Source organism: Solanum dulcamara, chromosome 12 (assembly GCF_947179165.1).
Source record: "Solanum dulcamara chromosome 12, daSolDulc1.2, whole genome shotgun sequence".
NCBI classification, from domain to species: domain Eukaryota; kingdom Viridiplantae; phylum Streptophyta; class Magnoliopsida; order Solanales; family Solanaceae; genus Solanum; species Solanum dulcamara.
In genome coordinates, this window is record NC_077248.1 from 15,495,092 (window position 1) to 15,567,180 (window position 72,089).

Sequence of the window (72,089 nt, forward strand, 5' to 3'; positions counted from 1 at the left end):
AGATATTTTTAATGCAAATTTTGATTATTTTTTTCGTGTGTTACATTATCTATAGATAATTAAGTTGACCACATAAAATATGTCTTTTTCTTTAATTATATGCCATCCCCTCAATAAGCTACAGAACCAAAAGGCAAGCATGACACCATTATGAACATTTTCTATTCAAGTTTGATGCGCATGACCAAAAAAAGGACAAAATTCACATTGTGGTTTAGTTAACTATCTAAAGATGAATGAAAATAACTTTAAAATCTATAAAATTTAAATTAAAAGTATTTAATTGGAATAGTTTATTAGGAATTAAAGTGTTTAAGTGGAACAAAACTTATTAAGTGAAATAAGACTTTATTCGAATGTGTAAATGAATTATTCTGATAAATTTATTAAGCTTTTTTAATATACGGAACTTTGTTCAATTATTATGACTTAAGAGGGATATATTCACTTCCTTTTAGATATGTCTTGTTCCAACATAATTATGTCAACATATAATATAACATCCAAAATGTTGTGGTTGTAGCGTTGTGGGGGATATATAGACTTTCTCTTTTGGCATTTGTTTAGGTGATAATGGTGGGGTCCCTTTGCTTGAATTATTGGTAGAGAGTCATAATCGCATTTTATATATCATGTGGCTATCGTCACCCTTATTTTATTTGGTTGACTATGCTTCAAGATTACAACTTTAAATGGTATAAAGTTGAGTGGAGGAGAAGCGGTCGGAGCCGAAAGAGTAATTTTTTTTATAAAAAGATTAATATGATGATTAATTTTAGGATGAAACTAAAAGGGTAAAAACGTATCTTGGGGTGCGACTTTAAAACAGCTAAAACCTTAAAGGAAGTCGCATGGTAGGATGCGACTTATAAGTCGCACTGCAGCATGCGACTTCCTTTAAATCGTAAGCCCAAGCGCCTCTTCCCTCCCCCACACCATCCCCAGCCCCCCACCCCGTTGCCCACCCCAGCCCACTACCAACCCAAAAATCTTTTTTTGATGCGACTCGTAAGTCACATTCTGCCACTTCCTTTAATGTTTTGACTGACGAACTCGCACTTGGAGTGCGTTTTTACCCTTTTGGTTTCATCCCAAAATTAATCGTCATTTTAAAATTTTTGCAAAAAAAATTATCCTTTCGCTTCCGACTCTGAGGTAGAATAAGTACACTACTCAAGAACATATACATATTGATGAATTTGATCATTTTTTGTTAAATAAAAAAAAGGAAATTCTCAAAAGTATATAGTCTAATATAAAACATCACATGACGTAGTATAATATATCAATCTTATATAATAATGTATAAACGTTTTATACACAAATATAAATTAAATCAAATAATAAATTCAAAATACGAATGGAAAAAATATTTCTCCTAGTAGACAACGGAGCGTAATTTTCCCACTGAATGAATATATCAGTTGGAATGGTTTGACATAACATTAAATATTATTGTCTACAACAAATGTTGTAAAATCCCTTTAGCATATTCTGTCGTGCAATGTGCAGATTGATGTAATGCATATCTAATACAGGGTTTATAAATAACCATATTTGAAATAAATGTTTGTTAAAAATAGAAACGCGTTTGGCCACAAAATTATTTTCACTCAAAATTACTCATAAGTTATAATTTTTTTTTTTAAAAAAAACTTCAATTTACATTCATGAACAAACACAACTTAATTTTTCCTATTTCATTTTTCACTCTGAAAATAAGACTCATAATCTTCATGGCTGTTGCCTCTAAAAGTCATCTAACTAACAACCTCCTCTATATTTTATACTCAATACATTAATCTTTTCTTTCTTTTGACTTTTTCGACAACCAACATCTAGTTGCCATATATATACACTATATCCTTGTATATTTTATACTCAATACATTAATCTTTTCTTTCTTTTGACTTTTTCGACAACTAACATCTAGTTGCCATTTATATACACTATATCCTTGTATATGCAATGCATTCATTATAGACAAAGGAAAAAGAGATGGAAAAAACAAACCTAGTTCTATTGCTTTGCTTTATTCTTATGTCAATGGTTCAAGGTGTTGTATTAGGACCCAAAGCTGTTGAAACATGGTTCCATAAGCTTCCTCATGCAAAGCAAAAGGTAACCAAATTTCATTTTTATTTTCACGACATAACTAGTGGGAAAAATCCCACTGCAGTTCCAATAATCCAATCCAAATCCCCAACTTTCTTTGGGTATGTTGCAATGATTGACGATCCACTAACAGTTGGGCCAGAGCCCAATTCGACAATAGTGGGTCGAGCCCAAGGGATTTATGGTGGAGCTGATCAAAATGAGGCTGCCCTTCTCATGACCCTCAACTTTGTGTTCACAGCTGGCAAGTATAATGGTAGCACGTTGAGTGTACTTGGACGGAACCCGGCATTTCATAAGTACCGTGAGATGCCTATCGTCGGAGGTTCTGGAATTTTCCGATTGGCTAAGGGAATCGCCACTGCGAAAACCTATTGGATGAATGCTACCGATGCTATTGTTGAGTACAATGTTATAGTCCTGCATTATGACATTTGATGTGCTTTTGCATTTTTAGTATCATTTGTAATTTCCTATTCATTATATTTGAATATATACTTCTATTGGTTAGAATAAAGATGTGTATTGATCAATGGAATAAAACCTTTAATTAGACATAAAATCTTTATATTTTTTGATATGGAATTGACATATTTGAAAACTACTACGAGTCACGATATTAACAATTTAAAATCAAAATAATCTAGAGGTGAAAGTTGGGGCCTGGCGTAGTTAAGAAACAAAAAAGGGTGTAGGAGGCAACTACATGATCTGCAAGAAAATTAGGGTTATAAAGAAAAGGGAACTCTAATTTTAGATATCCTTTTCAAAACCATAAATAAAAAGTGAGACAATATTAATTCTGGTAGAGATAAAAGTTATTGAATGAAAGGAATTTTATACACCAAATATTCAAAATTAAAAAGTGGATGAACAGATTATACGACGCACGATTTGAAAAGATCGTGTTAGCGATTACTCAAATTAATTATTTTATATTTGTATTTTTTTAGTCATATTCATCGAAAAATACAATTCATACACTATATAGCAAACTCAAATTTATAAGTACGGATTGTAAATAGAAAAAACTATAGCTAAGAAAGCTTAATAACAACCAAATGTTAACTATTTCTGAAAAATTTTCTTATTAATTAGCTTATGCACAATTTATAAAATTCTGAACGGATAGAAAGAATCACTGGTATTTGGGCTATATTTGACGCATCTAACAGTAGCAGAAATTTATAAATAACTGCCTGGTATTGTAAATTAATGTAATGTTGGATATTTTAAGGTTTAGAGACAGTCATACATACCTGAGATGTATAGGCATTTCTGAGTTTTGAAAGTTACAAGCTTCAGATTACGTTAGCAACTCAGTCCTTAGCGAATTTAAGTTTTATACTTTTCTTTTTTTCAATTTGTTTGATCTATTATTTTTTTAATCCATTTTTTTTTAAAAAGAAAAAATTACGCAACTAAGTTAACGTATACTACTTAATTATATTAAATAGCTATAGTTTTAAACAATTACCCCTGCCACTAATGTTTCGTCCGAGTTGCTTGGGGCCATTTCTCGATTTGTATATCCCTAACAGATTATTATATCTTCCATTTTCCCAATTATGCAAATTAACATTTCTCTCATCATAATCTTTTTACTGATTTTTCTCCTTAATTCACTCAATTACAATCAGATTTCAAATTTCAAAAAAATTGTGTTTTCCTCTCAAATCTTCCACCACCATCCAACCTAGTTGTTCTTCTTCTTTCTTCACACCCAACGAGCACCACGAACCACCATCAAACCACCAAGCCACAAACCACCAGTCACTACAGCAAACCAAACTACCACCACAAACTTCCATCCTCACCACCTTTGTTCCTCTCCGTCGTCATTGTGTTAACCACCAAACATCCATTTTTCGGTGAAACCCATCACGAACTAGTGAGCTTTAGGCTCGCACAAACCTAGACGAAGCATCTCCGACAGACTAGATCTCCGACGAACAACAATAACACCATCTCCGGTAAACCAACTCCAAAATCGGTACACTTAATGGACGTGGGTCAAAAACATCTGTAGAAAAAGATGATGAATTTGGTCAATGAACCAAGATCATGGTGAAGAAATTGAGGTACTTTTTACAATTTATTTTTGTATATTTTTTGTGATTTGTATTTCTTTTAATACATTTCACCTTATGTTGTATACGATTCTATAAATTTAGCGTATCAATGTTTATTGCAGTTTTTGTACCTTTTTAGAGCTTATTTGTATATTTTCAACAATTATATACAATTACTTATTTTGTATTTGTATATTATCAGCAAGTATACGTTCCAACTATTATTTGTATAATCTCAACATTATTGAGGTATTTGTACAATTTGTTTTATATATTTTTTGTGATTTGTATTTCTATCGATACATTTCACATTATGTTGCATACGATTCTATGAATTTAGCGTAACAATGCTTGTTGCGGCTTTCTTACTTTTCTAGACATTATTTTTATATTTTCAATAATTATATGCAATTACTTTTTTGTATTTGCATTTAATCAACAAGTATACGTTCCAGCTATTTATTTGTACAATTACGATATTTATATACATTTACTTTTTTTTTTGTGTGTATATATAAGTCATTTTTTGACATGTTTATTTAGGAAGTTAAATTTATCTTTCTTTGTTTGGTAGAAGTCATATTTGGTAAGAAATTCTAATCACATACAATAACCATGATTTGTGGGATTAATTTCCTTTTTAATAATCTAAATCTCCGTCTCATTAATTAAGTTAAATGTCCAATTTGTATAAAAAATAAATTTCAAGCAAGATATATAATAGCTACTGAAACAGTAGTTAAGGAAGTTAATTATATTTCAACTCTTACCTATTTATGAAATTTTCTCTAAAAAAATAACTTTTTTTCCTTTTCAATAATTTTTTAGTTTCAATCTTCCACAACATATTTAAGATTACAAAATTCAAATTTTATTTCTTTAAACTCCATATCAATTCAAAATAGATCAAACAATTTAAAACAAAGAAAGTAATCTTTAGCTTACACTATTATACCATTTAAAGAATATCTACATGTATCTCTTTAAAATGTAGGATTTGAAATCTTAAGTTTGGCAAAAAAACAAAAGGTCGTTAGAGATGATCCAAAACCGAGGTTCTCATACTAAAACTAAACACAGGAGCCCATATCAATACGAACCTAATATATATTATATATCTCAATTTATTAATTATCGTAATTTAAAATATTTTTTACATAATTTTTAAATATTTTAAAAAATATAAATATAAATATAAAATTTTTATAAATATCCTCGATTAAAAACTGACACATTCATAAAGAGATGGCTAGTTCTAGAGTCTTCTGTACAGTAGTAAAGAAAGTAATATAGATGCCATGTGCATTCTTCTTTTCTTTCCTTTATTCCTCCTTTTCGATTTGAAATGATTCCCCCCATTAAGTGGAAATTTAAGAGTCAATTAACTAACAATTTCTATATATTGAATAAGAACCAATCTATTTTTTCTTCTTATGAGTTTTCTGACATACAAACAAACTCGTATACTCACCAATATAATATAATATATATATATATATACTGATCTGTTGGAAATGTAGTTAGTTACTGCATAGTTTGTTACCACTGAACTTCATCAAGTTAGTTGGAGTATTGATCAAATTTTTAGATCAATTCATTTCTCCTTCTTCAATGGAGTTTTCTCTTCGATTGTTCTCCTCTGTTCTTCTAATCAAATAGTCGTTAGATTGAGTTTTTCTCAATATCCTTGTATATATATGCAATTAATCATTCTTTCTCAAAACACTAAGTGGGAGAGACAAGGAGATATAAAGAGATGGAAAAAGCAATCCTAGTTTTATTTATTTGCTTCATTGTTATGGCTATGCCAATGGCTCAAGGGGTTATATTAGGACCCAAAGCTATGGAAAAATGGTTCCACAAGCTTCCTCTTGCAAAGCAAAAGGTAACCAAATTTCATTTCTATTTTCATGATATAACTAGTGGAAAAAATCCAACTGCAGTTCAGATAGCCCAGTCTAACATGACTACTAAATGGCCAACTTTCTTTGGGTTTGTTGAAATGATAGACAACCCACCAACAGTTGGACCTGCCCAATTCGACTATAGTGGGTCGATCTTAAGGGATTTATGGAGCAGCTGATCAAAATGTGTCTGGCCTTCTCATGACTCTCAACTTTGTGTTCACAACCAGGGGCGGACCCAAGACAAGTTCAGGGGTATTCGAACCCCCTTCGTTAAAAAATTATACTGTATATATAAGATAAAATTTTTAATTTATGTGTATATATTTAATATTGAACCTCCTAAGCATAAACCAAAGGACTAGCTTTGTGGCAAATGAGGTTCAATATTTTGCCTTAGCTTGTCTCAGCTCGCGGATTCGAATCCGAATAAGCATATTTTTTTCTGATTAGCGTGTTTAATTATTTTTGAACCCCCTTCATAAAATTCCTGGATCCGCCACCATTCACAACTGGTGAGTATAATGATAGCACGTTGAGTGTACTTGGCCGGAATCCAGCATTTCCCAAGTATCATGAGATGCCGATCGTTGGTGGTTCTGAAAATTTTCGATTGGCTCAGGAAATCACCACCACTAAGACGTATTGGATCAATACGACCAACAGAGATGGTGTTGTTGAGTACAATGTTATAGTCTTGCATAATGACATTTAATTTGATGCTTTTCTATTTTATTTTCATTTGTAGTTTCTTGTTCATTATATTTAAATACTGCTACATTATGTATTTTTTCTTTAGAATAAAGATGTGTGATGAAAAATAAAATATTTGATCGAGATATACCCTTGTACAAATAACCATGTTTTGGAATATGGATTTTTGGATCAAACGCAAGAATACTTTAAAATTAAATTATTAATTCAGAAAAAAAATTGTTCAATTTCGCATATTTCAGAGGTACTTTTTACTTTTGTTTTTACAAAAGGAGACCCCATAAAACCAATTTTTATTATTATATTATATTTTTTTTAATTAAGAAAACCTCATGAGGCCCTTGTCTTTTTTTATTATTATTTCCTGAATAGCGGCCTCATGAGATGGTTTTTAATTAAAAATAAAGCAAATAAGTTCCTCATGAGGTCATTAATTCTCATGAAGTCTCTTTACTGCATTTTGGAAAAATAAAATTGCAGAAAAGCGATCTCATGAGGGTTTTTTTCTTAAAAAAAGCGGTAGAAAATTATTGCTTTTGCAGCTGTCACCTGCCATTTTAATATAATTCAATAATATATATGATCTATCAGCTAAAGCAAGCTCAAATAGCTATCAATAATCAATCAAACTAGAATAAATACATGTAAATGTCCTCCAATCAACAAATAAAGAAGAATAATCTACTCGGTTTAGGTATATTGATTGGTGATGTCATGATCCTGACTCGCCGTGATTAATACCCGCACTAACCCTCTGGTGGAAGAACTACTATTCCAGCCAAGCTAACAGTAATCGCAAGAGACAACCAATTAAAGAAGCGGAAGCAGTTTTAATTAAAGAAGTAAGACTGAGTTCCCATAAACTCATAAAATCTAGTCAAACAATCCAATATGCAGAAATTAACACTTAGGACCATAAAGTCGATATACCAAAACCTCTAATCAATAACAAGTCTAGAGAAAAGGGATGAAACCCCCAAAAGTTATAAAAATAAAACTAGTGTTTGAAAGTCTAAATCATGAATGAAGGACTAAGATATGGAAGAGCTCATGGTAGCCTGAAAGAACTGACTCACCCTTGAACTCTGAAAACTAACGGTCTTCTATATGAGGTCTCTCAGAAGCCACCTGAAGATGCCCTGTACTTAACAAAGACAGACCAAATGCAGTATCAATACACAAAAGCAACAGTGTACTGATAAGATCACGCCACTAGCTAGTAAGTTAGACATAACAAGAAATTACAACACAATAAACACAAATATGCAGAGTATCTTACCACTTATCATCTTATATCTAGTACTTAAACATACTCACAGATTAACATTCCCTAACATCATGCAATTTTAAATAAAAGTCCTCTTATGGGACCTACAACACCTAATAGTGTGTCAAAACGTGACACCCGATCTAGGTATATGTAGGAACCTGACATTCGATCCAAGCATACACAATCAACCACAAATATAGTGAATAGTTCATAGTCATATCTACCAAGATTATGTTCATTGCAAGCCTTAGACCATAAACAATCATTTCACATGATTCATTTCAGCCTTCCCTATTCACATACATAAATGCATACAGTGGAGAAATTAGCAAGAACATATAACACATAAGGGAAGACAAAACCATCACCTACCTCAAAACCAAGCTTTAACAACTCTAAAGTGCTGGAGCTTTCCCTTTTCGGGTTTGTTCGGCTTGTTCTTGATCTAAAAATAGTCACATACATACAAATAATCAATAAAAGGGCCTAATTTATATGAGTTATAACATAATTCTTAACTTAGGTAAAACCCATGATCCTAACCCCCATTCAGGGCTATTTTCCACCATTAATTTTAGGTCAAAACCTTCCCCCAATGATCACCACTCATAATTCTAGGTTTTAGAAAATCAAAATACGAATTAGGGGAGTAATAATCTTACCTTTGGCGTGAGAATTCATGGAAAAATAATCAAAAGTTCCATGGGTTGCCTCTTAACTCTTAAGAATAGTTTTTATGCAAAAAATACCATTTTGGGGGTTTTATCCTGTATTAAGTCACGACTGTCCTACCACAATGAGACCGTCCTGTTCTTGTGGCTCCGCCCCGGTAGGAGTAATCCCTCTCTAGCGGGATATGCAGAGACAAGATCTCATAAAGAGTCTCAAGGTTTTACATATCACAACACACCCTCATTCTATGACGTCTTAACATCTACCCTTCACGCCAAGTTAAATTTTAGGAGTTTTACTCGCCCGAATATAATTTTATAAAGTCGTATATCTCCATATTGTTATGGCTATCAACTCAATTAATAAAGTTGTAGATTCTATCTCCCATACATTATCGGATCACCCTATACCTCAACTGACTAAGATTTTGGCTAAATCTGGCATACACTCAAAATTTTTAAGTCACTATCCAAAAGTTTTATGGCCTAGTTTCTTTTCCCATTGGCTTACCCATAACGACGGATCAAGTCATTATAATAAACCAATTTACCCATCACTTGTCATCAAATGATCAACTAGGAAGAGTGGCCTAAGACAAAGATAAAATAGTACTTGATTCGACGAATAGATGGGGATACTTATCTCCCATATCCTTTTCAGTTTCCCAAGTAGCTTTCTCTACCGGACGGTGCTTCCATTGGACTTTTATAGACTTAATTTTTTTTGGTCCTTAGCTTCTGAACATCACGATCTAAGATTGCCATTGACTCTTCCTCATACTGAAGATCCTTGTCTAGTAAAATTGAATCTCACTTAATGATATAATGTCCATCCCTATGATATTTCTTCAGCATGGACACATGGAATACTGGATGTACCCCAGACAAGCAAGGTGGTAAAGCCAACCTGTAAGCCACTGGTCCTACACAGTCAAGAATCTCAAAGGGGCCAATATAGCGAGGACTTTTTTTACCAAATCTCATTACTTCCTTTATGGGTGACACCTTTAGAAGCACTTGCTCACCAACCTGGAATGTCATGTCCCTTATGGAAAGGGTGGGCATGGTATGTATAGTATGATATTTGAAACTTCGGTATGATAATTTTAGTATTTAATTTTTAAAACTATTATACCATTATCATACCAATTTTATTTGGTATGATTTGGTATTTTGAAGTTTGGTTTAGTAACCTTAGTTTGTTAACTTCGACTAATATATACGCATATAATAAAGTATTATGACTTCGACGATTTAAAATATGGTGTCAGTTGTATTATAATAAAACATTACATATGTAGAAATATATATTCAAAAGAAAGTACAAATAACTCCTTTTGTTAATCAATTACATTTAAAATACATTTCAATCAAAATAGAGTAATCAAAGTTTTAACTTCTAAACATTTAGTTTATACTAATACTAGGTTGCATATTTGCTAGTATTTTAATAATATATATTTGTTATTTATGTAACTATATAATTCGGTATGGTATTCGATATTTTGGTATCTTATTTCAAAATACCAAATATCATATCGAATACAAAAAAAATTAAAATGTAAATCATATACCATACCAAATACCATAATATCAAAATCACGATATTAAATTTTTTTGATATGGTATAGTAATTCGATATATACCATACCATGCCCACCCCTACCTTACGGTCAACATACTTTTTTTGACGACTCTGACTGCTAAAAGCTTAGCTTGGATGCTCCTTACCTTATCCTGAGCATCTCTTACCAAGTCAACCTCCAAAGGCTTCACATCTCCAGCTTCAAACTACCATATGGGAGACCTACATCCCCTCCCATAAAAGTCTTTGAATGGTGCCATCTCAAAGCTGGAGTGATAGCTATTATTATAGGAGAACTCACAAAAGAACAAGAAATTATCCCAATGTCCCCCCAAGTTGATCACACAAGCTCTCAACATATTTTCCAACACCTGAATGGTCCTCTCTGACTGCCCATCAGTCTGTGGAGGAAAGGTTGTGTTGAAGATGAGTTGAGTGACCAACTTCTCATGTAACTTTCCCCAAAATTTAGAGGTGAACTGCGTATCATGATCCAAAATGGTAGAAAGGGGCACCTCGTGCAGCCTTAATATCTTCTTCACATAAAGGACTGCATCCTGGGCCTTGCCCAACAAGACCTTTTCTCTAATGTCATTCAAGTTTACATCCTAAAACTGCTTGGCCTTAATCTCCTCAATAATGGCGGGCTTTAGATCAACACTGGCTATCACCCCACCCTTTTCTGAGATGCCTAGCTTTATGAATTTAGCCTCCAAGTCCTGAATCTCTCTAGCCAGGGGCCGCTTGCAAGCTCCCAAATAGGCTAGACTGCCCATGCTAACCGGTTTTCGGCTTAATTCATCTGCCACCACATTAGCCTTACCTGGATGATACTGGATGGTGACATCATAATCCTTGAGCAACTCCATCCATCTTCGCTGCCTCACGTTCAAGTCTTTCTGAGTGAACTCATCTTGTAGACTACGATGGTCAGTAAACACTTCATACTTAACACCATAGAGATAATGCCTCCAGATTTTTAAAGCAAACACTATTGCTGTCAACTCCAAGTCATGAGTCGGATAGTTTCTCTCATGAACTTTCAACTGCCATGAGGCATAAGCTATAACATTCTTATCATGCATGAACACAATACCCAAACCAGAATGTGAAGCATCATATACATTCTTATCATGCATGAACACAACACCCAAACCAAAATGTGAAGCATTATAATAAATAGTAAAATCTTTACCTTCAACTGGTAGGGTCAAGATAGGTGCCATGATTAGAAGAGTATTTAGCTTTTGGAAGCTTTCTTCACATTTATTAGTCCACTCAAATACAGTTCACTCAAATAGTACCTCCTTTTGAGTCAGCCTTGTTAAATGGGTAGTGATAGAAACAAATTTCCTCAAGAATTGACGATAATAACTGGCAAGTCCCACAAAACTCCTAACTTCAGTCATAGAGCTAGACCGACCCCAGTTTTTGACCACTTTAATATTTTTTGGATCTACCATTACCCTTCTTTTGAGACAATATGCCCAAAGAAGGATACTGAAGACAACAAGAATTCACACTTATAAAATTTTGCATACAATTTCTTTTTTCTCAAGATAACTAGAACAATACGAAAATGGTTTGCATGTTCTTCCTCACTCTTCAAATACACCAGAATATCAACTATAAATACAATCATAAATGAATCTAGGAACATGAAGACTGCAGGTGCATTAGTCAGTCCAAATGATGTCACCAACAATTCATATGCCCATACCTAGTTCTGAAAGCTATTTTGGGCATATCCTGAGGTCTATTCTTCAATTAATGGTACTCAGACCTTAGATCAATTTTTGAAAAGACCGATGCACCTTGCAACTGATCAAAAAGGTCACTTATACGTGGCAACGGATACTATTTTCGAATGGTGACCCTTTTCAGCTGCCGATAATCTATGCACATTCTCATGCTACCATACTTTTTCTTAATAAACAAGACCAGAGCACTCCACGAAGAAGCACTAGGATAAATAAATACCTTTTCAAAGGGTTCTTGAATTTGAGCTTTAAGATCTCTCTACTCTGCCGGAGCCATGCGATAAGGAGGAATAGAGATTGAGAGAATGCCCAGCTCCAAGTCAATATAGAAATCTATGTCTCTATTAGGAGGCATACCAGATAAATCGGTAAGAAACACTTCTTGAAACTCACACATTACCAAAAATAACTCAATAGACGGAGACTTAACCTCAACATCTCGAATGTGAGCCAAATTAGCCAAACAACCTTGCCCCACTTTTTTTTAGCTTGGATAAAGGATACGACCTTAGATGGCTTAGGCTTGTACACCCCTTCCCATTCTAATCTTTACCTCCCTAGGATCTCTAGAGTCATGGTCTTAGCATTATAGTCAAGCACAAGATAATAGGAGGACAACCAAGTACATGCCTAAGATCACATCAAAATCAGTCATGTCTAGAATCACTAAGTCAGTCCAAGTCTGAAAACCCATAAATATAATAGGACATGCACGATATACATGAGTGATTATGAAAGATTCTCCAACAGGGGTAGAAACATGGGTGGGGAGCATAAAGTACATCATAAATTTTAATAAAACCCAAGGCATATCTCATTGACACATGTGAATAATGTAAGACCCCAAAAATTGGAAAGTTAAAAAATATAATGTAAGGATGAAATCACGGAAAATTTTTCACTAATTTAGGTTCAAGAACCCATCACGGGCCGTATTCAGCACCACAGCCCATGGAAGGGAGTCTTGATAGTGCTAAGGAATAAAAGTGAGATCAGAAGATGACCACAACCGAGTTAATGATCCGTAGTCATGATCACGGTCCGTCATGTGGTTCGTGGAAGCCAACACTTAAAACTATAAGTGGGTCAGCTTCATGAGGGCCACTACGACCTATCGAGTCCATCACGGCCCATGGTCTACTTTTGTAAAAAGTCTTTGTCCAAGCTTGACCAATGCAATATTCACAAACCATCCCACGACCCATGGAGCTTTTCACAGACAGTGAAAATGGTCCGTCAAGGGGTCCGTTCATTTTTTATCTTTGTGTTAAGGTTAATTCTTTAATGTGGGAATAGATTTGAAGATGTTTTAAGGTCACAAGTATCCTTTAGTATAAAGTTAAGTTCAAAGTTTCCTAACTGATTGAGTTTCGATATAAGATTATACATGAGTCAACTTCAAATAATCCTATCTACTAGAATATAAAGTACTAGGTGTCCCATGACTTATAAAATTAAAGGTCTTTGAGTCCTGTTTCTAATTCCTTCAAGTTTAGTTCAGAGTAAAATGTTATGCTCGTTTTAGTGAAGCCCTGTCAAGCAGTCCAAGTTCACGACCAATACTACAAACCGTGAAGGTCAATACGGGTCTTATTTCCTTCCGTAGTGGATGGCTGCAACTTTTTTTCAGCAATATCCTACAAGTGTCCCAGGGTTATTTTTGTCCTTTTCAAAGCCTTTTAACCCTATTCTAAGTCATTTTTGGGTGTTTTGAAGGAATATATCATTCCACTAACTAGTTTTCCCCTCAATCTAAATATTCAAGTATCTGAAAAACCTCTCTCTAGAAAATCCTCTCAAGACTCTCTTCTTCTCCTACAAGACTCTGTTGAAGGATCAACTAGGATTTCCAATTCTTCCATCAACTTTCAAGCTTCAATCAAGGAATCCACCTAAGATATGTGGGTATTGATTCATGGATTTTTTCATCCATGAAGTCCAATCAATTTTTCAAGTTTTCTATTAAATTCAAGTATGGGATTTTATGAATTCCATTATCTTTCTTCCAATTTCATAAATTAAGTTTTATTATATGGTTCTCTACTCAAATATTCATGAATTATCAATTATTGCATGACTTCTATAAAGTATTACTTAGACCTATGAATTTTGCTAATTTTCAAGTATGAACTTATGGATGTTTTGATGGGTCTTTCAATTATGATATAAACCGTAATTACAATACTATTTCAATATGAATTAATTATTATTGCATGTAATTGAATTATTTCCTATGAATTTCCTAATTACTTTCTCTAGGGTTCATGATATGAACTATGGGTATTTTCAACTATAATCTTATCGATGTTATCTTCATCAATTATGTATGGGTTGATATAAAATATATGATCATGCATGTTTTCAATCAAATTTCATTATTTCCAAGTTAATTGATCATGTATGCATGTCTTACCCTAATTTCAAGTATAAGCTATGATTATGAATTTTCAAGTTATATTATATAAAAGCTTTATGAATGAATTCTAAGGTACTTTATGAAAAGAAGTTTATGAATGATGAATGCACTGATTTTTCAAGCAAGTGAATGAAAAGAGTGACTTAGGATCCTTAATGAGAAAGGTGACCTAAGACTCTAATGATGATTATATGAAAGAAGATTCGTAATAATGGAAGGCCTACACCCACATTACATGATAATGAACTAATGAAAAGGGTGACTCAAGATCCTTCATGGTGACTTAAGACCTTGATGAAAAGCTGACTTAAGAGAATAATGAGAAGGTGACTTGAGATACTTAATGAGCTATTCCTATGAACAAGTTTTATGGAATATGATTTATGAAAATCTTATGATTTAAGACAAGTATAAACTATGATTTATGACAAACTTATGATATACTATGTATGATATTCCATTGAGAGCTTACCTAGTACCGAGTGGACCTTGGGATAGGTACTCTCTCCCGTTGTTGAGAAAAGAGACCCATAGTAAGATTTTATTATCCCATAACTACATGCCACCATAGGATAAAGGATCACCCATCACCTGTAGTAGAGGCTCGATCCTTCATGTTGCTTAGTGGATCCACTTAGGCATGATAGAGTCTACCTTGGCAAGTAGTCTCCGTCTTTTTCTAGTGTAGGGGTAATATCAGGACTCCATGTTAGAGCTCACATGGATTATATCAGTTAACGGTCTTTCTCAAAAAGGTACAAAAGTCTCTCTCAATGTTTAAGTTATTTATTACTATAGTTAATATGTCCCTCACAAAGTAAAGTATGTTCTCTCACTTATGGTTTTGTGACTCTCACTTTGATTTAGGATTCTTACCACTACTTATGAAAATTTCTCATTATGACTTATGACTATCCATGCATTGTACAAGTTCTCTTCATAAGATCGCATTATGGTTTTAAATGACATTTGCCTTACTCTTGATTCACTTTTATATATAAATGGTAGACTTATTATGTGTTCTAACCTTGATCATTACATCATTGATTTTATATCATGCATTGCATTGCTCACATACTTAGTACATTCAAAGTACTAACGCATATTTTTTCTTACATTGTATCATAATGTTAGGGCCGATGATCACGTTCATCCCATTCGTGGCTAGAGTTTGCTATAGTAGTTTTTAATGGTAAGTCCTCATGTTTCGAGGACGAATTTTTTTTTTACTTCATGTGGTCATTTGTCTTCTTCGTTACACTTATGTTGTCATGGGTGAGCTAGAGACTTGTCTTATTCCCCCATTGAGTTAGTAGAGGCATGTTAGATAGTAAAAGAGTCTATGTTATCATTTCTCATTTCGAGACTTATGTTCTATTTGAGATTTTTCTTCTATATCATTGAATATTGTTTATTTACCTCATGTATACTCATGTATGATTTTTAAGAGACTTGGTTGGAGTCCTTCAGGATTTTAATCACCGTGTTACAATTAGGCCCTTGGTCGGATCCTCACAAACTTGGTATCAGAGCAAAAGGTTCAAGTGTTCTAGGGGGTCTAACATGCCGCGTCGAGTAGAGTTTTGTTCATTGGTGTGAAGTGTGCCATATATATGAATAAGAGGTTATGAGGCATTTTAGAGAATCTTCACCTCTTTTATGTCTTTGTCATGCGATAGAGCATCCTCTAGGCTTTTCTCCCTAATGATTGTTCTTTGTAATTTTTAGATGATGCCTCAAAGAAAGGCTCCAATCCAAAGAGGGTTTGATACTAATGAGGGTGATGTGCTTGTTTGAAATGGTTCAGAATCATCATGGTAGTACATGAGAAATTAGTGATTGATGAGAAGATTGAGGCTCTCTTACAAGGGGGAGATAGAGTACTTAGTTATCAAGGTCAATTGTACGTTCCAAATATTGATGGCCTAAGAAAAACTATATTGAGTAAAGCCTATAGCTCTCGATGGATGAGTTAGGGAAGATTGGGGTTTAAGAATGGGTGTTCCGTATTGTGATAATTGTGGCATGCTTATTCCATTTAGTGATATAGACATGGAGGAAGAGCTAGATGGGATCTTGTTATGTACAATAGATAGGTAAGAGTATATTGGTGTTCTCTTTTGGTGGGAGTAAATGCAAATGTAGATTTAGAGGTGTTAAGGTGAACATGAAAATTCTTAAGTGATGTTGACTTCTAAGGAGCCATAAAGTGGTTAGAATGATAGGCTTGAATGTGTGGTCATAGTTATGTGAGTGATTGCATTAGCCTAGTGATGACTTCTTGTTAAGGGTTTCAAGTGAGTGTATTAGAATTAGGCTTGAATGTGGTGTTGATGGCATGTGGGTGAATTTATGGTGCATTGGGTGTTTTTTGATTAGGCCTCGAGGTTTGTTGAATGTAGTGGTAAGGAATAGTACTCTTGGGATAAAATTCCCTATAGAGGCATAAAATTCTAAGGCGTATTGGTAAGGTGACCTACAGACTTGATTTGCTAATGGAGTTAGCCTCGGTTCATTCGTTATTCCATGTGTCTTTGTTGAGAAAGTTTGCTTATGATCCTAGTTCTATTGTTCCATTGGACAACATTGAGGTGAGGGAGAAACTTTCATATGAGGAGGTTCCAGTTGAGATCTTGGATCGGAAAGTTAGGAAGTTGAGAAAAATAAGGAAATTACTTCAGTTAAAGATTATGGAGGAATCGAGAGGTTGATGGTGCTACATGGGAGATCAAAGTTGATATGATGTCATGGTATCCTCATCTATTTCCTTCTGTACCTAGTTGAGATATTTATTTCCTTCATGATCCATTCAGCCCAAATCATGTGTCACAGTCATTCTCACATTTTCATATGCATTTATGTTCATGAAATGAGTTTTAAAGTGATGTTTTAGCTTCTGATTGAGTACTCAATCTTTTTATGCACTTTCGAAATGTTTTGCATTCATGTTGGGCTGCTATGTTCCTTTCCTATTCTATTCAGGCTAGTTTGAGTCTCATTCGAGGATGAATGTTGCCAAGGGGGAGATATGTCTCTTACAAAGTAAAGTATGTTCTCTCACTTATGGTTTACTGACTCTCAATTTGATTTAAGATTCTTACTACTACTTATGAAAATTTCTCATTATGATTTATGACTATCCATGCATTATACAATTTCTCTTTATAAGATTGCATTATGGTTTTAAATGACTTTAGCCTTACTATTAATTCACTATCACGTATAAATGGTTTACTTAATATGTTTTCTAACCTTGATCAACATCATTTCTTTTATTTCATGAATTTTATTTCTCACATAGTTAGTACACTCAAAGTATTAATTCATACTTTTTCCTACATTGTATCATAATGTAGGGGCCAAATGATCACGTTCATCCCATTCGTGGCTAGAGCTTGCTATAGTAGTTTTTGGTAGTAAGTCCTCATATTCCGAGGATGAGACAATGTTTTACTTCATGTTTTCATTTGACTTCTTCGTTACACTTATATTGTCATGGGTGATCTAGGGACTTGTCTTATGCCCCCATTGAGTTAGTAGAGGAACGTTAGATAGTAAACGAGTCTATGTTATAGTTTCTCATTTCGAGACTTATGTTTTATTTGAGATTTTGCTTCCAAATAGTTGGATATTTTTTATTTACTTAATGTACCTTATGTATACCCATGTATGATATGTTAAGAGGCTTGGTTGGAGTCCTTTAGAATTCTAATCGCCGTGTTACAACGAGGCCCTAGGTCGAGTCGGGACAAATAAGTAGAACCTAGATCAAATAAAATAGTATCCATCCGGTAACAAACAAGAATAGTATATGTGATCACTGCATCAGACGCCTCAGCCTCGATCTTACCCAAAAAAGCATAAAAAGCTGGTGTAACACCCAGAATTGTTTTCGCAAAGACCCAAATATTTCTTCACGTGTGTGTAGACTCATACCGGAGGACTTTTAATCTTACACATGAGTTAGGATTAATTCCTAAGTAATTGAAGTGTGTTAGATGTGTTTAGGGGTCATAAGGGATCTCTAACACCAAGTCGAGTCCAAAGAATCCCAATCGATTAAGTTTTCGGATGAGTTAGTATAAGGGTCAACTTCAAATGACTATGTATCCTAAAATAGGATGAATTGGGTGGCCCATGACCTATCAAATTAAAGGTCTTTGAGTCTTCTTTCCAACGCCACCAAGATTATAAATTTTGGAATTCGGAGTCAAAAGTTATGACTATCCTAAGACGGACTAGTACTGCCGGAATTTCAGGCCTGGGTTATGACTGCAGGAAGCCTGGGCTTGGCGCCGCAGTGGCGCGACGCGCCATTATCGCACTAGGAACAAACCTCGGTAGTTTGTTCCCTGGCGCGGTGCGCCACTATTAGGCTTGTAGGGTTTTTAAGCCTATTTTCCAGAACTCAGAAAACTTAGCCTTGGCGTTGTAAGGGCGCGATGCGCCACTATAGCGCCATAAAATAGCCTCAGTAGTTTGTTCCTTGGCGCGATGCGCCACTATCAGATGTGCAGGTTTTAAGCCTATTTTGGCTTGGCGCTGCAGTGGCGCAACGCGCCACTATAGCGCCAGCAGGAAATTTTGCCCAGTCTTCCAGATTTTGAGAAAGGGCATGCTGGACTTTTTCTCTAATTATATATACTCTAGACTTGGACGATTTGGACCATATTTTCAGTCTTGTGCCTCTTTCTAAAAACCCTAATCTCCATTCTCTTCTCTCCCAAACATCTCCAACAAGATTTGTCCTCAAGAGCTCAAGGATTCAAGATCTTCAAGTCAAGTCTTGGTTTCCGGTAAGATGATCTTCAAGCAAGGTATGTAAGGCTAACCTAAAATATGGATTGAGTCCTTTCATATGCCCATAAATGTGTTGGATAGAAGTTGTGAAAGATTTGAACCTTCTATGAAAGTTTTTCTTGAAATTTCCTAAACTATAGAATATTACTAAAATGTGTTAATGATGTTCTTGAGTTGACTTTGTTGAGAGTATGAATTCATGTATTCATTCACATGAATCCAATATGATATTTCTTTTTGGTCATAATTTATCTTGACGATGAGATTGATGATTTTTATGTATAATAAAAATAATATTATTTTTATAGTGAAATGAGGTATTCTTTTACTTGAGTTTGATGAAATTAATTTTTAGTTATATGAGAACTGGGATAGTTATGAATGTGAATGACATAAAAAGAAATGAAACATTGGTAGAGCTAGAATGTCACTTTTGTTTCTATAAATGGAATATAGAATTAAATAAGGATTTTGGAGCAAGATGTTTGATAATGATGTGAATGATGATGTTGATAATGATGTGAATGATGATATTGATAATGATGTGAATGATGATGTTTGATAATGATGTGAATGGTGATGTTTTGATGATGGTTGAGTGATGATGTGAATAGTGGTTATTTAACATATGTAGAATAATTGATGAAGAGTTATATTGATGAGGATGGTGTGTGATGAAATGGATTGGAGTATAATGTGAGCATGTGATATGTGATTTGCGTAATTTAATTTGATTGGAGTCTTATGAATATTTTGAAAATAAATGATCTTTTGAGAAGGAGTTTTGAATAAATGATTTGTGAACATTTTTGCATAAACTATTTATACACTATTTTTGAGTTTAAAGAATGATTATTTTTATCTATGATTTAAAAAGAGTTTAAGCATGAGTTGAGTTTGAGAAGTCTTTTAATTATTTTTGAACATGAGCATTTTGAAAATAAATGAGTTGAGCATTTTTACTTTAAAATGTCGATTTTTGAGATTGAGTTGAGATTGTATAAATTTTAAAGAGAAGAGTTTGATGATTTGAGATGAGTCGATTTGAAAGAAGGTCCAATGAGGCTAGATTTGATTTGAGTTTTGAAAAGAGTCCAATGAGACTAAATGAGTTGATTTGAAAGAGTCCAATGAGACTAAATGAGTATTTTGAGTATTTTACTCACTTGATAGATATGAGCATATTGAGTCTTGGGAGGAGTATCGAGCACCGAATTGGGTAAGAGTATAGTCCATACTCGAACCAATAAACTACGTCGCCAAACGTAGGAGGGGATTGAACCGTTAAAGTCGAATGCTTCCTATGGGATCGAACCGTTAAAGTCGGATATTTCCCATTTTATTGTCCTGACATGATAGGACTTGATTGGTTATGGATCCATGATTGTTGATTCGTTCTTACCCTGGCAAGGTATGAACGGACGTGGCAACAACGTCGGCTTGTTGTACTATCACTCGCTCATATGGTGATAATTGTCGGTTAGAGAAACTCCCAATTGAATGGATTGTGCTTGATATGATTGGTTTGATTATGATTGTAGACGATTGAGTTGAATTGTAAAACATTGCATAACTTAATTTGCATATCTATTGAATTGAGTCCTTTGAATTTATGGTGGAGTTGATTGCATATGCTTGGATTGGATTGAATTGGAATATACATGGTTGGATTGGATTGGATAATATGTGATAGGATAGTGTACGATTGGATCGGATTGGATCAGATTGTATATGATTTGATTAAACTGTATTGTACATGATTGGACTGGATTGTATGGTATATGATTAGTCTTTGTCTAAAAATTATATTCTTACTTTAGAGTTATGACATTTTGATTGAGTCTATCTTATCTTTCTGAGTTGAGATATTTGAACCAACATTACTCTTCCTTGAGGTATGTTTCATTCTGCCATATTACATACTCGTACATTCCATGTACTAACGTCCATTTGGACCTGCATCATTTCATGATGTAGAGACAGGTTTAAGAGATCGTCAATAGGAGTACTATTGAGGATCTATACACACTCAGCGTATTGGTGAGTCCTTTCTTACATCCGGAGGACATCGCTTATGTTATTCTTGCGTCAAGTTAGCCCTTTTCATTTTGATTTAAGGTAGTCATGAATATGTCATTGGCACCAATTAGATAGTAGTGATAGAGGCTTCATAGACTAGATAGTGATGGGTCGATTGAGTATTTTCTTTCCTTGAATTATTCTTGTCAAACTATTTTAATGACAAAGATTGGAGTTTGATTTGTTGGACCATGACTTTTCATTCTTGAGTTAGATTGTTGATTTGGGATTTGTACACCAAATATCCTCTTTATTTTAAGTCTTCCGCTGATTAAACAAATGAACGGATGTGTGATCAGGCGACGTGGTTTGCTTAGGAGCCAGAAATGGTTCCTGAGTGCCGGTCACATCTAGGGTACCCTCTTGGGGTGTGATAACTGGGCCCTGTTATTCTAACAAGACACCTCATTGCTTGTATATACTGCTCCTCGACCTGCACTACCATTACCTCGGCCTTCATGGCCTCTCAAATTTCCTTCTCCTCCATTTTTTGGATGTCATCTACCATTTCCACCTCCACCAATGGGTACCATTGCTCTGGCCTACTACGATGTTGAATCTGTCCTACGAGGGTCGGGACACTCTCTCCTTATGTGCCCTGGCTCTCCATAATTAAAATAACTGTGCTTAAATAACAACCTGCTTCCTGGCATAAAAGAAGCTCCTTGGCTTTCCTAGGCAGGATGCAGTTGTGGAGTACCTGAAAAACTACCCGTAGAAGCAGGAATTGCTGATTGGATTAGCCAGGCTGCAATCGCCGGCTTGCCTGACCCGCTAGAATAGGATCCCTGTAATTTTGGAATTCTTAGCCAAAGCCTTGGCCTGCCCATTCCGTCAGACTCCTTATACTTTCTTCACAAAGTCTATAACTTCATTGAAATTCTTACCTGAAGAGGTCATATGAACAGACAAAACCTACAACTCAGAGTTCAACCCATTAACAAATATCTGGATTCTCTCCTCCTCTATAGTTACCAGCTGAGTAGCATACCTAGTTAATGCATGAAACTTGGCCTCATATGCAGCCATAGTTATATTACCCTGTTCTAATGCCATTAATTCATCCTTCTTGCGATCTCTTAAGGTATAATGCACATATGTTTCCATAAATAGGTATGAAACTGGACCCAAGTGGGGGAAAAACTGGTGAGCGAAACTCCACAAGGCCCTTTTCTACTGATTGGTTCACCTTGCAGCTGGAAGGTCACAAACTCAACCCCATGCTGGTGAACTATCTCCAACTTGTGAAACCTCTCATAGAAGTCGAGGATGAATTCATACACATCCTCACTTTCAGAACCGTGCAAGACTAAAGGCTTAAGCTTCAGAAACTTGGGTAACATTTCATGCTAGTGTCGGTCATCACTGGGCCCAAAAGTGGTCTGAAAAATGCATTAGTGCCTACCACCTTATCTACTTGAGGAGCTGTAATAGCAAATGGGAGAGCAACTGGAGCTGGTGTTACGGGTATGGTGGGAATGGCTCCAGTACCAGCCAATCCACTCAAGAAGGCCATTATCTGCTACGCTAATATTGGGTCTAGAGAGGGAAGACCAGCAGTCCCAATTTAGGTGTCCTCCACCTGTTCATCAATTTCTTTTTCCTCAACCTCTGCATTCCCATCTAGCTCATCCTAGGGAATGGGAGGGGCCTCCTTCCTTGGTAATTCCTTGACCAGAGCCTCACCCCTGGCGAGCGCTACTCTTCCCTAGCCTCTACCACATCCTCTTCTCCTGACCGTACCTTGATCGTTTCCTCTTGCAACTTGATGGGTAATGAAATGAGATGATTTTATAAAACCTTTAAATGTTTATTTTGAAACTAATACTTACTTTTCATATGTGTAGGACGGAAAATTCAAATATTGAACATGATTAGTGAAAAATACAGCAAGGATGCTTAAAGAGAAAAAAAGGATTAAGAAATAATATTTGACAAGTTTTTGGCTCGCGCGCTCAAGTGTCTAGTGGCACGCTCGCGTAGCTTGGAACGTGGACACACTTTTAAAATGGGTATTATTGAAATTTTGTGTAAAATGCTATGCTATATGATATTGGAACCTACCCTGAGTCCAGGTTATGGAGAAAAGAGCAAAGAAAAAAGGCTAGGTTACGAGGAGAGGAGAAGAAACACACGGTACAAGACTCAAATTCAAAATGGAAGTTGTGATTTTGAGTTTGTTTTCCATGTCTTCTTATTCATCTTTGTTCTTAGTTAATTTATTCTCTCACATGGATTAGTTTCTTAGAGGGTATTTGACAAACATTGTGTATTGATGAATATGTTGGGATTTTGATTGTCGTTCTTATGCTTGAACATGTTATGTGAGTTGAGTTGAATTTCAACCTTATTCATTATTTTATTTATTTGAAGGAAGAATATCTTAGTTAATACTATTTCAATAGTTTTGTGAATTCAATCAATATATCTCTCTTAAGTAATCAAAGAGCTTGTTGATAGTTATTGATTAAATCTCAGAAAAAATAGTCGAAAGACGTTACTTCCTTAAGCATAATCCATAACATGTTCATGCTTATTTAGATCACTAAGTTATAATTAGTTTATTCTTTAACTTGAGATTTACTCGGAAGGAAAATCTGAATCTTGATGATATTCTAATCAACTATCGAATTTGAGAGAATCGATAGAACTTTAGAGGTGATAAACGAACGTGGTCAAATCTCAACTATGAATATACACTTGTTTCATATTGTACTTTATCCTTTATTATTGATATTAAACCTTGTATTTATTAATTGTTTTAAATTATTAATTAGTCTACAAACGTGGTTCATTACCACAACAAAACTCTCTTCTTTTGATCACCTAAATAATAGTTAGTAAGATTTGATTGAATTATTATTTGTACCAATCCCTGTGGAGACGATCTTTATACTATATTTGACTAGCGAAGCGCTAAACTTATTTTGTGTTTGTACTCGTCACAACTGGCTCCTCCTATGGTTTAATAGGAGCTACGAGCCAGACATCATTATAGCGTGTGTTAACCATTTGCGGACAAGAGAGTGAAAGAGGTTAGATACCAATTTGGATCACCAGATACTTAGAATTAAGTTATAGCACGAGGTAAAAAAGATAGAGAAACTTTTCCAAAAGTCCTATAGCCCCTCAAAGAAAAGTACAGACGTGTCTGTACCATTCTGCAAGGCTCTACTAGACTCATTTTGGTACAACGAGATCAATGAACCTTGAGCTCTAATACCAACTTTGTCGTGATCCTGAATCACCGTGATTGGCACCCATACTAACCCTCCGGTGGGAAAACCACTATTACAGCCAAACTAACAGTAATTGCAAGAGACAACCAATTAAAGATATGGAAGTAGTTTAATTAAAAAAATAAGGCTGAGTTCCCATAAACTCTGAAAATTTAGTCAAACAACCCAATATGCAAAAATTAACACCTCAGACCAGAAAGTCGATGTACCAAAACTTCTAATCAATAACAAGTCTAGAGAAAAGGGACGCAACCCAAAAAGTTATAAAAATAAAACTAGTGTTTGAAAGTCTAAGTCCTGAATGAAAGATTAAGATATCGAAGAGCTCATGGTAGCCTGAAAGTACTGGCTCACCCTTGAACTCTAGCAACTAATGGTCTTCTATGTGAGGTCTCTCAGTAGCCGCCTGCAGATGCCCTGTACTCAACAAAGACAGAGCAAGTGTAGTATCAGTTCACAAAACCAACAGTGTACTGGTAGGATCATGCAGTTAGCCACTAAGTGAGACATGAGTAAGAAATTACAGTATAGTAAAAACATATATATAGAGTATCTTACAACTTATCATCTCATATCCCGTACTTAAACATACTCACAGATTAACATTCCCTTATATCATGTAATATCAAATAAGGGTAATCTCATTGGACCTACAACACCTAATATTTTGTCGGAACGTGACACCCGGTCCAAGATTGTGTCAAAACATCACACCCGATCTAAATATATGTCAAAATGTGTCACCCAATCCAGATATGTGTCGAAATATGACACCCGATCCAAGCATACACAATCAACCACAAATACAGTGTATAGTACAACAGTCATGTCTACCAAGATTAGGTTCATTACAAGCCTTAGACCATAAATAGTCATTTCACATGATTCATTTTATCCTTCCCTATTCACATACATAAATGCAGATAATGAAGAAATTAGCAAGCACATATAACACATACAGGAAGACAAAATCATCACCTACCTCAAAACCAAGCTTTGACAACTCTAAAGTGCTGGAGCTTTCCCTTTCCGGGTTCATTCGGCTTGTTCTTGGTCTAAAAAATAGTCACATACATACAATGATCAATAAAAAGGCCTAATTTATATGAGTTATTTGTAATTATAAACTTAGGCCAAACCCATAAGCCTAACCCTCCATCTAATGCTATTTCCCACCATTAATTTCAGGCCACCCCCCCCCCCCCCCCAATGATCACCAACCATAATTCTAGGTTCTAGAAAATCGAAATATGAATTAGGGGAGTAATAATATTGCCTTTGGCGTGAGAATTCATGGAAAAATGATCAAAAGTTCCCCGGGTTGCCTCTTAACTCTGAAGAACAGTTTTTATGGGAAAAAATACCATTACTGGAGTTTTACCCTATTTTTAGTCACGACTGTCCCGCCATAGCAGGACCATCCTACTTTGGGAGCCCCTCCCTTGTGGGAGTAATCTATTTTGGTAGAATATGCGGAGACACAGAACTCGTAAAGAGTCTCAAGGTCTCCCATATCACAACACACCCTCATACCATAACGTCTTAACATGTTCCTTCACACCAAGTTAAATTTTGGGAGTTTTACTCGCCCGAATATAATTTTGTAAAGTTATACAGGCTCCGTACCATCTTGGCTATCAGCTCAATCAATCAAGTTGTAGATTCTATCTCTCATAAATTACCGAATCATTCAAGACCTCAACTGACTCGGATTTCATCCAAATATGGCCTAAACTCAAAATTTCCAAGTCACTATCCAAAAGTTTTCTGCCCTGGTTTCCTTCCCCATTGGCTTACCCATAACAATGGGATCAAGTCATTATGAGAGATTTCTTGAAATTGTCTCGGCAGAATTTGACAAGTTGACAAGCAAATGAATTTACAGAATTTTTGGAGCTTTTGATACAAATATTTTTTAAAGATATAATGGTGTTATAAATATAGACTTAACTTAACCCCAATAAAAAACTTAAGAGATGAGCATTATTCAAGAATATATGAAAAGATCAAATTATCCTTATCCCACCGACGTGGAACTCAACAAAATGTATTACTCCCATGTCCTCCCATTTTATTTGGTGGTGTTTAATATGAAATTTAGAACATAAAAGATTATGTTAGTAATTTCTATTTATGAACTCACATATTAATATATGATAAAATTATCAAATTAGGCAAAATTATCAACTTATTTATGGAACATAGCTATAGTTTCAAAAAATTATCAAAAAGAGCAATATTTTGAGTGTGTAGCAAATTATTTTTATCCTAATTATACCTATCCTTCTTCTCTCTTGCCGTCTCCTCTCTCCACCCCTCTCCTCCCTCTTTCTTTCCCTCTCCTCTCTCTCGCTCTCTCTCTCTCTCTCTCTCTCCTGCCAATAGGAAGAAATACATTCAAATTTATGATGTATCAATTTTATTCAATAAATATAGGTGAGAGTTTCATATTTTATTTTAATTGTATTCGGAAAATTGTATTTTGTATTTTTTTTATATCAATTGTATTTGTATTCATACAAATACAATATGCAATTATCCTCTCTATCAAATGTATTTGTATCCAATCAAAGAGAGAATAAATACAATTGTATTATTTGTATTTTGAATAAAATTGATACAAAATGAATACATAATACAATGCAAAATAGGCGTATCAATTGTATTCAATAAATATATATGAGAATTTTATATTTTAATACAATTGTATTCGAAAAACTATAATTTTTATTTTTTGTATCAATTGTATTTGTATTCATACGAATACAATATGCATTCATCCTCTCTGTTAAATGTATTTGTATCCAATCAAAGAGAGGATGAATACAACTGTATTCATTGTATTTTGAATAAAATTGATATAAAATAAATATAGATTACACTACAAAATAAAAATAAAATATAATTTATTGTATTTTGAATACAAATTATACAAATAAGTACAAAATATAATACTGTTTTACCTCAAAATATTTTAAGCTAAAACCCGAGCCCGATGACTTCTAATTGTATATATGTTTTAGAATCAATTCCTAAGCATTCGAGGTATATTATAGGAGAATTATGGTCATAAGGAACCTCTAGTACTAAGTCGAATTCAAAGATCCTTCATCGATTGAGTTTTCGTATAAGATCATACAAGGGTCAACTTTAAAAGTCATATCTTTCAGAATATTAAGAGTTATGTGTCCCCTTACATATAAAATTAAAGATTTACTTGTCTTCTTTCAGACACCACTAAGGTTGCCTTATTTGGAGTTTAGAGTAGAAAGTTATGATTATTTTACTGAAGGGTGTTCGGACAGGACAATTAGGTGAGATGACTCGCCAAATGGTTATGCGAGACCCGACTTAGCTCGCTGAATGAACCCAAATTCCTCCAGAAACTGTTACTTTAGGCGAGCTAAAGCCCCTTTTGGCTACTCGCCGAATAGTTCGGCAAGAAGACCTTTAGCTCGCCGATTTGGCCGATGAGACTCATTAAAAGTCATTTTTAAATTTTTTTTATGGTTTTCTTACGCTCTTAGAAGGGTATTCTTGACCTTTTACCCTCAATTAACTTCCCTAAGCCTATCTTATAGTCTTATAACCTCCCCATATATTCCAAAACCTCAAACAAATCAAAATTTATACGTTCTAAGTTATTTCAAGAGGAGAAAAAGCTAGGGTTCTAAGAGAATTCATCGAGTTCTTCAAAGTTCTTCAAGAATCTAAGTCTTCCAGGTATGTAAGGCTACCCATAACATGGATTGAGTTCATCCACGTGCCCTACATCTTCATTGATTCAAGTTGAGTTGAGTTTTGAGATTCCATGAATTGAGTTCTTGAGTTAATTATAATTTCTATTGGATTTTGTGTATAAATTTCATGGTGTTCTTGTATATATATTCTAATATTCCTTGATGAGTTTCTTTAGTTGATTTTTGTTGAGATTAAGGATTCATGTTTGCATTCCCATGAACCCTAGTTGAGTTTTTCATCAATTATTTCATGCAATTTCTTGAGTTTGAAATATGATTATTTTCATTATTAAATTCAGAAAGAGTTTGACATGAGAATGAGTTTGAGAAGTCTTGTACTTACTATTTTGAGATTGAGTTGAAGAGTCAAACTATGTTGTTAAATGCATTCCTTGAGTAGAGATTATATTGGTTTTAAAGAAAAGGGATGAGTTGAGAATATTTGAGGTTTGAGCTAAGTCCAAAAGAGACTAAATGATGTATTTTAAATATTTTCTCACTTGACATATATGAGCATAATACAATATGTTGGGAGTAATATTGATCACCGATATGGGGTGAGCCCATAAACTACGTAGCTAGCGTAGGATAGGATCGTACCATTCATTCGGCCGACTCCTCGTTGTCCTAAAAGAAGATTTTTGTTGGATCTAAAGATGAATTTGCATCACTTACCCTGACAAAGTATTGGACAACTATGGCAATGACAATAATTCATTGTTTCATCACTAGCTCATAAGTGGTGGTTGTCGTTTAGAGAAACTCTCCAAGAAGTAAATTATCATATTTTATACACTGAGTTGCATTCCTTTAAGGAATGATTTCTTATTATATTTCATTATTTTTGAGTTAAGATGTTTCCAAAGTTGAGTTCTTGAGTTGAGTATTCTGAGTAAGTTCCTTTTACCATTTTACATACTCGTATATTCCATGTACTGACGTCATTCGATCGGCATCACTTTATGATGCCGATACAGGTGATAGAGATCCTCAACCAGCGCATCATTGAAGATCAGTTCTACCCAGATTTTGGTGAGACCTCTTTGCATTCAGAGGCACTCTCGAGTCTTTATCCTTTCAATTATTTATTATTATTTGAGGTAGCCGTGGGCCTGTCCAGGTACCTATTTCAGAGTCAGTTTTAGAGGCTTCATAGACTAGTAAACAAAGTTTAGTTTATTTTTTTTGAGTATGTTTTGAAACTTTGAGTTAAGTCTCATAAATTTTACACAATTGAGTTTTATCATTATGTTAAAGAGTATTAAATTACATGCCTTATTTTGCGCATTTAAATTATTTTATGAGTTAAAGCCTTCCGTTAAGTGAGATAGCCAGGACAAGTGGTTCACTTGGGACCAATAATGGTTTCTGAGTGCCGGCCATGTCCAGGGTGTTGGCTCGGGGCATGACAAATTTGGTATCAGAGCACAGAGCTCTAGAGTCCTAGGGTGTCTATGAAGCCGTGTCTAGTAGAGTTTTTTTTTATAGGTGAGTCATGCACCACACTTATAATTAGGAGGCTATAGGACATTAGGAATTGTCTCGCTTCTTTCATATTCTGAGTTCGTGCAGTAGAGCTTAACTCTATAAAAGTTCCTTTCTAATTCATGCATTTACGCATTTGCATACAATGTCTCCAAAGCGTATCACTAGCTAGAGGAACACTACAAACACTGAGATTCCATAATATGAGATGCCCCCACCCACTAGAGTGAGACCTAGGGGTCGACCTGCTTGATCTACTGAGGTGCCTTAAGTGCCCACTACTCAGCCTACTCCTAATGCAAAAGTAGATTTTAGGAGAGCTATCTCCATGCTTACTCAGTTGGTAGCTGCCCGAAAGGATTAGGGATTTTTTGAGGATGAATCCTCCCATTTTTACTGGACCCAAGGTTGAGAAAGATCTTCAAAAATTTATTGATGAAATATGAAAGATTTTAAAAGCCATGCATGCCACAGAAGTAAATGGATGTTGCCAATGTCTGGTATAATCAATGGGAGAAAAGTAGATGTGAAGAAGTTGAGCCTATAGTTTGGGATAAGTTCAAGAATGCATTCTTGGACTTCTTCTTCCTGCGAGAATTGAGGGAGGCAAAGGCAGAAGAGTTTGTGAACCTAAAGCAGAAGGGGATGACCGTCAAAGAATATAGTCTAAAGTTCATTCAGTTGTCCAGATATGCTCCCGAAATGGTTCCCGATGTGAGAACCAAAATGAGAAAATTTGTTTTAGGTCTGCGTAGGCATATGAAGAAGGAGTATCAAGTAGCCTTGTTGATCTCGGATATAGAAACCTCCAGGCTCATAGTGTATGCCTAGCAAGTTAAGGAGAATAAGAAAAAGGACAGAGAGGAGCATCAAAGCAAAAGGGCCAAATCTACAAGTAATGAGGGCAATCACCAGAAGGGAGGTAATGGAAATCGTTCTTTCTTCCAAAAAGGTCTTCTGGTTATGCATCTTCTACATCTAGTGCATCTATAGCTAACAACAAAAATGACCAAAAGTCTCAAGGTAACCATAATTTTAGAGCCCAAGGCTCTTAGTCCTAGGGGAGTATGGCCAATAATTCAGTACGTAAGATGCCTTGTAGTAAGTGTGGAAGAATTCATTAGGGAATGTGTCAAAATGTCACTAATAGTTGTTTCAAATGTGGACAGGTGGGCCACTTTATGAGAGATTGTCCATCAGAAAAATAAGGTAATGGGGGAAATAGAGCCCAATCTTCTTCAGCAACACAGCCCAACAGAAGAAATCTAGGTACTACTTCAAGGAAAGGCGGAGGTCCAAACTGTCTGTATGCTATGGCCAACCGGCATGACCAAGCGAACTCACCAGAGGTTGTCACTTGTATGCTATGAGTCTTTTCTCATGATTTCTATGCTTTACTTGATCCCGGTGCAACTTTGTCCTTTGTGAATCCTTATGTAGCCGTTAAGTTTGGGATTCATCCTGAATGACTCTTAGAACCATTCAATATTTCTATTCCTATTGGTGAGTCCATTTATCTAAGAGAGTATACCTTGATTGTACAATCTCTGTCTACCATAAAGACACTTCTAAAGACTTAGTTAAACTAGATATGGTTGACTTTGATGTCATCCTTGGCATAGACTGACTTTATGCTTGTTATGCCTCAGTTGATTGTAGAACCCGAATAGTCAAGTTTCAGTTTCTAAATGAGCCAGTTATAGAGTGGAAAAAGAGTCCAGCTTTTCCTAAGGGTCAATTTATTTTCTACCTTAAGGCCAGAAAATTAATCTCCAAGGGGTGTATGTACCACATTATCCGAGTTAGAAATAACAGTGTGGAGACACCATGCCCCTAGTCAATTCCAATTGTTAATGAGTTTCCAAAGGTCTTCCCTGATAATTTTCCTAGAGTCCCTCCTGATAGGGAGATGGACTTTGGCATTCTCCCCGATACTCATCCTATTTTTATTCCACCATATAGAATGGCTCATGTAGAGTTGAAAAAGCTAAAAGAGTAGTTGAAGGATCTTCTAGATAAGGGGTTCATTAGGCCGAGTGTCTCACCTTGGGGTGCTCATATCCTATTCATGCGAAAGAAAGATGGATCCCTTAGAATGTGCATTGATTACCAGCAACTGAACAAGGTCATGGTAAAGAATAAGTATCCTTTTCCCATGATAGATGATTTGTTTGACCAACTACATGGTGCTTTCTGATTTTCAAAATAGACCTTAGATCGGGTTACCATCAGTTGAAAGTGAGAGAATGTGATGTCCCGAACATAGCCTTTTTAACCCGTTACGACCATTTTGAGTTCTTGGTTATATCCTTTGAGTTGACCAATGCACCTACAACTTTTGTGGATCTGATAAATCGGGTGTTCAAGCCGTATCTTGATATGTTCGTGATTATCTTTATTGATGATATTCAAGTCTACTCTAAGAATGAGGAAGAGCACGCCTAGCATTTTAGAGTTGTCCTCCAAACTCTAAAAGACAAAGAGTTGTATGCAAAGTTCTCCAAATGTGAATTTTAGATTGGATCAGTGGCTTTCCTAGGCCACATTATATATGGAGATGGTATTCGGGTTAATACCCAGAAAATTGAGGCAGTGAAAAATTGTCCCAGAACCACATCCCCAACTCATATCAGGAGCTTTTTGGGTTTAACTGGCTACTACCACAGATTTGTCAAGGGATTCTCATCCATATCATTTCTATTGACTAAGTTGAACCAAAAGAAGGATAAGTTCCAATGGTTCGATGCTTGTGAGGAGAGTATCCAGAAATTGAAGACCAAATTGACCACCGCTCCTATTTTGACTTTTCTTAATGGAATGAAGGATTTTGTAATCTATTATGATGTATCTAGTGTTGGTTTGAGTTGTGTTTTGATGCAGAGGGGAAAAGTGATAGTTTATGCTTCTAGACAACTCAAGAAACATACCCAACTCATGACATTGAACTGGCAGTTGTGGTATTTGCTTTTAAAATTTGGCACCATTATTTGTATGGAGTGCATGTTGATGTGTTCATTGATCACAAGAGCCTGCAACATGTCTTCAATCAGAGAGAGCTCAACCTGAGGCAGAGAAGATGGCTAGAGTTGCTCAAGGATTACGACATGAGCATTCTTTACCATCCAGGTAAAGCTAATGTTGTTGAGGATGCTCTTAGTAGGTTGTCTATGGGTAGCACTGCCCATATGGAGGAGGGAAAGAAAGCATTGTCTAAAGAGGTGCATAGATTTGCTCGATTGGGAGTTCAGCTTAAGGAGAATAACGAAGGTGGAGTTAATGTTCATAATGGGTCTGCATCATCCCTTATGGAAGAGGTGAAAGAGAGGCAAAACTAAGATCCTGTCCTTCTACAGTTGAAGGAAGCTGTTCACAAACAAAAGATGGTGATTTTCTCTAAAGGGGGAGATGGTGTATTGAGGTACTCGAATATATTATGTGTCCCAAATATTGATGATGTTCGAGAAAGGATTATGGCTAAAACTCATAGTTCCAAATACTCTATTTATCCTGGTTCTACAAAGATGTACCATGACTTGAGAGAAGTCTACTAGTGGAATGGAATGAAGAGAGATATTGCTGAATTTGTTTCCAAGTGCCCAAATTGTCAACAGGTTAAAGTTGAGCATCAAAGGCCATGTGGGTTGGCTCAGAACTGTGAGATCCCTGAATGGAATTGGGAGATGATTAATATGGACTTTATTAGAGGCTTTCCGAGGTCCCGAAAGCAGCATGATTCGATTTGGGTGATTGTAGATAGGATGACTAAATCAGCTCACTTCTTGGCAGTTAAGACTACTGACACTGCAGAGGACTATGTAAGATTGTACATCTAGGAAATTATCAGATTGCATGGGGTTCCCTTATCTATTACATCAGATAGAAGAGCCCAATTCACCTCTCAATTTTGGAGGTCTTTTTAGAAAGGACTGGGTTCAAAGGTGAATCTTAGTACAACCTTTTATCCTCAGATAGATGGCCAGGCAGAGCATACGATTTAGACTTTGGAAGACATGTTGAGGGCATGTATACTTGACTTCAAAGTTAATTGGGATAATCACTTACCTCTCATCGAGTTTGCATACAACAATAGCTATCATGCAAGTATTCAGATGGCCCCCTATGAAGCTTTATATGAGAGGAGATATAAATCACCAATTGGGTGGTTTGAAGTTGGTGAAAGGGAGTTGATTGGTCCTGATTTTGTTTACCAAGATATGGTGAAGGTGAAGGTTATTCGAGAGAGGCTAAAGACAGCTCAAAGCCGCCAGAAATCTTATACTGATGTGAGAAGGAGAGACTTAGAGTTTGAGATGAATGATTGGCTATACCTGAAAGTGTCACCCATGAAAGGTGTCATGAGGTTTGGGATGAAGGGAAAGCTTAGTCCCCGATACATTGTTCCTTACCAGATTGTGAGGAGGATTATGAGTATTTCTTATGAGTTGGAGTTACCTTCTGAGTTAGCCGTTATTCATCCGGTATTTCATGTCTCGATGTTGAAAAAGGGCTTGGGAGATCTTCATTAATAGTTCCCATTGATAGTATTGGAGTTAAGAATAGCTTGTCTTGTGAAGAAAATTCAGTTCAAATTCTTGATAGTTAGGTTTGTAAATTGAGAACCAAAGAGATAGCCTTAGTCAAAGTCTTGTGGAGGAATCAATTTGTTAAGAAAGCCACATGGGAAGCAGAGGAAGATATAAAAGCCAGATATCCGCACCTATACTGCCCATCGACGAGAATGTTGAAGGTAATGTCTCTAATCTTGATTTGATTTGGTATGTCCATCCTTGAGTTGAATAGTTGATTGTTTATAACACTTGGTTGGTTGAATGATGGAGTCTTGATTGTTATTCGTGCCTTTAGTCCATCCTTGGTTTACTCATAATTCGAGGACAAATGATCCCAAGGGGGAGATATTGTTATTCTTCAAAAAATTTTAAGCTAAGACACGAGTTCGATGACTTCTAATTGTATAAATATTTTAGGATCAAGTCCTAATTATTCGAGGTGTATTAGAGGTGAATTAGGGTAATAAAGAACCTCTAGTACTAAGTCGAGTTCAAATATCCTTTACCGATTGAGTTTTCGTATAAGATCATATGAGGGTCAACTTCAAATAACCATATCTCTGAGAATATTAAGAGTTATGTGGCCCATAACATATCAAATTAAAGAATCTACTTATTCTCTTTCCAACTCCACCAAGTTTGCCTCATTTAGAGTTCAGAGTAGAAAGTTATGGTCGTTATACAGAAGGGTGTCCATACAGGACAATTAGGCTAGCTGACTAGCCATTTCGGTGACTCACAGAATGGTTATGAGAGACTCGACTTAGCTCGTCGAATAGACCCAAAATCCTTCAGAAACTATTATTTTAGGCGATCTAAAGCCCCTTTTTGGCTACTCGCCAAATAATTCAGCGAGGAGACCTCTAGCTTGCCGGTTTAGCCAGCGAGACTCATTAAAAGGTCATTTATTTTTTAATTTTTATGGTTTTCTTGCGTTCTTAGAAAGGTATTCTTGACCTTTTACCCTCAATTAACTTCCCTAAGTCTACCTTATAGTATTATAACCTCCTCATTCATTCCAAAACCTTAGACAAATCAAAATTTACATGTTCTAATTTATTTCAAGAGGAGAAAAATCTAGGGTTCCAAGAGCATTCGTCGAGTTCTTCAAAGTTCTTCAAGAATCTAAGTCTTCCAGTTATGTAAGGCTACCAATAGCGTGGATTGAGTTCATCCACGTACCCTATATCTTCATTGATTCAAGTTGAGTTGAGTTTTGAGGTTTCATGAATTGAGTTCTTGAGTTAATTATAATTTCTATTGGATTTTGTGTATAAATTTCAAATGTTCTTGTATATATATTCTAATATTCCTTGATGAGTTTCTTTAGTTGATTTTTGTTGAGATTAAGGATTCATGTTTGCATTCCCATGAACCTTAGTTGAGTTTTTCATCAATTATTTCATGCATTGTTTTGAGTTTGAAAAATGATTATTTTTATTATTTAATTGAGAAAGAGTTTGACATGTGAATGAGTTTGAGAAGTCTTTTACTTACTATTTTGAGATAGAGTTGAAGAGTCATATGTTGTTAAATGCATTCCTTGAGTGGAGATTATATTGGTTTTGAAGAAAAGAGATGAGTTGAGAAGATTTGAGGTTGAGCTAAGTCCAAAAGAGACTAACTGATGTATTTTGAGTATTTTATCACTTGACATATATGAGCATAAAATAATATATTGAAAGTAGTATTAAGCACCGATATGGGATGAGCCCATAAACTATGTAGCCAGCGTAGAATAGGATCGTACCGTTCATACGGGCGACTCCTCATTGTCCCAAAAGAGGACTTTTATTGGATCTAGAGATGAGTTTGCGTCCCTTACCCTGGAATTGGATGACTGTGGCAACGACAATAATTCGTTGTATCATCACTAGCTCATAAGTGATGGTTGTCGGTTAGAGAAACTCCCCTAGAGGTAAATTATCAAATTTTATACACTGAATTGCATTCCTTTAAAGAATGGTTTCTTATTATATTTCACTATTATTTGAGTTGAGCGAGTTCTTGAATTGAATATTCTGAGTATGTTTTCTTTTGCTATTTTACATACTCGTATATTCCATGTACTGGCGTCATTCGACCTGCATTATTTTATGATACAGATACAGGTGATAGAGATACTTAACCAGCGCATCGTTAAAGATCAGTTCTACCCAGCTTTTGGTGAGACCTCTTTGCATTCAGAGGCACTCTCTAGTCTTTATCCTTTCAGTTATTTACTATTAGTTTGAGGTAGCCATAGGCTTATCCCGATACCTATTTTAGAGTCAGTTCTAGGCTCCATAGACTAGTATACAGAGTTCAATTTATCTTCTTAAGTATGTTTTGAAACATTGAGTTAAGTCTCATATATTTTACGTAATTGAGTTTCATCATTATGTTAAAGAGTATTAAATTGCATGCCTTATTTTGCCCATTCAAATTATTTTATGAGTCAAAGTCTTCCGCTGAGTGAGATAGTCAGGCCAAGTGGTTATCTTGGGACCAATAATGGTTCCCGAGTACCGGTCACGTCCAGGATATAGACTCGGGGCGTGACAAATATAAAATACAATCCTTTCTCCTTTCTCTCTCGATCTCGCTCGCCTCTCTCTTCCATCTCTTGATATCGCTCGCTTCTCTCCTCCCTCTCTTGATCTCGCTCGCCTCTCTCCTCTTAATATATATTCATTTTGATACAAATCAATTTATTTTTGTATTTTTTTCTCCAAAATCAGTGAAAAAATACACTCTCTCCTCTCTCTCCTAGATCTCGCTTGCCTCTCTCCTCCCTCCCCCCCTAGCATTTTGCTATTATCCATAATTAAGCAAACTATAGCTATAGAGTCCTATTTAATGCTAACATTGTTGTTGTTTTGATAAATTTCCCTTAATATATATTAGTATATAGATATGTTGTCATTTAAAGGAGCCCATTTTATGATCTAATAAAGTATTAAACTATTTGAGATTAAAAATAAATATCTATTAATATGGAAGTTAATTTAAATAAGAAGAAACCAATTGGCCTTTTCATGTCTGATGGAGACTTATTGAAAAGGTGTCTTTTAACCTGGAAAAGCATTTTAGAATTCTTTAAATAGAACGGTCCCTAAACCAGAAGAGCAACGTTGCTTTTCTCTTTCTCTCCATCTAAGAAACAGGATACAGTGAAAGCAACCTTCAAGGTTTAGAAAATCGAGCTCTTCAATAGAGTTTGCCATGAAATAAGGTAAGTTCTCTTTTTCATTCTTATGAATTTATAATCTTTGTCTAATGATTTACTTGTTATCCTGAATAGATTATCAATAAAAATTTCCAACACGTCCTTGATACATAAGTTAAATGTATGTAAAGTGTGGTATGTGAAGATTATGAATTTCAAATTTTAAAAAAAGAGAAAATAAATAAAGTCTACCCTAAACTAATACCTAATTTTGAAATAGACACGTAAATTTTGCGGGATCCCAAAACCCAAAATGAAGTTATAGCACTAACTAATCCCCCGGTACTTTCCTTTATGTTGCTTGATATTCCCTCAGTTCATTTTTACTTGTTTAGTATATTAAAAAATAATTATTAAGCTTTTTTTGTTTAATTTGAAAAATCAAAAGATAATTATCATTTTTGGTCTATTTTACGTTTACTATTAAATATTTTTTATTTTTTAATATTTAAAATTTATAATTAATAAAGGTAAATGATAAAATTATTCTTTATTTATATTTTAATATATCAAATCACATATAAATCAGCAAAAAGAATGAATGGATGAAAAAGTATATCCAGATTTTAAAATATGTTGTTGGTGAGAAGTTAGTCAATGAATTCTAGAACCAACTAAATATTCACAAGGCACATGTGTTCCTACTTGTGGAGGTCCAAAGTCAATGTAGAAGAATAGCTGCTCACTGAGGCCACGTGGTCCAAATATAATGGATTATTCGATAAGCCTATTAAAGAAAAATAACGTTTTTCTAGCGGAAGTTGGTGGAAATCTGAATGAGTCGGAAAATCTTTCGTCGACAATATTAAGTTATTAACTCTATGACAAAGTAGGATACTTTTCAATTAACTAAATTAAATTAATTTAATTCAATTTTGATTCAACGTAATTAAATTGATTCAAAAAATAAAAAAGTATCACATAAATTAAAACGGAGAAAGTAATGAACAAATCATGTAGAACTAACTATGTTCATGAAGATTGCTTCAATGGTACTTGATGGTAACAGTTGCTTCAATTGTGTACTCTAAACAAAGATATCCGTGGAATCCTTCCAATTTTGGTGAGTCAGGTCATAATCCTAAATAAACTTGGTACAATAAATTTGTTTAGAGTCTAACCTTATACTACTTTTTTCTTGATTTACTACTATCTCTTTCTCATTTTTATGTAGCATTATTTGACTTAATACGGTATTTAAAAAAATAATTTTTTTTTTAAAAACTTGTGATCTAAAACCATTTGTTAGATATTTGTATTGTTGTAATCATTTTATTAAAAGATAAAAGGAGAATTTAAAATTAAATTATTTTTAATTATATTAAGAATAAACAGATTAAAAAAAAAGATTACTATTATAGTGTTGTCTTTCAATGTGGGATTAATGATTTTACTTGATATATATAAATTTATTTTGTTGTCTTTCAATGTGGGATTAGTGATTTTACTTGTGACATAAAGCAACTGGACCATATGTATACTAAAAATGAACCATAAAGAATAGTGGCGGTCCCATTTTGTGAGCACTTTTGCCAAAGTAAAAAGTTTTAGAGTAAGCTTTTGGAGTTGGACATGTTTAACTTCTAAAACAATTGAACAAATAAAGTTACATTCAAAGTTTAGGTGCTCAAACAAAGCCCTTATATATTTTCATATTTAATGATCGGATAAATTTCATATGGTCAAGTAATTAAGATAAATTTCATGTAGTCACATAATTTGAGTCAAAATATTAAAAAATATTTTTTTTCATTCTATCTATTTTTAGTTAAGACCACAAAATTACTTTTTAAAATTCGACAAATCAAAAGTAGACAATGAAATTGATAGGGGGTATGTATAGAGACTAATGATAGCTGCAACTGTTCTAGAAATATTGTCTGTAACAACCGAACTCACTTTATATGATAATACAATATGAAGAGTTGTTGTCTTTCAATGTCAGACTCATTAATTATTATACTTGGCTGTAAAGAAAGTGGACGACATGTATACTAAAAATGAACGTATTAAAGCAACAGTGGAGGTCACATTATGATACCACTTTTGCAAAAGTAAAAATCACCTTTTGGAAGTGGATTTTTGAACTTGTCAAACAATTAACGATGAAAGTTACATACAGAGTTAGGTGCGGTGCGCAAAAATGATCGTTGCATGTTGTTAGAAGTTATATGTATATATATTTGATGAGCATTAAAACTATCTCACATTATAATACTTTCTTGTCTCAATTTATGTATTTGATTTGAATTAAGTTTAAGATAAAAAAAAAGTTTGATTTGACATCAAGTTTAAAAAAGAAATAATTAAAGACTTGAAATTTGTGATCTAATACAAACTTTAGATATTTATGCGGTGATAAATTATTTCATTAATCGTAAAAGAAAGAACTTAGAGAAGTATTCAAATTTAGAGTTTATAAGTTGTTTACAATTATAAAAAAAAATACATTTTTTATATATAAGACTAATTAAAAAAAAGTGTGTCAATTGGAGAGAGAAGAAGTAAAAATTATTGGTACAACTATATTTATTCTAAAATTGCTATCAAATTATACTAAAATTAGAATGAAAAACGAAATAGAACGTACATATGAATCAAAAAGACAAATCAAAATACATGGGAGAACAAACATATAGTTACAACTCAATAATGCATTACTACAACATTATACTCAACAATAGCATCACCATTGTTACTTAAAATATATGTCTTGGCAGTGGCAATACCTCTAGCTAGCCTAAAAACACCAGAACCGCCAACAATCGGCATCTCTCTATATTCATTCAAAACAGTGTTACGTCCAAGGAGACTAAGTGTACTACCATTGTATTTCCCATTAGTAAACACAAAATTCAAACTCATCAACAAACTAAATTCCTCAAGAGAAGATGCACCAACAATTCCTTGAGCTCTACCAATAGTCGTCGAATTAATTTCTGGTCCCGTTGTTAATCGATCGTCTAATATCGCTAGCAACCCAAACGACGTAGGCGAATGAGACGTAGAATTGGCCTTCCCAATTGGTACTGCAGTTGGGTTTTTACCACTAACTATATCGTGAAAGTAGAAGTGAAGTTTGGTTATTTTTGGTTTTGCATGAGGAAGCTTTTCGAACCAATTTTCGACTGCTTTAGGTCCTTGAGCAATGTTGCAATGAGCTACTGGAATTGATAATAATAATATGGGAATAGCAATAGAGCAAAGCAATAAAATTGAGTTTAGCTTTACCATGTTTTCCTAATTCGTGTTTTTGATTTCTTCAAAACTTTATGTGTTGCCAATAAATATATATAGAGAAGGTAAGATGACTTTAACAGAAAAGAATGGAGTTGGTTGCTTTCTAAGTTGATTTTTTTAGGTGGGAGTCGTTGGACGCCAATATTGATTTGTTTTTTTTGTATGGGGTGGGTGAGTGGGTGGGTGGAGTGTCGGGGGATGGGGTGCGCACCGTACTTTCCTCGAAACAACTTCAACATCCAAACAAATTAAATGTTATTCGAAAAAATAATTTATATTTGGGGGCAAGAAAATATTTTTATGATATTGGTTGGGAAGCAAACAATATATTTCAGAAAAACATTTGCTCCCTCCGTCCTAATTTGTTTTTGATATAGTTTAAATTTTTGATGAGTCAAATTTTTTTATTTTGATGGTGCATTTGAACTTACAAGTTTTAAGGTTTTCAAAACATGATTTGCATATTTAGAAACTAAACAAAAAGTACTATAAATTATAAAAATTAACAATTTAAAATAATAAAAGGCACACGGATAAATTGCAGTCAATTTATTTTGTTTGACACTTGAAATTGAATTATGACATATAAATTAAGATAGATGAAATCTTATTGTATGATTTATGATAAAGTTAGGAAAATCAAATTATATTTTGACAACATTTTTAAGTATATAGAATTGATAATAATGTTCAAGTGTTTGAGTATATGACTAATATCAAATTAGCATGAGTTTAGATAAATATTGTAAAAGAAAGATGATTGCCCCCCCATATTCTTAAAGTGAAAAGGGGTCATTTCTTCCTGTTTAGTGAAATATATTTTCTGATAACTAAACATCATAAAATAAATTTATCTTTCCAGAAACAATATTTGCAAAACATTTTCTATCGTACTAAACACGCATAAGTCTCCGCTTCATTGCTAAGACTTCTTGAATTCCACACAGGTCACCTGATCCTCGTGGTCTTTACGTTTGTTTCTAGACCTCCTTATTTGATTTATTTTTTTAAAAAATAGTTTTATTAAAAAATACTCCCCCATTTCATATTAAGTGAATTTATGAGGTAATGTACACATATTAAGAAAAATATTCAACAACATAATTTGAATCATACTTTCCACTATTGCCATTTGTAAAATCATAAATATAACTTTGCAAGTAGTGTGATTTATCTCCTAAAAAATATAAAGCTTCAATAAAAATTCACCTAATATAAAATGGGGAAATATATTTTTGTAAAAAACTTCAAATTCAGCTTAATGTTGGATTTCAAATTTGAAAACGGTCGGCTTAATGGGGAAGCAACTAAAGCAAAAACTTTAGGCCCTTAAAATTTACGACCCAAGATTCTTTTATTTTACATATTATAAATTTATTATTTCATTATTGAAATAACTGTTAAAATCACATTTAAATTATTTTATATTTTTGAGTTTCAGATCTAAATTATTAGGAGTATGAGTTTCATATCTAAACCATCACTTATTAATTTAAAAAACACATATTTTTTTTTTATTTCACTTTCATCATGATGGTGTGTGTACTATACTCTCTCTTTCATTTTAAATTTTTATATCACATTACACTCCACACTGCAAAATATTTTATCTTAATAAAAATTAAATAAATTATTAGAATTAGTTAAAATTAAAGATTAAAATATTATTATTTCCCACGCAAAAAAAATTATAAAATAAAATATAAAATATTTTTCTTACTTTACTCCACCATTTTCTCTCACCATACCCTCGCACCCCAATTTTTAAGTTTTATTTTTATTTATTAAATTTCTTTTATAAAAGTTTTAAAAAAAAATTCTTACTTCATCTCCCCTTTCAAATAATAATTTAATTTTTTTAAAAAAAATTCTACCCTGGCCCACCAACTCTCCGCTTTTAATTTTTTTTTCGTTTTTTGTTAGATACATACATATGATTTTAGAAAAGTATTTTTTACTTTATGTCGCCAAACTTTCTTAAAATAAAATTTTTATTTCTTCTATATTCGGTACGCAAGTAAGAAAAAATATTTACCTAAAAATATATCTATATATCTAACACAAAACGAGAAAAATATAACATATATATATAATTTTATTTTTTTAAAAAAATAATTAATTTTATTTTTGGGATAGAAATACTTTAGTCTTCAAGTTTTAACTAATATTAATAGTTTATTTACTTTTTGCCAATGTGAAATATTTTATCCATGTGGAATATTATGTGGCAGAGAGTTTTTTCAGAAAATAGAGAGAGTAGAGAGAGCGCATTACACACACCACTGAGATGTGTTTCTCAAACTAATAAGTGATAGTTTAGGTACGAAACTTACACTTTTAATAGTTTAGGTATGAAACTAAAACAATAGGATAGTTTAATTATGTTTTTGACACTTTATCTCTTTCATTGTTTCAATTTGTATGAACAGTTTGGAATACGACATATCACAATTCTTAATTTTGATTTCCAATACAACTATACAAGTATAAATTTTTCGATTTTCAAAAAATAAAACTTATATATGAAAAGTAGTCCAAGTCAACATAAGTAATGATTTTTTTAAAAAAAATAAAATAAATTATTTAACTCGCCAAAAAGAATCATCTTCACATATAATGACACAACGTTAGTAATGAAATACATGAGTTTTATACTTTATTTCTAATTTTGGAATGTGATAGACGCTATTCAAACCAATAACCCAAATTTTATAATAAATATACAGTGTTCGTAAATGAAGAAACTGAAAAAGATGAGAAGAAGTGAGATCTAAGAGAGATGAATTCTCATTTTCAATATCCAGAAGTATTGAGTACAAAGAGTAGATGTGCTATATACAGGGGTGTATGCAGTGTTATATTTTTTAAAAAATATTTAAATATAGATATGTGAATTATACTCAAAGTATCATATAATGTAAGATTGGATGCACCTCTCTAAATGAGGTTAAAAATTTGAATCTTATATCTATCTTATTTTATTTTTCTTTTTAAAATTAGGTAACACCTCTCTAAGTGGTTGTTGGTAGTACTTTTTGCGCTAATAGTTTTTTATTTTACTTTAATCTTTCAAAATTTTTAATTTTGTCACATTGGAAATTGCTATTTTTTTCGCACTATAAAATTTGTATATAATTAAATCAAATTTGTATATTAAAACTAGTTGTACTATATGATATAACATACAGTCAATGGGTTCAACTGATCACAATACATTCGGCATGAAATATAACTATATATATATATATAATAACTATTTGAAATAGATAAGAACTAGTTTTGGACCTATAATTTTAACATTTAACCGATTTTTAGTGATAAGAACCTAAATGTCAAACCGATCAAATTTATGTTTTAGATCCACCTTTTGTAATAGTATACCAATTCTCTCGAAATCTTGAATACGCCTCTTTCTATATATATATAGCTCTTCCTCTTAGTATCTTACTCTTTCTAACTAACAAATGTACAAGTTGTTATAACTACTAATGTACATTACTTATCTATCTGGACTACTCTTAACAACCACTTAACAACCTAACTCTTTAATAGATTCTTCACATCTTCATATCACAACACCCACATTCAAGCTAGGTGGTGCAAAAATATTTAAAACTCTTAGCTTGAATAGAAGATGTTCATGTTGCAATCTAGACAATCCTTTTGTCAAGACATCAGCAGGTTGTCCTTGAGTAGGAAGGTAGTCTACTTTGATTAATTCTTCTAGCAGTCTTTCTCTTATGAAATGACATCAATTTTAATGTGTTTTGTCCTTTCTGGTACATTGAATTTGTTGCAATTTGAGTAGCAGCCTTGCTATTACTATACACTTGTACTGATAATTGGACTTCAACATCTACTTCTTTTAGCATCCTAAGTAGTCATACTAACTCTGACACAGTAGAAGTAGGACTCGTGTATTCATAGAATTATCAATTTTAATCATGTAGCCTGTAACAGACTTTCTGGTAAGTGGGCAAGAAGCCCAATCAAAATCACAAAAAGCAGTAACCAATACATCTGAGCAACTAGACATCAGTAAGCATTGTACAAGCTATCTTTTTAGATATCTGATAACTTTTAATGCAGGATTCATGAGAACTTCTTTGGTTGCTGGAAGAACTAACTCAAAGTTTGAGTACTAAAGGATATGTTAGGTCTAGTCATGTTGAGATACAGTAACTTGCCTATTAATTTCTGATATATTGTCTGATCTACCAAAGGATTTTTTGAGTTTTTTTTATTTTTGTTCGTATGCTCATCATACTGTTTTGATACCTAGAAAATATTTTAGCTCACTTAAATATTTCATCTTAAAGGCTTGTTACAGTGCTTTTTTTGTCTACTCTATTAACTTCAAATTACTTTTAGTAATCAACCTATCATCTACATACACAAGTACAATAATGATTCCTTCTTCTAATTTTCTGACGAACAAAGAATAGTCATATTAACTCTGCTTGGACTTGAGGTTAATGAGAGCTTCAGTAAATTAATGGTTTTACTTTTTTGGAGCTGTTTAAGCCCATAAAGTGACTTTGTCAGTTTGCACACCTTCTCATTTTGATTGATAAATTTGAGGCAGCTGCATTTAATCTTCTAAATCACCCCGCAAAAAGGAATTAAAAACATTCATATGATCTATATGTCAATTCCTTGAAGCTGCAAGGGACATTATGAATCTCACTGCCACTATTTTAGCAACAGGTGAAAAAGTCTCTTTATAGTCTATCACTTCTTGTTGGCTATACTCCTTAACAACCAATCTTACTTTGAACTTCTCTATTTCTCCTATTAACTTATATTTTATCTTGTATATCCACCTACAACCTATATCTTTCTTTCCTTATGGCAAATCAATAATTTTTCAAGTTTTGCCATTCTCCCAAGCCTGAATTTCAATCTGCAGAGCATCCACCACCTTTTATTCTTGACAATCTCTAAATAAGTAGCAGGTTTCTTGAAATAGTAGAAATATAATACTGATAAGTGTGAGAAAGATGAGCATAACTCATGTTATTGCACATTGAATGCTGCACATCCTTATTTATGTTCAAAGAAATAAAATCCTTCATCCATATAGAAGTTTGTTTATTTCTAGTAAATCTTCTAGTATCAGTTAGTACTATATCCTCTTGAGGAACCTAAGTTGGCTCTTCATGTACCTCTTGTAACACATTCTCTTCACTTACATAATCAGGTTCAACATCTACTAGATGTTTCATATGTTCGATACCTGCATGATCATATTCAGCTTGAACCTCCTCTGACATACCAACCTCTTCATCACATCTGATTGACACAAGAGCTAGTGATTTAAGTCTTGAAACATCACACCTGATTTTTGTAGTGTATCTACAAACACATGTTGTACATAATTTTTCTTATGTTAAAAGGAAAACATATCCTCCTAAAGATTACATCTCTACTTATAAAGAATGATCTATTGGTTAGATCAAATAGTATATACCCCTTCTGTATTTTTGAATACCTCATATAAACTGTAGACTTTGATCTTGGCATCATCTTGTCATGTTCAGTAAGATTTTTGGAAAAACATAAACAACTAAGTGTTCTTAAATGAGATGGCACTGGTTTTCTACCATACAACCTTTCGTGGGGAGTTTGATAGTTAACCACACTACTAGGCAATATATTAATGAGATAGGCTGCAGCTAGCACACAATGCCCCTAATATCTCAACGATATTTTGATTGAAACCTTAATGTTGTTATCACCTCAAGAAAATGCCTATGTTTTCGCTCATCAACTTTATTTTACTGAGGAATATATGGACAAGACTTCTGATAAATTATTTTCAAATCTTTAAATAAATTATCAAATATTGAATTGACAAAATCTATGCCATTATCATACTTTGACATTTTGGTAATTTTTTCAAATTGATTCTTAACATACTGCAAAAACACTTGAGGAGAAACACAAACATCTGACTTATGTTTAAACAAAAGTAATCAATTCATTCTGAAATAATTATCAATTATTGTAAAAAATATTTGCTACTATCAAAAGTGAGCGTATTATAAGCACCCCAAAGATCAACATGTATCAGTTAAAAATAACTACAACTTTTGATACTGCTAGAAGGAAAAACAAGTCTTGTCTGTTTAGCGTGGAACAGAATAAACACGTGGAACAATACTTTGCTTATTCCTAGCAAATATCCTAGCAAGTATATACTATAGGAGACACATATTCCAATCTTTGGTTCTACAACTCCATATCTGACTCCTTGATGTCTGAGTGCAGTTTATTAAAAACATCAAATGCATATTTTTTTTATCATTATCATTCCTCTGAGTTAATTGTTGTAACAAAAAATACAAACCTTCTCAATCTTACTAATTTCCTTTACCCTTTGTAATGGCATGTCCTCGTTGTTAAGAATAAGCCAATAGGGAAGGAATTCGGGTTAGAAAATTTCGGGTAGTAACTTCGCAAAATTTGAGCCTAGGCCAGACTTGAACAAATTTTGTGTTAGGTGAGGTGTAGAGTGACTTTGTGATAGGTAGAGGATCGAATCGGCAATCTAATCTAGCTAATATCTAAGGCGATACAGAGCCTTTACGACTTTACGGAATCACATTTTGGTGAGTAAAACTTTTAAAATTGAATTTGGCGTGAAGGGTATGATTTAAGACGCTATGGGTTGAGGGTGTATTTTGAAACTGAGGTTTGGAGCTCAAGTTCCGAGCTGTCTATTTCCGTACAACCCGCCGGAGCAGGGCCGCCAGAGCAGGATAGTTCTGCTGTGACGGAAAAAATGAGACTTATTTGGAAAAAATCAGAATTTCCACTTTGTTCTTAAAGGACCAGAAATGAACTAGAGCGATTTTCTACTGGTTTCCACTTCATTTTGTGTCAAAGCTCTAAACTTGTAAATTATTTCCTGGAACCCATAATCTATGGTGGGTGATCTTGAGGGAGGATTTTGTCTTGAAACTAACGATGGAAAGTAGCCCACATGGGTTTGGCCTAGAATGAATATTGTGTTATAATTCATTTTAATTAGGACATTTTGTTGATCCTTTTTATGTATTTACTGTTTTAGACAAAGAACAAGCGGAATGAACCCGGAAAGGAAAAACTCCTGCACTTTAGAGTTGTTGAACCTCAAATTCGTGGTAGATGATGGTTGTGTCTTGTATGTGATTCATGCACTTGCTAAATTACTCCATTGTATGCATATGTGTATATGAATAGGGAAACATGCTATGAATTATTTGAAATGATCACTTACTAGCCTGACTTGTGATAAACCTATTCTTGGTGACATGATGGTTGACTATTGATTGTAAATGTGTCGGCTTTGTATGTTTGGATCGGATGTCACGTTCTGATATATTTTTGGATCGAGTGTCACGTACCGACACATAATTGGATTTGGTGTCACGTTCTGACACAAACCTTGGATTGGGTGTCACTTTTCCACATATAAATAAGTGTTTGCAGGTCTCATGAGAAGACCCTTATGTAAAGTTGCATGATATTAAGATTGTTGAACTGTGATCTTGTTGAGTGCTGGTTGAGATAAAAATGGTTAAGTTTATTTTGTATATATGTGCTTACTATGTTGGGTTTACTTGTCCATGACTCGCTTACTGACTAACTGCGTGATCCTACCAATACACTGTTGATTTTGTGTACTGATACTACACTTACTCTGTCTTTGTTGAGTACAGAGCATATTCAATCAGTTGTGGAGAGACCTAACCTAGAAGATAGATAGTTGTTCGAGTTCAAGGGTGAGTCATTTCTTTTAGGCTACCGTGGACTCTCCATATCCTAATCCTTCTTCCGGAACTTAGATTTTTAAACACTTATTTACTTTTAATGACTTTTCTTTTGGGATTGCATTTCCTTTTCTTAGACTTGTTGGTTGCTATAGTTTTGGTATGATGATTTTCAGTTGCTAGGTATTTTCCCCATGTTTTGAATTGTTGATTAGACTTTGCTGAGTTTATAGAAACTTAGCCTTAATTTCTTAAATTAAGCTGCTTTTAGAATCTTTATACTTCTTATGTCTCGTGAATATTGATAATTGGACTATATTAATGATTCTTCCATCGAAGGGTTAGTGCGGGTGCCAATCACATTGGGTCGAGGTTGTGACACTTTTTCATTGTAAAGCTCCTGAAAAATACAAAAATAAAGAAAGAAAGAGACTGAGCAACTTAGTTTCTTTCTGATTTTGCTTGCAGACATCATACTGTACTTGAATTCAGATATGTAAAAAATATTTGTAACTATACTTCTAGCTGATAAAGCACAAGAACCAACATGAGTCACTTGAATAGTACCACAATTTGGAAGATACATATGCTTAGAAACATCAAGTTTTGATATAGAACATTTAGTCAACATATCCAAGTTAGCAATCATATGGTTTGTTGCACCAGTATCTATAATCCACACTTCACTATTTTCATAAACATGTAATGCTTTACCTGCAGTATTTGCAGTATTACAATTGTAACAATTTCATTGTCTTTGCTCAAGCATTTTAAGAATATGATCACATTGATCCTTTGTGTATGTACGACCCTAAAGTAGTTGCTTGACATTCTTTTCAGCTGAGTAACTGATTTATTGCTATTGGAAATTTTAGCAGTAACTACACCAGTATCATTTTGATGATCAAGATTTCTCCCCTACCTGATACATGAACATCAGTGTTTATGCCATAAGAGAATTTAGCCTGAACTGATTCACTTTGTCCAAAATAATTATTTGCAGCATAGAAAAAATTGGCACCTTGAACCTTCTTTCTGAACTTGAACTCTAGTGGATAACATATAATCTTGTAGCAGAATTCCTTGCCTTGAGCTTTACATTTGCAGAAATCAGATACCTGTACAGAATATTTCTTAAACCTTTGATTCACTTTTGAACTACTATCAACTTTTGAGTACGTAGCAATAGAATCCAAGCCAACATAATTCAGTCTCATGAGACTAATGTTAGTAACAATAACCTTTTGACCTTTATCTCCTACTACTATAACATATGCATGATTAATAATTGGTAGTGGATTCATTATAAGAATTTGACTTCTTGCCGGATAATAAGATTCATTTAGTCCCATCAAAAGTTAATATAATTTTTCTATTCATATGAGCTATAAATTCTTAGGACTTATCAGAATTACAACAAGAAGATCGCACTAAAGCCTCAAATTCATCCCACAAATTTTTGAGCCCGCTATAATAAACAAATATAGAGGCAGTACCCTACGGTAAGAAAACAATATTTTTGTGTAGACTATAGGTTCTTGACCCATCCGCTCTATTAAATTTTTTTTTCAAATTATTCTAGATATTCAAAGCACTAGGTGCAAATGCAATTTCACTAAGTAAGTTCTTAAAAACTGATTCATAAATTGGGACAATACAATAGCATTCACCCATTCCCATTGCCCCCACAATTCTTCTCTATACATTTCTTTCCTGCATGTTCCATCAATTAACCCTATCTTGTTCCTCCCTAAATTAGCTAGCTTAATCGATCAAGTCCATAGGGCGTAGTTCTCAATATCAAGCAATTGAAAAAAGATAATACTAATTCCACACACATCAGTAGGGCTAGAAAACAAAGGATGATTATAGTCAATACCTTGCCCCTGACACAAAATTGCCATTCAGAGGAGCACAATATTTTGACCATTGTTGAGATTCTGAGACAAATCTACCGCTACATTTTTGAGCCCGTTTGCATTGGTTTAAAAAAAAGTAATTTTTATGTGTGAAGTGCTTTTAGAATTTTGAAGTGCTGAAAGTTATTTTTATAAATAACGAGTTGGGTGTTTGGATAAAAGTGCTTAAATGAGGAAAATGACGTGAATTTTAGGGTTAAAAGAATAAAAAGGGTATTTTGGGAATTTAGTTAAAATATAAGGGATATAAAAGTAATTTCCATTGTCAAAGAAAATGACTTTAAGTACTTAGAAAAAAAAAAGTTAGGAATCCTAACTTTTCATTTTTAACTGACTTTAAGAACTTTATGGCTTAAAGTTAGCATTAGACAAACACGTCCAAAAGTTAAAAAGGGGCTTTAAGTTGATTTTGACCAACTTAAAGCCCATCCAAACGGGCTCTTTATTTGCCATCTTCAATATTTGATTGAGTTTCTTTCAAAACTTTGCCACGAAAGCAAAATTACACCAAGAATTAATTATTGAATCTCCAAAATTCAGCTGAATCAACAACACCAAAATAAAATGCTGAATGCAAATTTCAATTTCAATGAGTTATCATCCGCAGGTAAAGTTGCTGCCATGTGACCAGGAGGTCACGGGTTCAATCCTTGAAAACAGCCTCTGGCAGAAATGCAAGATAAGGCTGCGTACAATAGACCCTTGTGGTCAGGCCCTTCTCCAGACCCTGCGCATAGCGAGAGCTTTAGTGCACCGAGCTGCCCTTTTCATCATCCGCAGGTCAACACCAGAAATCACACTTTAATGAGAATTGATCCCCAAAAACAATAACCAACCAAACATTGTAAGCAAATTGTTGAATTTGTGAATCAATAACTCGATTCTTTGATTCTATGATCAAACTGCCTTTAACATGTAATCACTGTAAACCTGGTTCTGATATCATGTTCGTAAATGAAGAAACTGAAAAAGATGAGAAGAAGAGAGATCTAAGAGAGATGAATTCTCATTTTTAATATCAAGAAGTGTTGAGTATAAAGAGTAGATGTGCTATATATAACTCTTCCTCTCTGAAGCTAACTCTTTCTAACTAACAAATGAACAAGTTGTTATAACTAATAGTGTACAATGACTTATGTACCCGTACTACTCTTAACAACCACTTAGCAACCTAATTAACTCCTTAACAAATTCTTCACATCATCATATCACAACACAATACATGGTAATGAGCAATTTGATGACGAATTTGATAATTTAAAAAATGAAATCTTATAGAATTTTCTAGTATTGATTAATTTCTTATAAAGAGTGGATTAAATAATTTTTCACTTCAAAATAAATTTGAATTTTTTTGTAAATATCAATGTATGAAATTATTTTACCATCTACTAACTTTTACAAAATTGAGATTATTATATTATAAGAATTTATAAACAAATATATTAATTTTAATCGTCAACATATTTTCTTAAAAAGATATTATCTACATCTTAGTTATCAATACATTAAATTATCAAGGTTAACGGTAGCACCTCGCTGGTGCTTTCGGGCCAAGATTTGACTCATTTAATTCGAATAATTAGACCCGAAAGTAATAAAATGATTATTTACAAGCTTATTTATGCTGGTTTTGTGGACCCCTAGCAAATCACATTACACACATAGTAAATAGGAAAAATTACTAGAAAAACCACTTTTTAATAAATAATTATCAATTTTAGCGATACTTTTTATTTATTACCATTTATAGCAATATATAACAATATTATGATATATCTACTATGTATTAAAAGTGAATTATGCATGCAATATAAATGTATTATAAGTGTTTTAAAATATATTATACTTGTTTGGTAAGAAATTGACACAATGTATTATAAATGTATTAAAGTATATGATAAATTAAGTATCCATGAATAAAACTTGTATTATATAAGTTTTATAAATTATTCTCGCTAATATATATTAAAATTGTATTATAATTGCATTATAAATGTTCAATGAAAAAAAATATTATTGCTATAAATAGTAAATATTTTCTTAATGTTGTACATTTAATGTAAATTTCCCTAGTAAATACTTGGGGCCCATTTTAGTTAGGTCTACATATTGCTCGTTTAATTCCTTTAGCTTTATCCCTTCAACATATATTATGCTTCTTCTTTTTCTATTGGTTGTTCATTGGAGAAGTTTTGTAAAGTTCACAAAAATAAATGATAAGTTTACTATGTCATTTTTAATTTAATAGAATAATTTTAATATATTTCTATTGGTTGTTCATTTGAGAAGTTCACAAAAATAAATGATAATTTTATTATGTTATTTTTAATAGAATAAATTTAATATATTTTTTACTATCTTTCTTCAACATGCCTGCTTCTTGGCATTTAATGTCAATTATGGAATATTTCTTTCATTTCATTATTTTCATTTGTTTTTATTAATAATTCAGTGTAATTCATTGGTTCTAATTCCATTTCAAGGTTAACTTTTTTTATTTTGAAGACATAATTACCCTCTGGGGGATCTACAACAGAGGAGCTTGGGGTCCTTCCCTATGCTTAATTCTGAGCTTTAAATTTCAACATGCTTACTACTTTTTTTTTCCTTTCCATCACTTAATGACCCACTTAGTAGCTTTCCACATTATCAATTTTTAGCTTTATCATTCTTCAATTTCAATTTATATTACTCACTTTTTTTAGTCAGTCTAAAAAAAGTCATACTTTTATATTTGTAATGATTTAATTTTAAAATGTCCATTTTATTCATAATAAATGATTTATAGCACACAAATAATTATGACTTTTAAATCACAAATTTCAATTTTTTTTAATTTTTTAAACTTCATGTCAAATCAAACTACATCACATAAATTGAGGTCAGAAATAGGCATCTCTTCGCCGACGTACCTGCTTCTAGCCGAGGATTTTTAGGAAATTTTTATACTTTCTTCCTTCTCATTTTTTATCTTACTTTTCTTTTTAGTTTGTTACATATTTGAAAATTACGTAAAAAATACTATAAATCACAATAATCAACAACTTAAAATATTTAAAGACACACACACACACACACACATATATATATATATATAAGGGCAGTCCGGTGCACTAAATCTCCCGCTATGCGCAGGGTCCGGGGAAGGGCCCGACCACAAGGGTCTATTGTACGCAACCTTACCTTGCATTTCTACATATATATATTGGATATATTATTGACTCTCAAAATTCTATTAGTGCCACATAAATTGAGATAGAGAAAGTAACATATATTATTTTTAAATATTGTAAAAAATAATATAAATCACAATAATTAACAACTTAAAATATTTAAAAGACATAAAAAATTGTTGACTGTTGAAATTCTACCTGTGCCATTTAAATTGGGACAGAGGGGTAATGTAGATTATTTTAAAAATTTAAAAATACTATAAATCACAATAATTAATAACTTAAATAAAAATTTGAATGACTCTCAAAATTTTATTTGTGTCACATAAATTAAAATATCAGAAATAATAATTGGGCCCGTGCTAGCACAGACGCTCCTATATCTAGTATTAATTATATGGAGAAGGGTCTATAAGGTAAGACTTCAAATTTTAAATTAATATTGAAGGTGCTTTACAAGGAATAAGTTAATAAGTCTTTCACTAAAGTTTAAGATATTTATGAAGGCTCATGAATATTAGAGCACTTTTAGGGTGTAATTGGTATAAAGAAAAATGTTTTTCAGAAAATGTTTTCTAATTTTCTTATTTTTGGTTAGCTTAAATAATTTGGAAAATATTTTCCAAATCAATTCATTTTCCTCAAATTCAAGGAAAATTACTTTCCTTAAAAAGTAAGGAAAATATTTTCAAAAATTATTTTGAATCTCACACCTCAACTTTCCATCCTAACTTAATGTAATGAACCTGAAAGTCATTTTCTATATTTTAAAAAAAATACCATTTTACCCCTCTTGTCAGTTGTCCCGAGTCATTTTAGATTAGGTTTGAAAGTTGATTTTTGAAAATCTTGTGAAAAGTTGAGGTTTTGGTAGAGAAATGAGTTTTAAATGCTTAAGTTGTCAAACTTTGAGTTTCGAATTCATTCAGAGTTTCGAGTCTCGAAATGGAATTCCATCGATTCCGTCAGTTCCGAAATGTGGAAAAATGTCTAGGAGAATTGTCGAAATTAAATTTAGAGTTGAAACGCGGAATTTAGGTCCAAAGTTTGAAATTGAGTTAAAGTTTGATCCAAGTTTGACTTTGGTCAACATTTGGGGTTCGGGTCTCAGATTGGATTTCTGATGGTTCCAATAATTTCAGGAGGTGACAAATTGATATCAGATCCCCAGGTTTATAGGTCTCACATTTACAAGCCAAGTCTAAGTAGAGTCTCGAGGATCGGTATGTAGACATCTGTACCTAATTTCGAGAGGCTATGAAAACTGTTAGGAAATACCTTTACTTCTTGATTCTCTATCGTGCGTCCTTGATCTGATCTAATTTCTATTGTTTCACTCTGTCCTCTCTCGTATAGCAATGACTCGTGCTTGGTCCTGCGTGTGAGCAATTGAAGTGTCGTCGCTTGGTCTTAGTGTCAGATCTGACATTGAGGCGGAAATGATATAATTATGGGAAGAATATGTAGTCAGACTTGGAATGCTCTATGACTCGAAAGGGATGAGTAAGGTTGTGGTTCAATGATATGTTTTGAGGTTATGAAATTGAAAGATGAACAATTGTTAAGAGACTTTATGAACATCTCATCATGTATGGTTAGGTATTTAGCAACGAAAAATAATATTGGTGTGGCTTATTCGACATTTGAAGTGGTTTGACAATGAAGAATGGTATAATTAGGGAAATAAGTATGTGGAGAGCACTGTGACATTGGGGACTACAGACTATGAAATTCATCATAAAAGAATGTGTTGTGTATTGTATTATGATGATAACATTACGCCAATCGAGATCAAAATTTCTATGGCAATTTTATAGCATGGGTGTATATCATATGATAAGTCTATTATCGCGATACCTGTGTTGACTTGGGTGAGGTTATGGGTTGTGTTGCTTCTGCTATCGACTTGACTTACGAAAAGGTGCATATCATTTTTGACTAGAGGCTGAAATGTTTTGGTAATTTATGGTGGTTACGTAATGGATAGAAAGATGTAGACAAACTGGAAATGATCTCTCCGGTGGGTATGATATATTTTAGTGGTGGATCTATTGGGCTCTCATGGTATGATACTAGTGATACATAGGAACAGAGACATCGGTTGGCAAGAGCGAATACTAGTTATTATTGTGTTATCATTTGTTTCACCTACTCGGGCAATGAAGTTTGATGTTGCATTCACATTTGAGAAACTAACTGGTTGTTACTACGGATATTGGAGTTAGGTATGGTTTATAAGAAAAATTATAGTGGTAGATCTTTGTTAGGGAATTAATGTGTTTGAATGGTGACGTGTATTTCGAGGATCTAATTAGGGATTGGTGAGTTCGTTATGAGCCAAAAGGAGTTGATTGACATTGAAAGGATAAGCTTATGGGTGGAGAAAGTTTTGTCCAGTATACTGCATGAATGCAAGTGAGTGTACCAACAAGAGAATACATATGGAAATTGGTTAATTCACAAAATTAGATAGTACAACAAGTTTGAGGTATCACGTGGATGATAAGGTTAACTCCGTTATAATGGCAAGGGTGGATGAGCATGGCAATATAGTTCAGGGTGGACTCTGATTATGATGCAACTATGTGGTGATGGCTTTCAATTAAGGAAATCCAGTATGATAATGATGACTTGCGAGTATCTAAGATTTCATTTGCTACCACTTGATGAGTAGCGTAGTTATGTGGAAAGTTGGGTTCAGGAGCACATGGCTTTGTTCGTCTTATTCTGGTTATGGGAATAGTATTTGGTGTTTATCAGTCGGGCTGAGCATGCTTCGAGAGTGGAGCTATGGACATTATACTCTAGCATTGCGGTAAGTTCTATAGTGGTCTCGAGTCTGACAACTGGCACAATTTGGGTTCCTAATGAGGGACAGGGTAAAATTAATGTATAAGTGTCAAATGATAAGCTAAGGTATGTGATTCATAAAATCTTCAAGGTATTGGCTAATATTAATTGATAAGGGGATTGATTTGCACGATTTGAATCGAAATTTCAAGTTTTGCATCGTTAGTCTACATTCGTGGTGGTTGGTTTTTGTCAAGGTATGAATTGTCAAGGTAAGGAATGATTGATTGTGTTGATTGTTGAGCATCTGGAAGAACTTGTGCATGGTTTGAGTTGTGGAGTTTATTACTTTCGATTGTAAAAGTGTTCAATAAAGTTTTCATTTGAGAAGCTTGATTTAAGTTAAAAGATAATATGTTGTGAATGCTTGGCCAAGAAAATAATGATGATAAGTGAGTTAAGGAAAGGAACACGAGTTTGGTGCATCAAAGAGTGCAAGCATTTGGTATTGGGTTATGTGTTTATAGTATACAGAATTATCGGGGTGAGGAAGGGTTCCTCTAAGTGTGGCATGATGTATATGATGATTGAATAGTAGTTAAAATTGGGTAAGTGTAAGATTGCGTGAAATTGATATTGGTTGTGATTCACTAATTTTATCTTAATGGAAAAGTACTATGAGATTCGATAATTAGAGTTTTAATAATTGATTGAGATCCGTACCTATCATGTAATGCTTAAATGGGAAGAGAGAGGCCATAGTTTAAAATCTTGGGAACAACAAGGTATTGCTAAGAAAAAAACTGGATGCTAGTGGCGGTCTGAGAGTAAAGTAACTGGCCGGTGTGACTATGATATTTTAGTAGTATTGGTAGTGTTAGCTTCACTAGAGTATTGTAGAGAGTATGAAAAAGTTGATAAATCGAGTGTGTCTATGATTGTTATGAGACCAGGCTGACTGATTTTGGAGTCAGGTGAATGGGAATGTGTGTTATGGACACTATGAAAGGAATATCTTGTGATATTCGACTTTGGTTCCGTATATTCTTATGTGACCACGTACATTATTTCAGATAGGGTTTAGTGTATGATTCTCTGTCTATGATTCATGGCGTGTTTTTATCTCCGTGGATGGATTTCTAGTGGTGGATCGGATGTATTGATACATGCCCTTTTTGGTAGGATAAGATGCTGACAGAAGTTTGGTTATTTCAAATGTGGCAGATTTGGTGTTGCCTTGTGGCAGTTGAAGGTTTTCAGAAATTCTACAAGTGTCATCTTGCTTAAGAGAACTTATAGAAGAGTTACCTTATATATTATAGTTTCTTGACAGTCTTGGTTTTTACCTTATCATTGAGGACATGTTCAACTAGGTGTGATATGATACTTGTAGGACCATTGGGCCTGGTTCTTCCATTTGGGAATTGACTACAATCACAACTACTATTCCGATTTTTCGGCGGCGTTATTAGAATTTTGTATGCCTTGATGAATATTCATCAGGTGGTTACTTGATCATTTCCTTCTTTGGATCAGATTAGTTGGGTTCTCCCTTGATGAGTATGCATTGTCTAAAGATCAGGTGTTTGCACTAAAGCTCGTGGAAGGATTAGGTTAAGAAAAGGAAATTTAACTAAAATTAGTGATGGGTGTGTCCATTATGCATGTTTCGTGGTTGGTTCTAGACTCACTCTGGGTTTTAGTTGGTAGTAGTTAAGAATCTTCTCATGGTTATATGGTAAAAGGGTTCATTTCGATGGTTGTGCTATGATTTAGAGAGTTTCGGTTCAGGTTTGGTTCCTAGATTAGCCTGCGGCTTGGAAATCACTCCTGGATTGTAGATTTTTCAATTTTGATTCAGAAGTTCAGTTTTGATAGTTGATCCTGATAATATGGTCTAAGAATATGTTCAATTGGGAAAGATAAATATCGAACTTGGAGGTTATGCCTCAAGCTCTTGCTAGCATCGAGTATCTTTCTTTCTTTTCCATTATGTTCGAGGACGAACATAGATTTTAGCGGTGTATGATGTAATGACCCTGAAGGTCATTTTTAATATTTTTAATAAAATTACCGTTATACCCATCCCTTCATTTCCCCTGAGTTTAGATTGGTTTAAAAGTTAGTTTTTGAAAATCTTGTGAAAAGTTGAGATTTTGCTAGAGAAATGAGTTTTAAAGGCTTAAGTTGTCAAACATCGAGTTTCAGAGTCATTTGGAGTTTCAAGTCTCAGAATGGAATTCTATCGATTCCATCAGTTCCAAAATATGGAAATTGGTCTAGAAAAATTGTCGAAATCAGATTTGCAGTTGAAACGTGTAATTTAGATTCGAAGTTGGAAATTGAGTTTAAGTTTGATCCAAGTTTGACTTTGGTAAACATTTGGGGTTTGGGTGCTCAAATTGAATTTCTGATGGTTATAATGGTTTCAGGAGGTGATTCTAACGCTAGAAAGGGCTTAGTTATAATTTTTAAAAGTCCCAAGCTCGTTTTGGTATTTTGGAGGCCTAGGTTAGTTTAGTTGCGACTTTTCGAGTTTCGGGTCAAGAAGACCTCGAATTTCGAATTTTGTTGATTCTATTGAGTTTGAAATATCATTTTCAAGCTAGTAGCATATTTGGTTTGTGTTCTAAAAGTTCCAGATGAGTTTTGGGTGAGTGTTTAAGCTTCTTGGGTGCTTTAGCAAATTGTGGCAACTAAAAAGTTCATTATTAGTTTTAAAGATCAAAAAATTATTCTGAAACTTTTGAAATTTTGAGCATGAATTATAGGTCTTATCTGCAAAGTTTGGTGCATTTTCGCTAAGCCGAGATTAGAATTTTATCGCAAAATAAGAAATAATTATTTATCGAGCAGAAATGATATTTGACTAGGCAAACGAGTTTAAAATTGAGTTTTGATTGAAGGAGCAGGTCCATATCATTATTTAAGACATATAAAAAAATAATCGGGTCATTTCACTATCGTGTGAGGGATTTACGACTCTTTTAGTAAAAACATAAGTTGCAAATTTTCTGGTGCAAATAGAGTTGTACATGTATATAAATTTCAGACTGTATTTTGAGCATATCGGAAGTTCTAGAGCTCGGAATGAAGTGATTCTTGTGGATTACTTATCGATACAATATGGGCGTTATTATGCAATCCCCAGATCGACATATTCTCATTATTTCTTTATCTGGTTTCTTTCCTTATCCGTAAATTCCTTAGTGAAAATTAGAGTTTTATCGATTTGGACTCTATTTTTGATGAAAAAGGTATATTTAGGATCCTTGTGTTATGCAAACCTAATTTTGGCATAAATTTGTTGATTCATCGATTATTTTCATCATATTAACTGCATATAATTTGGATTTTTTTGGTAAAGTTAAAATTTGATAAATTGAGGATTTCAAGATCGATTTTAACTCCATTTTTGATAAAATTTCATATTTGAACTTTTCTAATTATGGGTAAGACATTTTTCAGGAAATATTTCAGATTTGAGTCTGAGTTTCTCATAAATGTGGATTTTATTAAAATTGGTGTTTGAGGGTTGATTCCAACTCCAAATTCAAATTGGTTTTCAACATTAGTTTCTAAATATTGTAAGGATCATTTTCATGTAAAAAAATTTGAATTTTCTTTTTGTTTACGAAATCGCCCTGGTTTTCAAAAATATTGATTTGGAAATCGTTAGACTAGTGTTCTTATTGGATTCATATTTGAATAGATTATCTTGATTTGGAACATCGGCGTATGGGTAAAGCTCAGATTCCAAAGTAGTTTGAGATCTAAATTAGGATAAGTGAATTTCTAAACCTATTCTAAAGTTTGTAGGATCATATATTCGTGTCTTATGTATTGAGGATTGATAGAAAGTGGTGTTAAGAACCATTGATATTCAAATGAACTTGATGATAGAGAGTGGGGTAATAAATGGAAAAATTGAGATGAGATTACATGTGGTGTTGATGTGATAGAACCTTGGGCTTGTTATGAATATTTGAATATATTTATATGTTGTTGATATGATATTGATTAATTAGGTGATTATGGACTCTATGACATTATATGTGAATATCCATTCTATTTTCATTCATTACTTGTGCATACACATATCTGTGATGGCTGAGAAAGTGATCTGAGTGAGATACTAGATACTGGGATCTTGGTTTCTATTGGTCGAGTTCATTAGCCGAAATCTCTTCCAGCGGGCGGGGTCTTTTCCAATGGATATTATAGGCTAGGTCTTTTCTAGAGGATATTATAGCCGAGGTCTCTTCCGGCAGATACTATAGCCGAGCTTTCCACTTTTATCTTTCGCATTTAGTGGGATTAGACTGAATTGGCCGGTTGGAAAGTATAAGTGCCATCATGTCGGGATTTTGGGTTGTGACCCTTAAGTCTCGAGTATTGATTCAAAATACTAATCCTATATTCGATTCATGATTCTCAATTCGAGACCTACATCTCGACCTCAATTCGAGAGCCAACTCTCGAGTTTCAAGTTGAGTCAGGGTCGGGTCTTGGATTGAGTATCGGGATCAGGTTCGGTTCGGGTCGTGTCTCGGGTTGGGGTTGAGTTCAGGTCTCCGGTGTAGGGGTCGAGTTGAGTATCAGAGTCAAGTCTCGATTTATGGTCGACTCTAAGGTTAGGGTCGGGGTCGGGGTCAGTTCATGGGTTAGGTGTCGGGGTTGGGGTCGGGTAAGGTATCGAGTGTCAGGTCTAGTCTCGAGGTCAAGGTTGGGGTCGATGTGGGGGTGGGATCTACGGGTCAGGTGTTAGGGCCGGGGTTGAGACTTAAATCGAGTTTCAGGGTAGGGTCCCGAGTCAAATGACAAGGTTGGGGTCGTGTCTCAAGTCGATTATCAAGATTAGGGTTATGATCGGGTCTCGAGTTGGTTGTCGAGGTCGGGGTCATATCTCGGGTCGAACGATGGGGTTGGGTCTTGAATCGATTGTCGAGGTTGGGGAAGGGTCTCAAGTTGCGTGTCGGGATTGACATCAGGTCTCGAGTCGAGGTCGAGGATTGGGTCTCAGATCGGGTTCTGATCTCGGGTGTGATGTCAGCGTCGGATTCCAATTCAAAAGTTGAATCTTGAATCAAATGTTAGTGTGGAGAGTCAGAGTCGAGTCGGGCTCAGGTTCGAGTCTCAGGTTGGATTTTATAAAAGATATTTTTTAAAAAATATTTTTCATTCACCAATTATACATTAGAAACAACTCACCAACCAAACATGAGAAAATAAGTTAAAAACCAACTTATTTTGCAAGAAAACATTTTCTAGGAAAAATATTTTCCATGGAAAACATTTTCCTTCATACCAAACACACCCTTAGTGTAAATATATTTGACATGCCATTTATTTTTGGGAAAAGGCTCAAATATTCCATTGAACTTTGAGAAAAGGCTCATCTTTGCCATCTGTTAAACGTTTAGCTCATTTATGCCATTTTCGTGTGAGAGAAGACTCATTCATATTATTATTTGTTAATTGAAATGACATATGTGATCAAATAATGTCACATAATGTAAAGCAAAGAAAATAATATTATCTGAAAAACATTTTCTATCATACTTAAACAAGCATTATACAATAAAATTCTCCGGTCCAAGTGTTAGAACTATAGGGTAGGTCGGTCACCTACTTATTGTAGTCTGCAGACTCGTTAGCCCATGTGAGGAACAATGACTTCTTTGCTTTTGCTTCATGAATTACACAAACTTAATGTTTGTTTAGTCAAAAATGATGAAATATTTTACCTGCACAATTTATTTTATTTCATCTTTTAAATGCAATGACAATTTGTTTCAACTGTGTATTTTTTTGGCCAAATATGTTTAAAAAACTTTGGGAAAACTGCATTGTGTGTAGCCAAATAATTTTTTTTGTTTAAATGTATGAAGTTCTAAATAGTTTTTTTTAAAAATGAATTTAACCTGAAAATATGACCTAGAAGAATAATGAATTTAAAAAGTAAGAACTAAATTTATATATTATTAAGAAATACCACATAGAAAAATTATTCATATGACAATTACATCGATCGATCACACCTTCTTGAACCAAGGTCCAAGTAAATCAAATAGAAGAGATAGTGATAAAAAAAATTAATATCTTGAATATGTATATCGAGTAAAATATGTCAAGTTCGGAGTTTCAAAATAGTCTATTTATTGTAAATAATGAGTGGAGTGGAGAGTGGATGTCACTTTTCCACTAACCCACTTTACCCAACTTTTCCACCTTATAATGGCTATAAATAGCCAACATTTTGGTGCAAGTAAACACACAGATAAAAACATAATTCTCTCCATTCTCTCTTTCCATTTCTGTCTCCCTTTTTTGTTAATTTAAATTGCTAAGTTAGTTTGTTTTATAACACGTTATCATCACGAGACTCCATCACTTTGAGCTATTTTAAACAGGTAACAAAAGGATAAGAATTTTATTTTTAAAAAATATCTATTATCTCTAAACTTGAATTTATTACTCCTGATATATCTGGAAAAGGCTACTCATCATGCGCAGTAGATACCGAAATACATCTAGAATCGATGGGTCTGACAGACACCATCAAAGATGATAATAAGACATCTAGTCAAGACTGTGCCAAAGCCATGAAATGTTTCTGCCACCTTTTTGATGAGGGGTTAAAATTACAGTACTTCAGATTAAAATACCTCCTTAAACTGTGGAAGAATCTAAAAGAAAAATATGACCACCTGAAGTTGGTCATCCTTCCACAGGCATATCATGATTGGCTCAATTTGAGATTAATAGATTTTAAAAATATAACCGAATATAATTCTTTCTTATTTAGAATTATAGCACAGTTAAATTTATGCGGAGAAAAAATTACCGAGTAAGACAAAGCTGAAAAAATATACTCTATTTTTCCACCCGCGAATATGCTCCTGCAGCAGCAATATCATGAAAAGGGTGTTAAAAAATATTCTGAATTATTTTCTCACCTTCTTATTGTTGAACAACATAATGAACTGTTAATGAAAAATTATGATAGTTAGCGCGTTGGTTCTTTGCCACTCCCTGAAGTGAATCAAGCAAACTATAACCAATGAAAAAGAGGTCATAGCCCAAGTCGTGGCCGTGATTGAAGAAGAAATTATAATCATGATGCTTTCTAGCATCGAGAAATGATCACCAATACAAAAATAAGAGTGAAAAGCAAGAAGCTATACCAAAGAAAAATTCAAAAAGTATATGTTATAGATGTGGAGGTATGGGACACTAGTCATGGACCTGTCAGTCATCAAAACATCTGGTTCAGCTATATCAGGAGTCGTTGAAGAGAGCAGAAAATAATTCAGAGACAAACTTTATCACTAAAGACAATATTGAGCCTATGCATTTGGATGTAGTCGGTTTCTTAAATTTCTCCAAAGGAAATATGAATATTGATAAGCCTTATAATATTTAAATAATTTTCTTTTCATTTGTCTATACTAAATAATATATTTATATTTTTTTAATCCATGTAAATAAATAAAATTTGTATAATGAGCCATGTTTTAATTATAATATTTATTTTATTTATTTTTGAAGAAAAATATGGATATGCCTCAAATTTTTTTTGGATCAATAATCAATCACAAAAATATTTGTGTAATTGATAGTGGAATGACTTATGCCATTTTTAAAGACGAGAAATATTTTTCCTACTTTATTAGAAGAAAAACAAATGTTACTACAATTTTTGGAAATTCGAAAATGATTGAAGGCTCTGGATGAGCTACTATATTTCTGTCTAAGGGAACAAAGATTGTTATAAAAGATGCACTATTGTCTTCTAAATCCCCAAGAAACTTGTTAAGTTTTAAAGATATCTGCAAAAATGGATATCATGTTGAAACACTAAATAAAATTAATATTGAATACTTTGGTATAACCAAGAGTGTGTTAGGTTAGAACTATATTTTGAAAAAATTACCAATTTTGTCGTCTGGCCTATATGATGCAGAAATTAGTGCATTTGAAGCACATTTGATCGTAAATCAGAAGTTTATTAATCTAAATATATTTGTGCTATGGCATGATCAAATAGATCATCCTGGATCAATAATGTTTAAATGAATTCTTGAAAATTTAACTAAATATCCGTTAAAGAACCTAAAGATTCTTACAAATGATGAATTTTCATATGCTACTTGTTATCAAGGAAAATTAATTGCCATAACATCAACCTTTAAGGTTGACATCGAATCTCCTAGATTTTAGAGCGTATACATGAGGATATGTGTGGACCTATTCATCCACCTAGTGGATTGTTTAGATATTTTTGGTCCTAATAGATGCATCATTAAGATGGTCTCACGTGTGCCTCTTATCATCTCGCAACCCGGCGTTTGTGAAGTTATTAGCACAAATAATAAGATTAAGGGCGCAATTCCTAGATTATCTAATTAAAGCTATTCACGTGATAATGCTGAAGAATTTACATTCTAAGCTTTCGATGATTATTGCTTATCAATTGGGATAAAATTGAACATCCTGCTGCTTATGTTCATACTCAAAATGGCCTTGCAGAGCCATTTATTAAGCGTCTACAATTGATAGAAAGAATCTACTTATGAAAATAAAATTGTCGATTATTGTTTAGAGTCATGTTATCTTACATGCAATAACACTTGTATGTCTCAGACTAAAAAATTATAATAAATACTCTCCATCACAATTAGTATTTGATCATGAGCCAAATATAGTCCATCTATGAATTTTTGGTTGTGCAGTATACGTGCCTGTAGCACCACCACAACGTACAAAATGGGCCCTCAATAAAGGTTGGACATATATGTTGGGCTTGACTCACCCTCTATAATTCGCTATCTTGAACCGTTGACAGGAGATTTATTTACTGCTCGATTTGTAGATTGTTAGTTTGATGAAACAACCTTTCTGCAAATAAGAGGAGAGAAAAAGGAACCCAAAAGAGAAAGAGAAAGAGAAATTGCGTGAAAAGTTTCATCACTATCTCATTTTGATCCACGTACCCACACATGTGAGCAGGATGTCTAGAAGATCATCCACTTACAGAAAATAGCAAATCAAATGCCAGATTCATTTACTGATTTGAAACGGATAACTACATCACATATCCCTACAGTGAATTTGCCTATCCGAATTGATGTACCAAAAAGACCATCTACTAGTATCATAACTTCTGAATCCTAAACATCCCTGAAGCATGGTACACCATTGGGTTCAAAGGATAAAAATCCTAGAAAGAGAAGCGTGAGAAATAATAAAGATGATACTACAAAAAAACCTCCTGAAAAAGGTCAAGATTTGAGTAATCCTAATATTTCTGAAGAAATTAGTGAACCCGAGACTCAAGTGAATGAAGAACTTTCAATAAGTTCTACCGGTGATGAGATAAATTTAGATCGATCAAAAATTATGATGGATAATATTTTTGCATATAATGTTGAACTACCTCATGCAAGATAGTGAAAGTGTTGAGCCTAAATCCGTCACAGAATGTCACCGTAGGTGTGATTAGCCAGAATGGCAAAAGACAATTTAATCAGAACTAGACTCACTTGCTAAACATGAGGTTTTTGGACCTGTAGTACAAACCCCTGAAGGTGTAAAATCAATTGGTAATAAATGGGTTTTTGTGCGAAAACGAAATGAGAGAAATAAAAATGTAAGATACAAGGTACGCCTTATTGCAAAAGGATTCTCTCAAAGATCCAGTGTCAACTATGAAGAAAACATATTCACCTGTTATGGATGGAATAACTTTTCGATATCTTATTAGTTTAGTTGTACCTAAAAATCTTGAAATATATCTAATGGATGTAGTTACAGCTTACCTTTATGGTTCACTTGATAATGAAATTTATATAAAAATTTAGAAGGATGAAAATTGCATGAAGCATGTACTAAGTTTTGGGAGATGTACTCAATTAAATTACAAAGATTATTATATGGTATGTAACAAGTAAGGCGTATGTGGTATAATTGCCTTAGTGAATACTTGATAAATGTATGTTATATAAATGATGTCATTTATCTATGTGTATTTATTAAGAAATGGAATCAGAGTTTGTTATACTTGCTATTTATGTTGATGATATAAATCTCATTAGAACCCCTGAATAGGTCCAGAAGGCGATTGAATATCTAAAAAAAGAATTTGAGATGAAAGATCTTGAAAAGACAACTTTGTCTAGGTCTGCAAATTGAACATTTAGATGATGGGGTATTTATCCACCAATCTACCTACACTGAGAAATTCATAAAATGATTTTACATTGACAAAGCACATCCATTAAGTACTCCAATGGTTGTTCGATCACTTGAAGTGGATAAAGATCCATTTCGACCTCCAGAAGAGAATGAAGAACTTCTTGATCCTGAAGTACCATATCTCAATATTATTGGTCCACTTATATATCTTGCTAACGCAACTAGGACTGATATAACATTCTCCGTTAATTTGCTCGCAAGATATAGTTCATCCCTAATGCGAAGACATTGAAACGGTATCAAGTATCTTTTGTGATACCTAAATGGTACCATTGATATTTATTCTTTTTATATTAATAAAGGCTATGCGGACCTTATTAGATGCATGTTATTTATTAGATCCACATAAAGCTCGATCTCAAACAGGCTATCTATTAACATACGGAGGAACTGCTATATCATGACGATCTACAAAGTAGTCTATTATTGCTACTTCTTCAAATCATGGTGAAATAATAGCAATTCATGAAGAAAGTAGAGAATGTGTGTGGTTGAGATCAATGATACAGCTTATCAAAGAAATATACGGCCTAAAAAATGATGTCAAAGTACCCATAGTTATATTCGAAGACAATGTTGCGTGCATAGCTCAATTGAAAGGTGGCTTCATAAAAGGAGACAGGACGAAACATATTTCACCAAAATTATTTTTCACACATGATCTCCAGAATAATGGTGATATTGATGTACAAAAAGTTCGTTCGAGTGATAATCTTGCAGATTTATTCACAAAGGCATTACCAATATCAACTTTTGAGAAGCTAAGATATAAGATGGAATGCGTCGTCTCCAAAATATCAAATGAAGTTTTCATCGGGGGGGAGTAAATTACGCATTGTACTCTTTTTTTCTTAACCAAGGTTTTGTCCCACTGAGTTTTCTTTTAAAGATTTTTAATGAGGTAGCACTCAAGGCGCAGTAAGGTTTTAACGAGGCACAACACTATGGATATTCAGGATAACTATGCATATTATTTCTTGTAATGTTTTTAATGAGACAGATTACACGTGGACATTCAAGGGGTAGTGTTGTAAATAATCAGTGGAATGGAGAGTGGATGTCACTTTTCCACTAACCTACTTTACCCAACTTTTCCACTTTACAATGGCTATAAATAGTCAATGTTTTGGTGCAAGTAAACACACATATAAAAACATAATTCTCTCCATTCTCTCTTTCTATTTCTATCTCCCTTTATTTTTAATTTAATTTGCTAAGTTGTTTGTTTTATAATACTTTTTTTAATCGTTAACATATTTTTTGCAATTGGAGAAACAACGTCTCGATCAAGATTTAATATGAAAAGAAACTGGATGTCATCCCATGTCGTGTATTTTATGGCCAGTTCAATGATACTCATTTTTTAAAATTATTTTTAATTATTATAAATCAAAGACCATCCGTGAATAAATAAGAAAAGAGATAGAGTACTTGTTATTGGTGAATCTTTTGAAGATATATCTATATGTTTTAGTTCCAATTAAGTTATTCATGGATGTTGGCCATCAATCGATATATAGTATATGGGACACTTTTTTTAAAATTTCCCATCCTGTGTTTCGTGTTTGATGTCTATGATAACGCTCAATTACACCTCTCGAAAGAGATATCGACGATCATTAATAGTATATTTTACACCTCTCGAAAGAGATATCGACGATCATTAGTAGTATATTTTACCCAACTAAGAGACAGCGTCGAACCCATAGGGAATAAGTTGAAACTATTTCTATTATCTATCACTATTCAGTCGTAGTTACTACTTTCCGAAAATAAAGATGTATAAAGTAAAATATTTTTTTTGTTATTTAACTAAGTAAATTAAAGATGTTATAGCAAAGTAACTAACAATTACATTGTGAACAATATGAGAATTTAGTTAGGATTGTGTTCCCCATGACATGTAACTTAATAGACAATTTATATTCATGATATCGTTTAATGCATTGCATGCAAAATCTAGCAAGCTAGGTAACATCTAATTCACCTCCCAGTCCTTTTTAGATGTATATTATTCATCTCCTTCTGGTCTCAAAATATATGCTTTACTAGACCTCGCTCTAGATCTCATATTACTATATCCTCCCGGTCTCAAGTAACTTAGACGAAGTTTATCTCTTTATTCAAAGTCAGACTCTTCGAATTACTATTGTGATATTCTTTTCCTAATCACTACCTCCCTCCCGGGCAAGCAATAAATACAGGCAAGTTCTTAATGTGTGCACTCACTAGGAAAGAATTTTAAATAAAGAAATCATAATACATGCAAAAACAAATCACGAATATCAATCCTACTTCTGCCTATTCTAGTTAAGTCATCATGGTTCCCACAACCCTAGTTGTGGGTTTAACTACTCATACTTGTAAGTAAAAGAATAAGAATTTATGAAGAATTCATGAATTAATACCTACGAAGGTGAAGAAGTCAATCTTGAATCAATCACCCAAATCACAAATCAAGAATGAAAACCGGAATGATATTTGAAGAATCAATCTACAAAACTAACTAAGTGTAGCTTCACTATGATCACAAAGTACTCAAAAACTCGTAAAAACTTAGAACCCTAAAAATAAAATAAATTCAAGTATTTATAGAAATAAAAAATCAAATCCTAAATCAACTAGAAAAAATAAAGTCGGCACGTTTCACGCTCCACCATGATGAACTATACTAGATTTAATGGTCTATGATCCTTCTCCCGTAGTGTTTAACTTGGGCTTCAATACTGTGTAGCTCTTCACTTCTTCACGGGCAATCCTCACGGCCCGTGGTGATGAATACGGTCCATTCTGACCTCCATGTTGATAATCTTTGCTAAGTCTCCCACATCTGCCCTCAGCCTTTACGATCATCCAACATGATCCGTAGTGGCCTCCACGGACCGTGATGGGTTCCGTGGAGTTACACTTGGCCAAAATTTATATCATCAACATCTTCACAAGATCAACAGTACGATACCCACCATGGCCCGTGCAAGGCACTACGGTCTGTGGTGGGTTCCATAGAGTTATACTTGGCAAATCCTCTAGCACAACTTCCTTCTCTCATCATCTCTATGCCCACCACCACGACCTGTTCAATTCACTACATCTGTGGTGAGGCTCGTACTCCTCAATACTCAGGAAAATAGTACTCAAACCCATAAAATCATCAAAACTTATGAACGACTTAGTTTTCCTATAAAAACAAACAAAACCCACATCATATCTATAGAAACATGCTTGCAACGCATACTATTTCACCATTTTGAGCATGGAAAATGTCGTAAATACGCGACACATCAACACCCTCAACTTAGAACCATTGTTTGTCCTCAAGTAATGACACAAAATAAAACAACACGATGCCCAAATACAAAGGACTATAGTGTAGATATAAAGCATCCCATCTCATTAATCATTACTCATTCCCAACTATGCAACACACTGACAGTCCAACTAACTCAGAAGGATCGATTTATGACATAGCACTACTCACAATCAACCAAAAAAATACAAATGACATGCACCAAGCAATATAGCAACTCAATAATATAATCATAGTGCTCTCACTATAAAAAAAGTCTCTCTCACAGTGTGTAGAGGATAAACAGAGACTGGAAGAAAACTCTCGCACTCTCAAAAGAAATTCAAACAATGCAAAAGTAAAGACCATAGGCTTGCCTTTATTTTCAATACTTCAACTCTTGAATAACCTTGTTGGGATCACAATAGGACTTTGTAGGCTTGTAACGTAGGCTTGGGGTTAGGGTAGGATATATTTAGGATAAAAGTGACTACTTTACCCCTCCAAATGCTACTTTATCTTAGCTTACTTGTTTTCAACCCTCCAAACTCTCGTTGTTCCCTTATTTCCTCATTCTTCCTTTTTGGGTGTGGTTTTCGCTTTTGTTCCCTCTATTTCATTCTTTTTCTTTATGAATCATTTTCGCATAGCATTTTCTTTTTCATTTGCGTACACAAACCATGATTTTGTTTTCCTCTCACTCGATCATTTCTTTCATACCCTAACTTTTCTGCTTTCCTTATGGTAGCCACCCTCAACTTAGGCTTTTTGCCTAAGTTGAATTACATAATCACCTAAGAGGGACCAGGGCCAAAATAAAGGTTCACAAAACTAATTCTCCTTATAATAACCACCCTCAAATTAGGATTTTGGCCTGAGTTGAGGTACACAATATCCTTGGAGGGACTAGGTCCAAAATTTGGATTCACTGATAACAAAAGAAGGTGAATTTTGGTAATTCAAAGAAAAGGTTCATTAAAGCTTAAATTTTTGGTTCAAAGGGTACAATTTCATTTGGTTGGTTCAATTTAGGCTAAGTGACTCATTATCAACAACAACCTATGATCATGTCCTAATAAGGCTATTCAATCATTTCACTAAGACAAACCAGGAAAGTTCTAGCTTACAAGTGCATTGTTCAAACTAAGTAGTTAAGCTCACATGCACATGGAACATATGTTATACTATTAATCACTAATCAACCGAGACATTTCAATATGTACAATGTTGTAACAACCCCTAAAATATTGTATGTCGGTATTTCAATTCTCGACGAAAATAATACATCCTCTGTATGTTGGGCATAACTTTTTATAAGTTAGTCCAAATTAGGTGATTCAAATTTCTGAGTAACCACAACATCATTACCTACAACGTTCATGAAGAACACATCTTAAGATTCGGAGTATACGTAGATCCAATAAATTAATCTTTGCAATATATAGTGCTGTGACGGAATTGAGTGTTTATAGAAGAAAATTTATATCTCACTGTAGATTGCTCCAAATTAGTTGATTCTTGTACGATATGAAACTAGACTTCCATATCTACAATTCTTATTAAGACACCAAATTCTAATAAGGAATTTATCTTATTCAAACGCAGCTTCGAAAAAGAGTATTTTGTTAAAAAGAACTCATCTTACCTACCATGGAAACATCTAGATACATTTGACATCATTGATGACATAAATTGTCCTCCATTTAACATCATCCATGACATCAATATATTCCATTAAATTTTCAGATTTTTCTTTATAATTATTTTATTTATTGTTAGGTCCCTCTTTCCCACCTATAAATACCCACCTTATTTTCTCATTTTATTCATCAAGCTTTCTTAAGCATTTCTTCTCTCTATATATACTTCTTCTCAAATATAGTTTTAGTTTTAGTAGTATAAAAATACTACTTTGGTTATTCTTATATTCCGGGTAGTACACAAAATGCTCCGGCGAGAAGAAAAGGCTAGGGGTCCAAGAGTGTTTCAATTCGGAGTAAACCTTTGGATTTAAGGTATGTAAGGCTTTCATAGCATTGGA

General features: G+C 33.7%; 3 protein-coding genes and 1 long non-coding RNA gene across 4 annotated transcripts; 3 read left to right on the plus strand and 1 right to left on the minus strand.

Annotated features, from left to right (window-relative positions):
• Positions 1–1,920: 1,920 nt before the first annotated feature.
• LOC129876966 (dirigent protein 22-like) lies at positions 1,921–2,615 on the plus strand. The gene has a single exon (XM_055952441.1). It carries the CDS (start codon positions 1,999–2,001, stop codon positions 2,551–2,553), a length of 555 nt encoding a protein of 184 aa, XP_055808416.1. The 5' UTR covers positions 1,921–1,998; the 3' UTR covers positions 2,554–2,615.
• Positions 2,616–5,749: 3,134 nt separating this feature from the next.
• LOC129877233 (dirigent protein 21-like) lies at positions 5,750–6,806 on the plus strand. The gene is given in 3 exon segments (XM_055952722.1): positions 5,750–6,221; positions 6,223–6,309; positions 6,596–6,806. Coding segments are annotated over 3 exon segments (576 nt in total). The 5' UTR covers positions 5,750–5,943.
• Positions 6,807–40,236: 33,430 nt separating this feature from the next.
• LOC129876395 (dirigent protein 22-like) lies at positions 40,237–40,909 on the minus strand. Its single transcript, XM_055951827.1, has one exon. It carries the CDS (start codon positions 40,858–40,860, stop codon positions 40,273–40,275), a length of 588 nt encoding a protein of 195 aa, XP_055807802.1. The 5' UTR covers positions 40,861–40,909; the 3' UTR covers positions 40,237–40,272.
• Positions 40,910–44,343: 3,434 nt separating this feature from the next.
• Positions 44,344–45,193, plus strand: LOC129877272 (uncharacterized). The gene is made up of 2 exons (XR_008763505.1): positions 44,344–44,566; positions 44,956–45,193. It is a non-coding gene; the product is annotated as an uncharacterized LOC129877272 (long non-coding RNA).
• The last annotated feature ends 26,896 nt before the right edge of the window (positions 45,194–72,089 follow it).

Coding starts and splice junctions, on each gene's coding strand:
- LOC129876395 (XM_055951827.1), bottom strand. CDS start 40,860: ATGGTAAAGCTAAACTCAATTTTATTGCTTTGCTCTATTGCTATTCCC.
- LOC129876966 (XM_055952441.1), top strand. CDS start 1,999: ATGGAAAAAACAAACCTAGTTCTATTGCTTTGCTTTATTCTTATGTCA.